The sequence below is a fragment of the Syzygium oleosum genome, unplaced genomic scaffold (genome assembly GCF_021117445.2).
Source record: "Syzygium oleosum isolate NSW1041296 unplaced genomic scaffold, Sole_v2.1 Sole_v2.08, whole genome shotgun sequence".
Lineage (NCBI taxonomy): Eukaryota > Viridiplantae > Streptophyta > Magnoliopsida > Myrtales > Myrtaceae > Syzygium > Syzygium oleosum.
The window spans coordinates 8,832,723-8,904,811 of record NW_026607492.1 but is presented as its reverse complement, the minus strand read 5'-3'; the positions used below and the strand labels follow the sequence as shown (position 1 = coordinate 8,904,811).

Here is a 72,089-nt window from a genome sequence, read left to right as displayed (position 1 = left end):
ATGCTTTTGCTTTGGTTCCACTGGGGATTCTTCCTTTGTTGCTCCATTTTCTTTGTCTTCCTAGGGATGATAAAAAAGAAAAAGAAAAGCACATTAGGGAATATCAATGGAAAAATTGAATTGGAAGTGATACTTCCCTCTATTATTTGACAACTTTGTTGGGGATTCTAAAACCATCAACTGGTTCGGATTCCTTTTGCTTTCTTCTGCAAAACAGATAAACATGTTCATGAAATGCGTGGTATGCATGATATGCATGATATACACATGTTCTAAAGTGACCCAAAGCTTTTCTTGAATGTTCGTCTTCATTTTATGGGTAGAAAATCTTGACAGCATCTGTGTTTACAGGATAGGACAATTCTGTTCCAGCCATATCTACAAGAATCAATGCTCCTCCAGGAAGGACTTTCTTGACAATGTATGGACCTTCATAATTCGGAGTGAATTTGCCAAGAGGATCTGAATTATCGAAGATGACTTTCTTCACTACTAAATCCTCTATTTTGAAATGCCTTGGTTTCACCTTTCTGTTAAAGGATTTGGCCACTCTTCTCTGATAGGCTTGCCCATTGCATATAGCTCTTAATCTCTTTTCATCGATCATGTTGAGTTGTTCATATCTTTGTTGAATCCACTCAACTTTTGAAAATTTCAATTGGGATAGTATCCTTAATGAAGGAATTTCTGTTTCAACAGGTAGCACTGCTTCCATTCCATAAACCAAGGAAAACGGGGTTGCTCCAGTTGATGTTCGAATTGAAGTTCGGTATGCCATCAGAGCATATGGCAACCTTTCATGCCAATCACGGCAATTTTCAGCTATCTTGGTCAATATCTTCTTGATATTCTTATTTGCCGCTTTAACTGCTCCATTCATTTGTGGACGATATGGGGATGAGTTCAGATGTCGGATGTGGAAGTATTCAAGCAAATCATCCACAATCTTGTTGTTTAGATTTGAGTCATTGTCCGTAATTATTGCTTCTAGAACCCCATACCTAGCAATGATGTCCCGCCTAATGAATCTTGCAACATTCTTGGCAGTAACATTCGTGTAAGAGTTTGCTTCAATCCATTTAGTGAAATAGTCAATAGCAACCAGGATAAACCGGTACCCATTTGAGGCCTTGGGGTTGATTAGACCAATCATATCAATGCCCCACATTGAAAAAGGCCATGGCTCAGACATTTGATGTAGCTCATTTGGCGGTGCATTAATTCGGTCTCCATAAACTTGACATTGATGACATGTTGGATGCAATATGTTTCCATTAACATCCAATAATATCCCAACATCATAATCTTTCGGGCTAGAAGATGTCCATTCATGTGCGGTCCACATTCATCCTCATGAATCTCTTTCATGATCTGTTCAGCTTCTGCAGCATCCACACATCTTAGTAGGGTTGAATCAAATGATTTCTTGTAGAGGGTTTGACCACTGAGGAAGAACTTGTTGACTATCTTCCTTATAAATTTTTTGTCGCCCGGTTGGCTTCCTTCAGGAAATTCTCCCGATTGAAGATACCTTTTGATATCATGAAACCATGGTTCGTTGTCAAACTCTACTCGGATCATCATGCAATGAGCTGGTTGTTCAAGAATAGTAATTCTCAATGGTTTTATATCCATGCCATCTTCAGCTTGTAGTAAGGATGACAAAGTTGCAAGAGCATCTGCAAAATGATTCTGAGTTCTTGGGAGATAATCGAATGTTACTTCTTCGAATTTTTCTATCACCTCTTTTAAGTATCTGTGATAAGGAATTAGTTTGGCATATCGAGTTTGCCATTCACCAGTTGTTTGTAGTATGATGAGTATAGAATCTCCATATACTTGCAACCTCTTTACTTTCATCGAGAGGGCTAATTGCAAGCCAAGAATGCATGCTTTGTATTCAGCGACATTATTGGTGCATGGAAATACCAATTTCGCAGATACCGGATAGTGTTGGCCTTCTGGTGAGATCAGTACTGCCCCAGTTCCTGATCCAGATAAGTTGGTTGCACCATCAAAATACATGATCCATTTATCATCGACCATTGTTAATATATGATCATCAAGTTGTTCTTTAGGATTGGCGATATTCTACGAACTTTCCGCCAACATGCCTGCTATTGCTCGTCATTTGACCGACTTTTGGGATGAACTTCTGATGTCAAATTCAGATAACAAGACCTGCCACTTTGCCAATTTCCTGACCAAGGAGGATTTCTCAAGAAGGTACTTGATCGGATCATTCTCAGTCACTAGCAAAATTTGATGATAGAGGATCTATTGCCTTAATATGTGTAATACCCAAATCAACGCAACGCATGTCTTTTCAACTGCCGGGTAATTCATTTATAATGTTGTGAACTTCTTGCTCAAGTAATAAATGGCTTGTTCTTTACCATCATTTGGTATTCTTTGTACAAGCACTGCTCCTAATGACTCATAGTGAATCGTCAAATATAAAATCAGCGGAACCCAGGGATTGGTGGTACCAGCACTGGTGGGCATCCCACTTCACTTTGGCATTTTTCTTCAACAATTTGAAGAATGGTTTAGCAGTCTCAGAAAGCTGATAGATGAAACGAGCAATGTAGTTTAATCGCCCCAATAGGCTTCTCACTTCTTTTACCATAGAAGGAGTCTTTAAATCGTATAATGCCTTGATCTTGGAGGGATCTATTTCGATGCCCCTATTACTGACCACAAATCCTAGCAGTTTGCCAGATTTTGCCCCAAATACACACTTGTTGGGGTTTAGTCGTAACTTGTATTTTCTGAGTCTTTCGAACAACTTGCGAAGCACTTCAACATGATCCTCCCTTTGTTTGGATTTTGCGATCATGTCATCCACATGTACTTCGATTTCTTTATGCATTATGTCATGGAACAAAGTTACCGTTACCCTTTTATATGTGGCACCAGCATTCTTTAAACCAAAAGGCATCACTTTGTAACAAAATGTGCCCCATGGTGTTATGAAGGATGTCTTCGCCTTATCCTCTTTCTTCATGAGGATTTGATTATATCCTGAAAAACCATCCATGAATGAAAATGTTTCAAACCCAGCAGTACTATCCACTAATACATCGATATGTGAAAGCGGGAAATCATCCTTAGGGCTTGCTTTATTTAGATCGCGATAATCAATGCATACTCGTACTCGATCATCTTTCTTCATTACGGGTACTATGTTAGCAACCCATTCTGGATATGATACTACTTCGATGAAACCGATTTTGAGCAATTTCATAACTTCTTCTTCTATCTTCTTTGCCAAATCCGGATTTGTTCACCTAAGTTTTTGCTTCTTTGGCGAAATACTTGGATCGATTGACAAAGCATGTTCAACTATGCTCAGGTCAAGGCCTGGCATGTCAGCATAAGACCATGCGAATATATCTTGATATTCTCTGAGCAAATCTATGATTCTTTCTACTTCTGTTGAGAGAAAACTTTCTCCAATCTTAACCTACTTAGGATTCTCTTTATCACCCATATTAACAATGATCGTTTTTTCTAATGTGAGTGGCTTTGATTCTTCATGATGAATCCATTCCTTTTTTACCCATTCCTCATCCTCGTTATCTTCTTCAATAACGCAAGCGATCTCCTCGGAAAGATTTAGGCCACATAAGAACCTATTATGGATATGCGAATGCTCATGCCTGACATGTAACAAACATGATTAGTAATCGCATACGAAGTAAATAATGCACGTAGTCCTATGAAAAACCTTTTGGAAATTCATTTTGAAATTCATTTTGAAAAAACATAAAAACAGAGCTAATCCTCGTATCATCAGACTTCCTTGCTCTTAAAATCATTTTCGCAATGAGGAGCAATATAGAAACTCAAAGCCTCAAGCCTCATGAATGAGGATAATGTTCATCATAGGTTTGGTTTCGTTTCTATATGTCATTAACAAAACATTTGACCACTTTTATTGAATTAAAAGACGTGATTACATCTATATCAACAGGAATGAAAATTGCAACTGAACTAAAATTGCAAATGGAATTACAAGTAATTTGAAACTGTAATCAACAAAATGCAATGGAAAAGGCTAGTAGCAAAAGTTCAAGAGAATCTTCCTACTCCAGTGCATAGGTATCTTCTGCTTCAGTTATGATGACGTTGATGGTATTCTCTTCGAATAAACCAGGCAAAATAGATTCTTTCTCTGTATGTAAGTCTTCTTCTTGAAGCAGCTTAGAAGGTCCAGGAAAAATTTCCTTGATGTGAATATGATGATAAGGAAGCTCTTTAGCTTTACCCTTCCATACGGATAGATTAATGACGCGATCACCTCGGCTTCCATAGCTTCCATGGTTCTTTCGACCTCGGCCTTGACCTCCATGGTGATCTTTAGAGCTATCTAGAATATAACCTACTCCGTGTTTCATTCTTGTGGCAAGCAGAGTGATAAGTTCCTTGATTTCTTGGGATTTCAATCCAAGATCATTACCGGGAGTAAATCCATACTGGCATAGCACCTTTCCAGAGATAATAGATGATGTTGAGAACTCTGGGGATTTTATGATGCAACTGGCAGGGATTTGCACCATTGAGATCATTTCAAAGGAATGATAGCTTGGTTCTTCTTTCACTTCGGGTTCAACATACGGTATTGCACTCTCTTTGTAAGTGGTGAAATCCGTCTCCCCATATACGGTTATCATCCTGCCAATAATGACGAACCTAACCTTCTGATGGAGACTTGAAGGAATAGCACCAGCCATATGAATCCAAGGTCTTCCGAGTAAGAAGTTGAAAGTTCTCGGAATATCTACTATTTGGAAATCAATTAGGAAAGGCACGGGGTCTATGTTTACCTCGAGCTCGATATCGCCAATAACGTATTTCTTCATTCCATCAAACGAGCGCACAGTTACCTTAGAAGGTTTGATGAGCTCTTTGCTAATTCCCAAGCGATGCAGTATGCTTAGTGGACACAAATTAAGTACGGAACCATTATCGATCAGCACACATGATACCTCTTTGCCTCGACATTTGACTGCAATATATAGAGCCTTATTATGGGAACGCCCGTCAATTGGGAAATCTTCATCGGAGAAGGCAATTTGATCTTTCAGAAGAATAATGCCAACAAAGTCTTCCAATTGTACTTCATTAATTGTCTCCGGGGCATGTACTTCATTGAGAAGCTTCATAAGCACCATTTTGTGGCTCTCTGAAGTCTTGAAGAGATCCAACAGAGAAATCTGTGCCGACATCTTTCTTAGCTGTTCAATTACCTCAAATTCGCTCGTCTTCATGACTGAAAGCAATTGTTTGACATCTTCTTCGGTTACTCCTTTCTTTTTGTGCTCACCTTCTTTCGGGACATAGCATCTCCCCGATAGGGTTATGGCATCAACTTCTTTAGGAGAGTAATCCCAAGGTACACGCCTAGTATCAAACTTTTCTTTTGGAGGGAGAGTGATGATCACAGGCTGTATTTCTTCTCCTTCAATCTTTAGTTGATCAATAGGTAGTTGGATAGTGATTGGTTCGACAGGACATTCTTCCTCCTTATATTTATCTACCTCATCAAGCTTGATCAGAAATGGTGTAATCATGGATACCATGCTTCTATTGGCTTCGTCAGCATCCATTCCACCCCAGCCATCAGGTGTGATCATTTCATTCTTGAATGCCCACGGAGGGGGTGTATATTTGACACGGTAATTATACCGACCACTATCTTGACCCAAGAAATCAACAACTTCACCTTGTCTCCGTGCTTTGCGAGCAAATCGCCTATCACCTCGGCGAGTCTTTTTCTTCTTTTTCTTTTCTTGATCTTCATTCTCTTTGAGATTTAGTTGGCTGATCGGGACCTCGTCCATGCCACCCCATCCATCAGGTACAATGTCTTCATTTTTAAACGCCCATGGTGGTGGAGTTTATTTGATATGGTAATTGTATCTACCGCTGTCTTGACCGAGTAAGTCTACGGTTTCGCCTTCCCCGGATGACTTCTGGGTGAAACGCCTTGCACCCTGTCGGACTTTTTCTTTCTCATTTTCATCCTTATCTGTTTCATCTTGGAGCATTTCTTTCTTAGACGGAGCTTTCTCCTCAGGACCGATTTCGTCATCCATACCACCCCAGCCATCAGGCACAATTACTTCATTTTTGAATGCCCATGGCGGTGGGGTATATTTCACTTGGAAGTTATACCTTTCAGAGTCTTCTCCTAAGTTGTCTACAATCTCGCCTTTTAGGAGCGTTTCTTGACGAAAGTGGGCATCTCCTAATCGAGAAGCTTTAATCTTGACTTCATATTCATCTTCATCGTCAGACTTGATCATTGTTTCTTCATCTTTGATCATGTTTACCGTATTGTGCTCAGGAAGAGGATTCTGATGTATATTTGGCTCGGGCTCTTGAAAGTTCAATATCTTCTTGTCAATGAGCTATTGAACCTTGTACTTTAGAGTAGGACAATTATCTACATCATGTCCCCTTTCTCCCATGTGATAGGTGCAAGTTTTTGATTCATCGTACCAAGAAAATCTTATAGGATTGTCCCTTGGCACTTCTTTGGCCACCAAATGCCTTTCTGGAAGCATTGGTAATTGCTTTGACAGGGGTCGGGGCAACGGTGTGTATTACCTCATGGGCCTTTTCTTTGGCTCGAATGCCTTGGGTTTTTCCAAGCGACATTTGATTGTTTTAGAAATGATGCTTGATGAGTATTTGGGCTAAACACCATAGCTACTTCTCGGATGGGTTCTTTGTCTTTTCTCCCGAGGTAAGGCCTCCGTGTTGCTGTTTCTTAAGCCTTATTCTCTTTCAGTCCACATTCAATTCTCTCACCTACTTTTACCAACATGGTGAATATTTGACAGCCTGATACATAAAACTTATCATAATACTCAATTGGCAATGATTTTAGAAAGAGCTCAATGAGCTCGTCTTTACTTATGGCGGGTTTTACTTGTGAGGCAACGGCTTTCCATCTCTGAGCATAGGCTCTAAACTCTTCATTCTTCCGTTTCTCGGTTCTGACGAGATCTTGTCTAGTTGGGAGTACTTCAACATTAAACTTGTACTGGCGAAGAAATTCTCCCGCCAAATGGTCACATTCAGTGAAGTCTTCTATGTCGAGGGTTGTATACCATGAAAGGGCCGCTCCTCTCAAACTATCTTGAAATGTGCTAATAAGAAGTGGCGTGTTATCTGAATATCTCGCCATCTTACGGAGATAATACTTCAAATGGCTTTTGGGACAACCAGTGCCATCATACTTGCTCACGAACTCTGGTTCTTTATAATTTTCTGGAACAACCACCTTCGCATACGGCGAGAATTTGTTGAACCTTTGAAGTTCATAATCTTGACTTGCTAAGCACTCTTCAATTTTGGCCAATCTCTTGGCCTCTTCTTCATCCTTTGTTTTGGATGTTTTCTTGGTCTGATCATCTTCTTCCAAATTTACTACCTCAGGCGTAGTCTTTAGAGGATTTTCTTGAACAGGTTCTTTATTTCTGATTGGGTCTTCAATCAGTGTTTCAGTAGCATTTGAAGTTCCCACATTTGGAGTAGTAGGATAAGATCCTCGAGATGCGAGAATAAGAGCCTTCATTTCTGCCATCATGGCGGCCATTTAGGTCATTTGATTCTCAACTTCAGCTAGTCGAGCACGGGTTTCTTCTTCCGCCATTTTAACTTGCAAGCGAGTTCGAGGTCTTTTGCCTTCCGTTGCTAGAAAATCTTGCTCTGTAAAAAGACCCGATGTTAGCATAGTAAAATGATCATGAAATCCTACATTCTTTTAATTATATAGTTTCATGAGATTGCCAAGGATAAGAATTTTCATACAAGCATTAGTCTTGTATAAAATTCTTCATCAATGTCTTTTTCAAGTAATCATACAATTCAAAGAATTGTAATCCATGGTGATTCCTTTATGTTTTGAAATCATGTTCTGAAATCATGTTCTGAAATTATCTATGCATGTTTAGAAAGTGATAAACCCATCATTGCATATAAAATTTGAAATTATTTAACACCGTGATTTTAAACTCAAATGAGAATCTAAATCATCCAATCCTAGGCTTCTTGCTAACTAAGGTAGCTTCCGCCTTTTGGTATTCCTCCCATTCCTTGGCTCGAGATTCCCATTCTTCAACATCGATCACGACCTCTTCAAGGACGTAGGGTCCCACCCCTGGCATGCTTGGAACAATATATTCTGGAACATATTCATCTACAGGATTCGGTACAACGCTCAACGGGATATATGGCTCGACATCAATTGGATGCTTATTTTCTATCCATTTGATGTATTCTTTGGAGGCCATGCAAATCTTCATATCTTCTTCCAAGCTTTTTGGCCACTCGATTATTTGTTCAAGTGGGTTATCCAAAGATAGGATGATCTTGTGAATTTTGGCTTGAAGGCTATTCTTCTCCTCTTCGGGTATAGTTCCACTTGGGATATCAAAAGTGAACTCTTCGGGATTCCATGTCGGTGGAACTTGTTGAAGTATCCCGAATTGTCTAATAACCCTTATAGGGCAATAAGCTGCTCCTCCACTCAAACCAAGCAATGGTACCGCATTCCCCTCTCGGCTTGTAATCTTCTCCTTGTCAATCTTTGGCCAATTGATCCGCCATTGGATTTGATCAGGAGTTAGGGTTCTAATGAAATTGGTCCAATCTAAGAAAGATTGTTTGGGTAATTTGCTTTGGAGACGAATATATCGTTCAATTGGATTTATCGCTAAACAAATTTCGCGAATGTTCATGAAACGATACCATGGTCGAATGTGTGAGATGAACCATAATGACAAAAGACCAGTAGAAGCTTGAAAGATACCCCTCCCACGATTTTGGTATGTGTTTAAGGAAATGATAGTTTGGGCAAGAATCATGTTAGAAAAGTCCCAGTTAAGACATGCTTGTCTCGCAATCATAACGACTAAAGGGTCTAATCCCGTTTTAGACACGAGGAATAGAATAAAGCCGAAGAAAGCTAGAATGAATACTCGGGCTGAAGTGTTTCCCATTTCCCTAGGAAGTTTTGAAAAGTTGGCTACTAGGAAGGATAATGGAAATCTACCCATGTTTGATTTTATTAGCTTTTCGATTTTAGAAGTTTTGAGGTTAAAGAATTCAGCTAGAAGGTTCATAGGATTAAGTCCAACGGGTGACTCTACAACCCTAGGCTTAAAATTAATTCCAATGGCGGCTTGATATTCTTCTAATGTTGGTACCAATTCATGTTCTCCAAGTTGAAATGTGGCGGTGGAAACCTCCCAAAAATGTACCAAAGCTTGGACTAAGCTGACTTAATGTTCTACATGCATGAGCTCGAGAAGGCATCCAAGCCTTTCTTGGACATAAGTTTGGCTATCCTTGGACATGCTTTTTCATCAAGCAACGAGCTCCTTTCGAGGAATGGGAATTACTTGGATGTCTAGTTTTCCCATTGAGCCCAATTATGCAAAAAGATTTGTTATTAATCACCATGGATTACGAATCAATTTTAATGCCTCCATTTCAATCATATGTCCTTTTGAGGTAAGACGGAGGTAAAATATACTTGCATGTCTAGAAAGTAATGCAAATGTCACTTCGAGTCCATTTAGACCTTAAAAGAGCATATACTTGAAATCATTGACAAATTCAATGTGTGATGTAAATGCCCATTCTGTCATACTCCATTTAGACCATAAAGTTCTAAATTATGGTTTATAACTTCGAATACATTGAAATGAACGAATAAGGACTTGAATTACATGGAAAATCCGCCATAGACCTATACATTTCATCTAAAAATGAAAAAATGGTCAAATGGAGTATGACACCCTAATCATGCATTCTAATATGAAAGGGCATTTAGACCAAGCATTGAATGTCATTTAGGCATTTTTTGAAAATGTGCCAACTAACTTGCATAATTATAAAAGAATGGAATGGAACGATACTTGCTTGCTAGAACGTTTTTGTTTGGTTTTAGGTATACCAACCATAAAGACAAGCGAATGCAACCAGTGAAGTTTTGACGCCTAAAAGGGTAAGATATGCTAAAGGCTCAAGGTTACCACCTTAATGAACAAGGGATTCCATTCCCATAGGCAATCGGCCTAAAGTAATGGAATATTATTCCACCTCGGTGATCGGTATTGCATTTAAACGATCCCATGAGCAATCGACTCATAGTTTCGCCTAAACGCATACCTCCTAAGGGTAATCCTAAATGTAGCCGGGGTTGGGCCACAGGTGGTGTGTGCTAATGGTGTAGTGCTAAAGCAATTTAAAGACATGCATAGCAATTAATGACCAAACAGCACTTCTAAAATTCATTCAAACCACATTCAATCCCAACACCATCCTGCAAAATAAGGGTTAGCAAAGACTACACCCCTTATACCACCCGCCTGCAAAACCATTTAACACTATCGTTAGCGAGACGTACCTGGGATCCTTGCAAGCACAAAACACAAGCATATCATTCTATCTAGACCTAAGTCCACTTAAAAAGATAAATTCTCTAGTGGAGTCGCCAAGCCTGTCACGCCGCGTTTTTTTTTTTTGGGACTTTCGAGGTTTGCGCGCTAAGGAGGTATTTCCGTGCAAGGGTATCTCCCAGACCATACCTCACGTGACAGTAAATGGTAATTTCCTATTTGATCTAAGTTTTTGATTTTGGAGTCGTCACTAGTCATTATTGGTAGGTTGACTAGAAACTTAATTGGGGTATGGGAGAAATACCACGATTCTACGAATAAGAGATTCTGAGTATGGGGACTTGGTTACGCTAATGATCCCAAATTGAAATCCCTAATGCCCTTTCGGTACCTAAGAACGATACGATGTCTAACGCGTCATGCAAGTTTCCGAGGTTTACCCACTAATTCTATCCATTCTAATTGCAGGGAAAATCAATCAAGAATTAAATGCACAATCAATGTCAATCAAACCAAACAATCCTAAATTGTTTCTAAAAATCAAAATGCACCCAAAAACATCAAAATCCTAATGAAGCCCCAAAGGCTTGTTCATTTCATGATTTGTGTCTATTTAGGGTTTTAGGATTTTTTAGGGGTTATAACTCCTGAATTTGAGGTTTTCTAAAAATGCCACTTGGGCACTTCCAAAAATTCAAATTTCACTTTCCAAGGTTGGCTACAGTGTTTTTAAACCATTCCGTGAATTTTTGGAATTTTTGATTTTTTTTTTCGAAAATTGAATTTCTGAGAATTTCATTAACCCAGAATTGATTTTTATGAATTTCCGAAAATTTTTATGAATTTTCGAATTTTTTTAGATTTTTTTAAAATTTTTCACATTTTTTTATTTGTATTTTCTGAATTTTCTAAATTTTTATGAATTTTCTAAATTTTTTTGAATTTTTATGAATTTTCTAAATTTTCTATTTTTTTATGAATTTTCTATTTTTCTGAAATTTTCTAAGTTTTTGAAAATTTATTTTTTTGATTTATTTTTTATTATTATTATTAGATTTTTTTTTATTTTTTAAATTTCCCGCCGAGAAACGAACCAGACCAGCCCGGTTCGGCTTGGCCGAACCGAGCCTTGTCGGCGCAGGCGCCGGTCACCTTCTTTGGCAGGCACGACGCCAAACGGCGCCGTTTTACCCCTCTGTTCATTGGGGCAATTTCCCGAATAGGTGGTGGGCATGAACCTAGCTTAAAAACTCTCGAGGCCGCCACTTCAAACCTTCCGTTGACATTTAAGGTTGGATTTTAGGTTCCATATCAAGTTTAGATTACCGTCTTTCATTATCTGCCCATTGATTCGTCGCCGGACCTTCACCGGCCAATGAAAAGCCGGTCGGAAAATGCTAATATGCTATTATCCTAACCTAGCATTATCAGAAGCTCTAAATCCCTATTTTATTCGCCCTAGCCGTTTACATCGATCAAGATGACTTTCAGAACATCAAACAAGGTAAGGACAAACTAACTTGAGTGGCCTAAGGCCACGAAGAGCACTCCGACGAAATTTCCCGAGCTCCGGCGAAGTCCAACAATGATGGCCGACACATTTTTATGCACATTCAATCCATATTTTGCAATCAAACAAAGAGAAACATGTTCAGAAACTCATTTTTGGCATCAATGCATTCAAGATCAATAAAGAAATCACAGATTTAACAATATCAAGTTCAATCTCGTTTTATGGAATTCTGGAAAAATATGATGAAGATCATACTTTACCTGTTTCTATAGATGATCGGATGAAGTTTTTGAGACGATTGACGACCGTGGAATCGTTCCCTAACACTTGAACTTCAAGTCGACGGATTCGGTTTCACCTGGGAACCTCTGGACACACCAACCAAGCTTCACTTTCAGGCCTTCATGCACGATCGACCTTATTGAACTCAGGGAGGGAGGTCATGGCCAAGCTCTGATTTGCCAGCACTCCGCCGTGTAAGGCGGCACCGAACACTCAGAAGGGGACCTCTACCATCTTCTCTCTCTAGATTTTACGCTCTTTCTCTCTCTATCTCTCTCTCTCCTCTCTCTGGCATTTTGTCGAACACTTTCCCTTCTCAATGTTCAGTTTTTCTTCGTTTTTTGTTCATCAATTTCCTGCTCAAAGTTTGTTATTAACGAACCTTGAATCGATTGAGATGATTCCTTGGCGCCAGCTAGATATTTTCCAGCTGGCCAACTCGATTTGCACTTGTTAAATCGATCGGGGAAGGTTCATGAATTCGTGGGTTTGAACTGTTTTTTTCTGGATTTATTGTCTTTTGGGTGAGTCGGGCGAAGAAGGAGGGCTCCCAAGTCAGGTCGGGTCGAGTTGACCCGGTCGACCCGGCAGGCCCGGTTTTGGCTAAAAGTTCAAATTGAGCTCAATTTTGACCTAATTTTCAAAATTAAACCCCAAAATTGAATTCCTTATTACATTTTGAACCCAAATATGTGATTTTCCTCAATTTTTGACATAATCATGTCCAAGATTTTCAAATTTTTGTATTCGAGTTATTAGGATTTTATTCAATTTGATGTCTTAATGACCTGATTAGATAAAATTGGTACCAAAATTGAATTACCCACATATGATTAACCCTAGAAATGATAGTCTCATGGTTCGACAATTTCAAATTGGACACGATTCCCAATTTGGGCTTAAAATTCCTAATTTCCAATTGAATTTTGGGGATTTTTTATTTTTTTGACAAATTGTGCAATTGGACCGACCATTATGTAATTCAAGGTCCCAGAATTATTTTTTGTGAAGACACTATGACTTAAAAATGACTAGAAAAGATTTAATTGCATTTTTTATTCAATTCGGGTTTGATTTTGCCCAATTTTGGGGAAAACACATACCCGATTGAAATTTTTCAAAATTGATGATGCATTAATAAATTGGATTTAAAATAAGACTAATGACTATTTTTATGAAATTTTCTGATTCCATTTGCTATTGTTCTTGATTTTCTCACTTATTTTGACTAAAAGAAATTAAAGAAAAATGCAGAAAAATGCTAAAAAAATTATTTTCGGTCTAGAAATAGGTTTTTATGTTTGACCAAGATTCCTAGTCCTAATTCTGAGATTTTTGAAAATATGAAAAAAAAATTAGCTAAAAATCAGGTGTCAACATACGTTTGGTAATATTTCTGTTTCTAGGAATAATTTCTTTTTCATAAATAATTTTTATTTAATTTCTATTTCTTAGATGAGTTTCTGATCAGAAGAACATGTTTGGTAACCGCACAAAATTTATATTCTCGAAATAGAAAAAGAACATAGAAGCATTTGGTACGACCCTCAAAAAATTTTGCGATGTAGAATTTTTTAAATTTTTTAAATAATTTTCTAAGATTTTTCTAATTTTTAAATTTTTTCTTTTCTTTTTTCCTTCCCTTCTTCTTCCTCCTTTAGTCGGTCGCCGGGCCTCGGCAATGGCCGGCAGCTAGCTAGAGACAAGGGCCGGCCTTGGGTGAGCCTCACCTAACAACCGACGAGGCTCGCCGGTCATCGCCAAGGACCGGCAACCGGCTAGAGGAGAAAGAAGAAGGAAGGAAAAAAAGAAAATGACTTTGTTTTAGAAATTATTCCCGGAAACAAAGAAGTACATTTTTTTACTTCTTGTTTTTATTTCAATCTATTCCCTGATCACTTTTCTATTCCACAGGATAGAAAAATTAATTGATATTACCAAATGGATTTTTGTTTTTTTTTTGTTTCGGAGAACAAAAGAATAGAAATATAGAAACACATGATGTTTACTAATCAAGTCATTAGTTTCTAGTCTTCACCCTCACCTCCTAGCCACTCGATAGTGTGCCTAACGGCGACTAAAAACATATGCTCCAATAGTACTGCAAAATTTCGACAAAAAAAAAAATAGTACTGCAAAATCGATGCTTAGGCCTTCTTTGGGTTTTTCTTCTCTCGGTTGGATACTTCAATTTTACAGAAGTTTCACATGAGGCTCAGGAATTTCTCTAATGTCCTGAACTTTGCTTAGGTAAAAAAACCCCAAATTCTTGACTTGTTTTATCTTTTCCAATTTTTTATTGCGATTGGGCTCTCTAGTCTATATTCGTTCCTTTTTCTTGATGAAAAATTCTTGAGATACCGGCATTACACGTTCTTAGTCAAGCAAAAAAAAAATTACGAAAATATGATTCGTGGCTTATTTGGATTAAAAATTTTTCCGACTTTTAACATTTTTCCCTTATATGGACACTGTAATGTCTTGGTAAGGCAAGCTCACATCTTTTAAGTGCTGACCAAATGAGGAGAAAGGCTTAATGCCAAGTTCCGTAATTAGTCTTGTAATAAACGAGAGCATCCATCTTTCCTTATATCTTTTTTGGAGTTAGGTACATTAAAAAAGATACATTAATTACAAGACAAGTCAACTTAACCAAAATCTGACCAAAAAAAAAAAAACTTAACCAAAAAAAAAATTAAGGAGTTCATTAAGCAACTCCTAATTTTTAAACGTGATGTCACTGGACTAATTAAGTACTCTATTTGGGATCCAATCAAATAAAAATTAAAATATTTAATAGAAAATATTTCGAATTTCAAGATATTAATTAAACTTAATGCGATAATAGACAATGCGTTGATATAATTCGAAATTTCCTCAATTGGTTGTTAAAAAAATTTCTATGGAAAACAAAATTTTAAAATTAGATTATACACAAATTGTCTCTGTCTTCACATTTTTCATTCTCATAGGCATTAATTACTAGTCTTATACCCACAGAATAGTCCAAATGACCAAATTAGTAACTGAAAATATTAGTTAGAAGTCCTTGTCTTTTTCCACATTATTATCAGGGGGCTGTTTACTTTTATTAATAAACGAAAAACTTTTCAAACCCCCAAAGAATCCCTTTATTTAAAAAATAAATCAATCTACTTATCAAAATAACTTATTTTTTTAAATATGAAAAAATTTCCGATTTTTCAAGGGATCCAAAAGATGCACCAAAGTTTACTTAATGGATAAGATGACTCCTTTTCAAGATCTTATCCATGAAAGATGATACCAAAACGTGGCTATCTTTTTTTATTTTTTATTTTTTCTTTTGTGTTTCTTAACGATCGAAGGCAAAGGATTGCTTGTATCTCTTAAAAGGATAACTTTTTCTGTCTTGTTTTGCCACTCATTTTTTATCATTAGTTTTTGAATTTGTGATCTTTAGATCGCAATATTCTTCATAAAATTTCACTCCATTTTTCTTGGACTATAACTGTGGGTAGCCGGCCTTTTTAGTTTTCGAAAGATTTTCATTTTTGATAGAAAGCACAAACGGAGTTCTTTTGGCTTAAAATCCAGCATGGACTTAAAAAATGAGTTGATTTTTCTAGTCTTTTCAATTAAGGGTCATTTGTTTTACAAACAGAGAAAACATATTAGTCCCACCCGAAATTACCAGAGTTGCTTATTCGAGTAAAATTTAGGTGTCAGTCATTTTGTCCCTTAAGTAAATGCCAATGCATCCTTTCGGGCCATCGGAAAAGTAATGATATTTTTTGTCCATTGTGTACATATATATTCATGCTTTTCTTTTTTCGACAATTCATTGGGAGTGTTACACGAGAAAACATTTTCAAAGCCTCTGAAAAGAATTATAAAAACGATTTCCAAGTTCGAGATCTGAATAAAAGAACAGGTCGACCATCTTACTTCTTTTCTGAATTTTTTTTTATGTATCTAACTTTCCCAATTTTGGACCCATATCTACTACAGTTTCAAAGCAATTTAACATTCCCCGATTTTTTCATTTTCCCTAGTAAAATAATAATACCCCGTCGATTTTCTTTTCATATATTTCTTTAATTACGGCCTTCAATATCTTTTTCACTTTCCCAGTCAAATTCTTCCTAACAAATGGGGAATTCGTGGTAATTCGGGTTTTACCGTTATCGGTGGCAAAGGTGTAAATTGACAGGTGGGGTCACGCTGGGGACGCTCCTTTTTAGTTCATTGGGCCGTACAGCTTGGGGAAAGTCAGAAGCTTTCCCTTGGTCCGAAGGCTCTGCCCCTGATTGGTCAAACGCCTCCACCAAACATCTGATTTTACGAAATTGCCCTTCCAGACAATCTCGACCGTCGGTGAAAATACGGTGGATAGACATATCCTGTGAATAATATAAACATACTATCAACCACCCTGCTAAAATTGTTTTTGAATTCGTATTTTAAATGGAGATTTAAGATGCATTTATTTTGTGGAAAGTTCCGTGATAGAAGCAAATTTATTTTTTTGTGGAAATTATTTTTAAGGAAAATTATTAGTTTTCATTTGTTGGGAGTTTTAGAGGGAAAGTGATTTTCTTTTTGTTAGAATGGGAAGTCGTTTACTCCTTAATTTAAGCTTGTTGTTTTTCAGTTCATGAAAAATGTTTTCTTACAAATTAATAGTTTTTTTGTCATTTAAATATGGGAAAGTAGAAAAGAATTTCTAATAAACGGTTTGAGCTTAGTATGAGATTGGCCTGTTTATTAGATTAAGCCTATGTTATATTCTTTAATCTAACATGGATGGTCAAAGAGAATTTGCATGTAAATGAAAATCAAAATGTGGTTATGAGAAGCAAAAAGAGATTACTCTTCTTTGAACACGCTCAATAAGTGCATCGTTGATGAAGGGGCGCCGGAACTTAAATGACTTTGAGGTTTAATTGATATTTATTATGACTACATATAAGAAAGAGCACCACGTAATAAATCAGTAACTTAGTGTTATCGGAATAAATGTATTTTGGAATCTTATTTTATTTAGTTTCCTATTTTTTTAAAGACAATAAGATTTAATTATTTTACTAACGTTTCACTTAAAAAACGAGAAGCATATGTTTCTCATCTAATCAATAATCTGGTGGAGTAACTAAAGATAGTCTTTAATAAACTTGTACATAAAAATAAAATACTCGAGGAAAAGAAAAGAAACACATGAAAATGACGTAGACATTCAACACAAAATTCAAGAAATTTGGCTCGACTGATCCTTTAAATTTGAGCGGTCAAATTATGTAAGTTGACTCAGAAAATATCGAATTGTACTTACCTCGACCATTGCGATTATCAATAGCATCTAGTTGATCACCCCAAATATATAGTTTTTTTTTTTTTGGTCAGACCCAAGTATACAATTGGCAAATTAAAATAATACCCCCCGTCATGTTCTTATACCAAACTCCCCTTGTTATTTTGTTAAGAGTGGGTAGTTGCACGCGCAAATCACGATAACTCACCGAAACCATCCCCGCCGGGGGGCATTCTCGTCATTCCCCCTCGCAACCATAGCTTAGTTCGACAAATACGACAAGACACAACCGACCAGATCAGAACAGAATCGGAAGCGCATTGTCGGTTTGCCCCACGCCGCCGATAAAAACGACGCCGCTTCTGTCCGTCTCCTCCTCCTCCTCCTCTCTCTGCAAGCGCCATCGCCACGCCCGAGAAGCTCGCGCGACTTTCCACTGTTTCCAGTTCACTCGAGCTCGCACGGCCCGCCCGGCACGCCTGAGCTCGAGGCCTCGAGTCGAAACTCGGTTGCGAATCGATCGCAGTGAAGTGGGTCGTCGTCCATCGATCCTCGCTCTCGCCGGCGCACCGCCGCCGCCGCCGCCGTCCATTTCTTCGCCGCCTGACCGGCTATGCGGTGAATTGTTCGGTTTTGTGAATTGGGTTTGGTTTGGTTAGGGCAAAGTCCCCTGCGGACGATGGAGCGGGCCATGCTGATGGTCGGACCGGGCATGGACATGCCGATCGTTCACGACAGCGACAGGTACGACTTCGTGCGGGACATAGGCTCGGGGAACTTCGGGATTGCTCGGCTCATGAGGGATAAGGTCACGCAGGAGCTCGTCGCTGTCAAGTATATTGAGAGAGGCGACAAGGTTAGTCGGTTCCCGACTTTACATGTGTTCTTGTTCCCCCTCTTAGTAAAGGGTGATTGATTGGTTGATCAGTTAGTTTGTCTTTACTGAGAAAGACTGTAGGGTATTAATTGTGCTTTCCGTAGGTTGCCACGCAGTTTTGCGGAGTGCTCATGTTTTTAATGCATCGGAGATGATTTGAAAATTCATAGCCGGCTTTATTTGCTTGGAGTTGTTTCTGCTTATAGGAATACTGTTTGATCAGTTAGTTTCTTTTACCAGAAATGGCTAGTGTGTATTAGAAATGCCTCTATTTACATGGTTCATGGCGAAACTTTATTTGCAGATAATTATGAGGACTTCATGTTTTCTTGTCCCCTTTTTTCACGATCTCGGAAAAAGAGCTAGTGTTTTTAAGAAATTACCATTTAGAGGATGGGCACTGTGGATGGACTCCTTTTGTGCATGGGGGACAAGTAATGCTGGGGATTTCTCCAGATATTAATGCTCTACTTGAAAGTGTGAGAAACAGAACATTTCCAATTGACATATAAATGATATGTCTAAAGGAAGGATCTTGATAAGCAAAGAAGTGATTCGGTAATTAGAAGATTATGTCGAAAGGACAAATGGGGGAAAGAGAGCCATGTTAGTGCTGTTCTCCGATTTTCTTAATTGACAATTGACAAGTGCTTGTTGCGTCTGAGTCCCCTCTTCTGTGTCTATACATAATGGCAAGCACGATTATCGACTTCTGGTTTGCTAATATGTAGTTTTCTATGTCTACCTCCCGATGTTGCAGATAGATGAAAATGTTCAGAGAGAGATAATAAACCACAGGTCTCTGAGGCATCCAAACATTGTTAGATTCAAAGAGGTTAGCTTCACTTTGTTAGTTCCGGACCTTATCTCAGTTTAAGTGAATAAATGACTGAATAATATCTCTTCCAGGTCATTTTAACACCTACGCATCTAGCAATTGTGATGGAATATGCAGCTGGTGGAGAGCTTTTTGAGCGAATATGCAATGCTGGGCGATTTAGTGAAGATGAGGTTCTTTAGCTTTCCTTTCGCATGATGCACTTTTTATTTTAGTCTCCAATTTCTCGGATAGCTCTCATCTGGATGTTTTGTTGCCTTTCTGGTGCAGGCTCGCTTCTTTTTTCAACAGCTCATATCTGGTGTTAGCTACTGTCATGCTATGGTAACTAAATACTATTGTACATGTTATGGAGTTTAGTAATTTTGTGATCTGGTCAACATGTATTTGATAGTAATTGGCATTCCAATGTTTTGTTCTTGATGAAGCAAGTATGCCATCGTGATCTAAAATTGGAAAATACTTTGTTGGATGGAAGTCAGGCCCCTCGACTGAAGATATGCGACTTTGGGTACTCGAAGGTACGTGTGGGTACCTTTTTTTTCTTTCTCTTTCCTAAGTCTGTGCTTTGTAATTGCCACTGGACCAATGGTGTCGATCGAGTAGAATTTCTGCTTTGGTTTTGATTGCTGTACAAATGATATGGCAACTCGAAACGAACCTGTCAGTTGTGGCTATGGCTAGCACTTTAGGAGGCAAAGATCTTACTATTAAATTGTTATGCTCTTTCTAACAGTGCCGGTTTTGGTGCTTTAGAGTTAGAGGGTACACTGCCTGACTTGTAAAATATGGCGAAATTCCTCAATTCGCATATACTTTGATTCAAATCTACATTTATAATTTATACGTTTTATCTGGCCATCTTTGTTTGGTTGAGGCTGACGGAGCTTGTATATTATCATGGCAAGAGATCAGTATGTTATGTTCATAACCGTATTGTCAAATTGCAATATCGATTTTGAATCAAAATCTCGATCGGTGATTTGTGAATTGAGAGTAGGCTTTTTTTTTTTTGGTCAGAAAAATTGAGAGTAGACTTGAATAGTAAGATTCAGCAGTGTTCTTCACGATAGAGACATACTTAAATTAAGTAAAATCTATTGCAAAATAATAATTTCTGAGTAGGATTATGATCAAAGGCATAGATATCTTAATTTCAAGAATTTTAGTTAAAAGGTGTTGCAAAATAATAATTTTCGAATAGGATTATGATTAAAAGCTTAGATATCTTAATTTCATGTACATGTGATCATGCTATGGTTTCTACGTGCAAGTTATTACAGCACATTGTTTTTCTTTTAAATAGAAAAATAAAAAGTTTTATGTGCATTTCATTTGTAAATGGTTTTTGGATTATAAAATTTAGTTTCCGTTGTTGGGAAATTATTGGAGTATAATAAATATTGTGATGTCAGACAATCTACATTAGTCAATGAGTCTAAATACAATCAATTACATATTAATGGAACTGAGAAGTGTGTTCTGTGGCGCACTGATAAATTTGCCGGTGATTGAATGTTTTATAGGTGAGAGTGATTGTTACCTTTCAAGGCATATATAATTTAGTTTTCATTGTTGCAATATTGTCGGAGTATTTAATATTGTGAAGTCAGACAATCTACATTAGTCGATAAGTCTATATACAATTAATGGCGTACTGGTAGAACCGAGAAGTGCATTCTGTGGTGCACTAATTTCCCTGTGGTTGAGTATTTTGTAGGTGATTGATGGTTAAGTATCGTTTATGCCTTACAAACTAAATTGTAAGATACTAATGAATGATACATACATTTTGAAGTGTTGCATCTGTCACTTTGGCAGTGTTTAGGGGTCATCCATGAAAGTTAACTTTGTGTTATGGCATGCTCTGTGTTGTCTAGACTTGTTTCCATCCCCCCGTTGATGTGCGTTTCCTTGGATAAATGAATTTGGTGTAACCTACCTCAAATTGAATTTTACAGATAGTTCATATGATTTCATGGATTTTAAATGATCTCGTTTTTGTTACTCTTCTTAGTCCTCAGTGCTGCATTCGGAACCAAAATCAACTGTGGGAACTCCAGCGTACATTGCCCCAGAAGTCTTACAAAGGCGAGAATATGATGGCAAGGTACGACTAATTTCTTTTAAGAAATTCTGCTGAACAGCGTGGTTGTCATAATTGCATCAAGCATTAGTGTCCTGGAGATGATTGTAGTCTCTTGATCACAACAGTGCTATAAAAGTTGATCCATTGCTTTTGGGAGATACCCTGTAAAGGAAGCTCATCTCATTAGAAAGCATGGCCTTTCAACATGAATTTGACACAAAGCCATTGTCATGGTTGTTTTAAACTTCAGTTTTTAATCTTATTATTTTACGATTCTACGAACTATTTGAGAAACATTCCTGAATCCAGATTTTATTGGGAAGTCTGCAAGGAATAATTAAATTAGTCTGTTCTGAATGCAAAAAAATCCTTATTCACGAAACCCCTAATCCTAGATTTGGCTTAAGCTGACTTTGCTCCTCGTTGTTGTCAATGCTAATGCCTCCATTTTACTCAGTGCCTCCTCCGTCTCTACACCATTGTGACGTCCTCCTTTCTTGTGATAAATTAGAAGTGAAGTGCCTTTCAATTCGATCTTGTTGGCATGCAGTCCAGGCAATCTTCTTTGGCATTGCAGTCAATCAAGTTTTTTCTTCCAAAAATACGTATGTTTGGTGTCCCCGACGTCTGGTTGCAAGAGAGACAAGGTATCACAGAAATCTGACATAGGTCAATGCTTGGCTTGTTGGAGATTCGATTGCTTGTTGATATGCTTGCACTCAGAAGTAAAGTGGGTTGTCTTCTGCTTTCCCTTTTGTTGACAGATAGAGCTCTCGTCCCTAGTTCTCTACAATTGTGTCTCATGATCATTCATGCAAAGCTAAATGATTAAACTTGTGGCTGCTCTGTGGTATATTTGGGTTATTTTTGTTGGTTGCCAATTTTAGACATAAAATACTTTTACAGTCTTCATCCAATGCTTGCATTGAGCAGTGAAGGCTTAACGATGATTAGCCAGCCTGAGCGTAATTTGTTCATGGTTCTGCTATCACTGGAGCTTCAGATGTATTGGAACTGCTTCTCGGTCATGGGTCAAGGGAAGCTGGTATTTTGAGAACTTAGAGGGTCAGCTACATCGCTTATGAAGCAACAACTTTTTCTGTTTGTCTCTGATAGAAGGTCTTCGGGCAGGACAAGGGCCGATATTGAACAAATGTGAACATATTTCTTCTGCCTTCCAAATTTGAAAAGATTTCTCATATAGAGCGTGCTTTGCATTTTTTTCCCACTTCAATGGAATCTTCTAGGCTTTACAAGAAGTGGATACTTTTCTTTCCTCTATCAATATGAGTAGGTCTGTCTTCTAGTTTAATGCAAACTGCCATTAGTTTGTTTGACATGTTTTCCCTTTAGCTTGTATGTGTGCAAGGAGATGGTAGATGATCTATTACTTTATCAGATTGCAGATGTGTGGTCGTGTGGGGTGACCTTATATGTGATGCTAGTGGGTGCTTATCCCTTTGAGGATCCTGAAAAACCTAAAGACTTTCGGAAAACAATTCTGGTAATTCGGGGACCTTGTTTTCTTGTTGTTTTACTCTATATAATTATCTAATCTTTACACAATTTTCATTGTGGTTCATGCAGAGAGTTATTAATGTTCAGTATTCCATCCCAGAAAATGTCCAAATATCACTTGAGTGTCGGCATCTGATCTCTAGAATATTTGTTGCAGACCCTGCAGAGGTAATAGATGGAGAGTTCAATGTACCAGTCATTGTTTGGTAAATTTCAATATGTTGTGAAACATTTTAATCCTTTGGTGGGCTAGAATTTGCTTAATCTTTAATTTTTCCCCCACCTTTTGATGTGAAAAGTAGCTATATATTTCTGCCACTTTAATTGTGCCGCTCAATGTTGAGCCTGATATCTGATGTGTACGTGGTGCAGCGGATCTCTATCCCTGAGATAAAGAGCCATCCATGGTTCCTGAAGAATTTGCCTGCCGACCTCATAGATGAGAAGACAATGGGTAATCAATTTGAAGAGCCTGATCAACCAATGCAGAGTGACGAGACGATCATGCAGATAATTGCTGAGGCCACCATACCGGCAATGCCACCCCATGGTCTTAGCCAACTTGTCACTGATAGCCTGGACATGGATGATGATGACATGGATGACTTGGACTTTGAATCCGAGCTGGACATTGACAGCAGTGGTGAAATAATTTATGCATTATGATGAAAGATCCCTGTAGGCAGAAGTTCCGGATGATAGCGTAGTTTCTAAAAGTTAGTGCTTGTATCAACTATTTATAATAAGCCAAGAGAAGTATGTCTCCGCCTGTGTTAGATTAGGATAAATGCTGTGGAAAGAGTACATTATCTAAACCTCTTGTTTTGTGACATGGAGATTTACATGCCTCAGTCTCTCTAAGCTTTCGCCTGCTGTCATCGTCATCACCATAATCATCCCTCTCTCTCTCTCTCTCTCTCTCTCTCTCTCTCTCTGGCATTTGGTTTGTTGTCAGCAAATTGAAGAGAGAGTATTCTAACTACATCTTACATTGCTGTGGTCGTGAGCCTCCTCAAGTCGGGAACCTGTCTAGGTCTTGTTTCCTAGGTTGTGCTGGGTGTTCTTCAATCCTTTGAAAAAAGGACATGAAATAGTATACTATGACAGTGTCTAAATACATCGATCGAGGTAGTAACTTTCTAAGTAGAGACATTGATGATCAACTAAACCATAGAAAATACCATTATTACGCGATGTGGGTACAATTAGTTTGTTAATGTCAGTTTGGTCACTGAAGCAAGAGCATAGACCACCAGGTAAGGCATACTTCGATTAAACATTTCACAATGACATCACGCCAAGCTAGAAAGGGACCTTATCAGAGTATGCTAGTCAGGAAGTTGAATTTTGGTGCCTTTTGGCTAGAGGATACAAGTAAGTCTCAGAGGTTCAAGAAGAATGTTGAAGATGCTGCCCAAGGCGGTGTAAGTTCAAGCAGTTTTGATTGAAGATGGTGTTTTTTCTGAAATTTTGATCGTCTCACCACTCTGTAAAGTTCGGCACGGCCCATGTAACATGAATAAAGACCAAGTATAAAAAAGGACATTACGTTGTGGGAATGGAATTAGAAGAAGCAGCGTCCTTTTGAAAACATACGTTTACACGCGTTTTTCTTGGTTCTAGGTTCTTACCCAATATAGGTTGGGAAACTGAGACTCCATATCTCGAGAAAAGTTTCTCAATCAGGCAAGTAATCTAAGAATCTAAGGTAGCCTCTTCTTCAGACACTATCATCTGCAAGATATTGAGATTTGAGACTGTTCTTGAGAGGCCTCCACATGACGGGAATTTTTCTGTCACCGACCATCTTCCTTACATTCGTCATCTTCACAATCACCAACTTCGCAATCGACACTGGCAAGTCGAACACCCTCAATATTCATCCTCTTGAGATTAACTATTTGGCCAATTTGATGAGGCAAGGATTTTCAGGTTCAGACAGTTAAAAATGTCGAAAAATCTCAAGCTTCGGAGGCTTACAATTGAGTCTAGTAACTCCGGCAACTTTGCACAGGAGAGTCAAGCCTGACCACTTCCTTGGGATGCCAATTGCCCGATTTGTTCAGGGAGAGGGGAGAAAGTATGGCAGTCGTGATGCGAAGCTCGATCCGTCTCCTTACTAATCTCTTTATCTATCGATCCTGCTTAGCCGAACTGGGGGGCAGGGGGGAGAGATAACTAATGGAGATGGATACAGGGTGAGCTCCAAGAGGATGTTGCTTTTGCTCTCTCCACATGTTGGGAAACTTATTTCCGTTATAGTCCGGGATGAGTCTCTCTCGTCTACTTTCCCCTGGTTGAACTTCAGGATGGCCAGAACTTTGAGCAAACCGTACTGCATAGTGGCCGCTTTTAGATTGGTTGTCGTCACTTGAATATCTCCTATATGCATCAAAACATTTGGATAGAAGCATGTTCACTCGAGTGAAAGGTTATTCTCGTGTTAAAATGTAGTGCCGGGCATTTGGCTAAGTGAACACATCTTTCCCGCTTCAGGTGATGAGGATGGATTAGCAGACCAAGGGATGAGTGCCATATGTCTCTTTGGTACTCGACGAGTCAACAGTGATACCCGATGGGTGTGTCGCAGCAAGCAAGTTTCATGGGCAGCATGTCGCGTCACCTTCTCACAACAGGTGACCTCCCGACAAGACCTCCAAATTTAATTCATCCTATTGAAGGGATCAGTAATGAAACCACAATCCGAAAAGCTCAGCAAACATCGACCGGAAAAGACGGTTTGAGCACCATATGTCCTGACCTGCGGCTATTTTTTTTTTTATGACATATTGCAATTTATCGTGATTTGAGAACCACTTGTTGACCAACATTCTATGACCTAAACCATCTTCACATATAAATAGTAACTCAACCACTCGAGTATAGTTCTTTTTCCTCACTTTCTACACATCATAAGACACCCATTGTGGAAGGCTGAATTGACCTTGAAGCATTTGGCATCTCTGGCTTAACTCATTTGAGGTATTGTTCGGTTTGGTCCATCACATACCGAATCTTTCCGTTTTGTCTTTTGGCGTATAGGTAGATTTTCCCAAAAGCTCACCCCTCCCGGTCGTGCTCTCACAAAAGTACGCTTAGCATTAGGATTCCAATGCTAAATGCTGTTGCTACGTCAAAAGTTGCTTTTTGTGAGTTAATTGTATTTCATATAAATAATTTAGGAACACTCCTATTTGGTATGCAATTTGGATCATTCTAGCCACCTTTGCCATCTTGAACCCTGCTTAAAATCGCTCCTTATTAATGTTAGGGTGTGATTCATACTCCCCAGCGATAGGAAGGCAGAAGTCTCGCTTCTCGGTAAACGGGTAGGGGTTCAGGGGGTCGCCAAGAGTGCAGTGTTCCTTGAAAGCCAGGCGACTTTTATATTTTGGACCCGTATTTTATTAGTAGTTTGGGTTTGACCTCATTAATATCTATTGAGTATATATAATCTATTTCTCTTGTAATTGAGGGATGTAACAGAGAAGTGCGATGTGCTAATTATAGTGGAATCCTTTGCTGGATATAGTCTTAGTTTAAGGGTGAATTAGGATAAAACTTTGTGTCTCGATTTCTCTTTCTCGCTTTTGAAATCTATTTTCTTGTAATCGTGCGCCGAATCCTAACAGTGACGGCTATCTCGTCTCAGTGATCACTCCCCACCCTTGTTGGACACCATACACCCACTAAAGGTGGTTATGCTTTGGTTCTCTATTCTGATATTCATAGATTAACTCACTCGAGTTACTTTTCATTTTGACTCGTCCCATGGTTTTGTCCTTGGTGTACATGTAGACACTTTTCTAGGATATCATCCATCCCGGTGATGCTCTCATCTGTGCATGCTTAACATTGAAGTTTGAATGCTAAATGTGTTGTTATTTTGTCAAAAGGTACCTCTTGTGAATTGATTCCAATTTTACATATATAATCCAAGAACACTTTCCCTTGTTTGGTGTGTAATTTGGTTAATTCTTGCCCTTTACCAATCAAAGAAGCCTGCTAGGAGCCGCTCCTTGATTTGGCCCTCTCGCTTTGGCGATCAATCCTCGTCCTCCTCAGGCCATGTAGTTACAAAGCCGAACTGGATCAATCCGAAAAGACGATTGATTAATACGTGACTTGGGGCTTGGCTCTTGCTCATAATTTCAACAAAAATAATTTCAAAACAATGTGTACCTTCACAAAAACTATTTTGGGAAAACGACACTTATAGTCCATGAACTTTGACCCAATATGCAATGTGGTCCATGAACTTTTAATTTGTTCGATGTAATCCCTGAACTTTAGTTTAATGCTCAATGTTGTCCCTAAACTTTTATTTTGTTCAACGTCATCCCTGAACTTTTGGAATATGTTTAATTTAGTCCTTGAACTATATGAAAATGTTCAATGTAGTCCCCGAACTTGAATTAATGGAGGGAGTACATTGAACATTTTTATATAGTTTAGGGATTATATTGAACATGTATTAAAAGTTCAGGGACCACATTGAACATTAAGCTAAAGTTCAGAAACTATAATGGACAAATTAAAAGTTTAAAGACCACATAACACACTGGATCAAAGTTCAGAGACTGTTTACGTCATCATCTCTACTATTTTCGACTATCCAACCCCGATATCACATAAAATCGGCTATAAGGGTACTACATCCTCCAAGACAATCTACATTTTGAATAAGTTGAGTTATAAAAGTGGCTCTTTCATTTCAAAACTTGCTCACATGCATCATCGAATTAAGAATTAAAGCATAGTCACTTACACTTGCATACACATCAAGCTACAACCCATACATTCATGTCATTATATGACATGTCGTCACATGACAAATCAACACGTTGTTTGTTTTTCATATGAAAAAACACATCTTACATGACAAGTCATCACATTGCACAATAAGTCATCACGTGGCATGTCATCACACGATACATGATAATATGACATAAGACGTCATTACACAACACCTCATCACGTGACCCATCTCCATGACACAATCTTACATTACATGTTGCGTATTCTACATCATCATCATGCATACATGCATTCTTGTTTTCAAAACACACATCCGCACATGGTGCACGAAATCATCCCCGAGGCGATGCCAACCTTTCACTTGATTACGTCTCCGGACAAACAATAATCGCCTCTATATTTTAGGAAAATAAAGGAATTTAAAGGATTTTATAAAAAAATGTGGTACTAAAAGGGTGTTGTAGGGGTGGTAACCTTCTCCAACGTAACTGAACTCCTAGAACATAAATCTCTAATTTCACAATAAACCAGTCACCTTCGTACGCGCACCTCGATGTTTACTTCTCTAGAAACTATTAAGGATCCTAGGATCACTTCAGCCTAGATTAATAAAAGCAATGTGATTCCGTTATTTTCAAAACCTGAAAAACACTCACCCTTTGTATACCACCCCAGATCTTAGGATCGCAGGGAAAGGGCCTGATTAGCCAACCGCTTAAAGCGGCAACAACGAACGCCAGCGATGCGTCATTGTCGTCTCCCGTTAATTAATAAAATGTATTAATTTTTCATATCCTACCCTATCAGAAAATTATCCTATTCTTTATAGCTTGGATGGTATATTACAACTATATTCGTATTATCTGACCTTATCCAATAAAGTCAAAATACGGCACCAAACATCTAGGAGGAAAATTTGTATCCTATCTACCAATAGCTATTAACTACCCAGTTTTAATTTAGGAGCTCGTTTGGCTGGTTAAAATGTTTTCAATTTTTAGTGGGATCTACTAAGTTTACCATAAAACCTATCAATATCATGATTGAAATGGTAATGCGGGCAAGTGAAATTATCCATTCCCGCTATACTAGACATCGGGCGCCAACCGTGATAAGTGAAATTTACCCAACCTAATTTCGTCCATTCTTTTTCAACGTTGTGTCCCCTGGATCTACCTCGGGGTTAATCTGAACTCGCTGGACAGGTTTGGCCGGAGAATAAGCTTTAACTACCATTTTTATAATAAATAATAATATTGCTCAAGAATCGGCAAAAGTACACTATAAGTGCCATAACTTGTGTACGGCGATCACTTTGGTGCCATAACTTTTTTTCGGATCACTTTAGTGCCAAGTCGGAGGAAAATCGATCACTTTAGTGACTCCGGCCAAAATGCTGACCTGACATTTATATTTAAAAAAAAATGGTTTGACTTGTACACGTGGAAATTATGTGGCTTTTTTCGAATTTTTTAATTTATATAAAAAAAAATTGCAGCAGCGGCGAGGGAGCCCTCGCCGCTGCTGCCGCCAACCCACCACCGCCGGGAAGGGCCGGCGGTGGTGGGCGCAGTGGTCGGCGAGGGCCGGAACTGGCGAGGCGAGACCTCGCCGTTGCGACCCGAGCGACGGCGAGGTCTCGCCTCGCCCGGCGAGCGGCGAGACCTCGCCGTCGCGACCCGTGCGACGGCGAGGTCTCGCCTCGCCCGGCGAAGGCAAGGCGAGACCTTGCCGTCGCCGGGTCGCGACGGCGAGGTCTCGCCTCGCCGTCGCGACCCAAGCGATGGCGAGGTCTCGCCTCGCCGGATCCGGTCCTCGGCCGGGCTCGGCGAGGGTCGCGGGCCCGCCGGGGGCCGGCGACCCTTGCTGGGCCCACCCGGGGCGGGCGACCCTCGCCGACCACTGCGCCCACCACCGCCGGCCCTTCCCGGCGGTGGTGGGTTGGCGGCAGCAGCGGCGAGGGCTCCCTCGCCGCTGTTGCAGGTTTTTTTTTTTTAAATTTTTTTTAAAAAAAGTACACGTCAGTGGGCTAAACGGCGTCGTTTTAGGTTTTTAATGCTGACTGGACCTCTCCGGCGAGCCGTGGACCTCTCCGGCGAGCCGTGTCAGCGCCACATCGGATTTCCGGCGAGTCACGTCAGCATTGGCACTAAAATGATCGTTTTTCAAAAAAGTTGGCACCACAACGTTGGTTTGCGCTCAGTTCCTTTTACGAGAGGTCCTGGGTTCAAACTCGTCCATCGGTGATTTAAGTGGGGGGTCGTGGCGGTGGGATGCTGCGCTAGCCCCCCTCGAGGACTAGTCGGGCATCACCGCTGGTTTGTGCCCTAGCTCGCCGGCCTCGCGGACACCTCGATTATCAAAAAAAAAAAAAGTGATCCGAAAAAAAGTTATGGCACCAAAGTGATCGCCGTACACAAGTTATAGCACTTCTAGCGTACTTTTTCCCTCAAGAATCTCTATTACCTTTCGGTTCATCTCATTCTCCATTGTTGCTTCAAAGACCGAAAAGCTCCTGTTCCTTCTTGCCTCTGCCAAAAACCCAGGAAAAGAAAAGCATCATCTGCAAATCTTGGGACGTGGGTTTCAGTTCTTTGGAGAATCCTTGGCGACCCATCAAAGTTTTGGATTTTCTTGCTTGTTTGGCCTGTGAAGAAAGAAAGAACAAGAAATGCCAGTTGATTTCGCAGGAGCTGCTGTGGGAACAGCATTCAGCGAGCTGTTCACGCTCGTTAAGGACGTAGTGACAACCGTTGCCGCATTTCATGGCCAGCTCAAGAAGATCGAGTCCACCTTGAGTACCATACACCCAATCATCAATGACATCGATGAGTACAACAAACGGCCGGATCGTCTGAAAGAGATTGGTCCGATCAAGAACCTATTGGATGAAGGCAAAGGACTGGTTGAGAAGTGCCTGAGGATCCACCCACTCAACCTGTGCAAGAAGTGTACGCACTCGAAAAAGCTGACCCAGTTCGACGCAACAGTCCTGACGGAGTTCCAGATTTATATGCCGCTGCTGAATGCGAGGAACAACGGGAAGCTATTGTGCGAGATATAGGAGTTCAGGGGAGAATTGAAGGAGTTGATTCATTCCAGTCAAGCGAACGGCAGGGCCCTCCAGAGTGGGCTCGGGGCTTTGGGCAACCTCGCAGCCCCTGAGGCGCCCGATTTTATTGTCGGGTCGGAGGTTGAGGCGTCCTTGAGGATGCTCAAGAAGCAGTTGCTCGAGGAGGGAGTATCCGTGATTGTTGTGACGGCCCCAGGTGGGTGCGGCAAGACCACTCTGCTTTAGAAATTGTGTCATGACGTGGACATTGAAGGTATGTGTGATTAGAATTTTGACCGATCCAGAACTAAATACAGTAGGGATGAATTTATTAATTGACCCTTGCCAATTGGTCACCTCTAATAATCTTTTGGTTAGCCATTTATGTGGATAAGAGCTGTTGCCTGAACAACGTTCCACTTATGCAGAAGGATGTTTCATTTAGTAAAATAATCTTTTTGTCATCTTTTCATTTTGGGTTTGATATCATGTCCAATCTGATAGATCTTTCCCAAGCTTTTAGACATGCAATAACTCGCCTCTATTTAATTGCGTTGAGCGCCTTTCTTAATCAGCTGAACCCTCTTCTTCCCACGCCATAGGCTTCAAACTTATTATTTCCACTATATGGTGCCCTACCGAATTAAAAAACCTAGAAGTCAGACTTACTGTGGTTTGCATATAGGCAAATTCAAGGACAACATAATGTTCGTCCCTGTCTCGAAGAAGCCCAACCTGACAGACATTGTCCAGAAAATGGGCAAAAATACACTAGAAGTGCCATAACTTGTGTACGACGATCACTTTGGTGCCATAACTTTTTTTCGGATCACTTTGGTGCCAACTTTTTTGAAAAACGATTATTTTAGTGCCAATGCTGACGTGGCTCGCCGAAAATCTGATGTGGCGCTGACACGGCTCGCCGGAGAGGTCCACGGCTCGCCAAAGAGGTCCAGTCAGCATTAAAAACCAAAAACGACGCCGTTTAGCCCGTTGACGTGTACTTTTTTAAAAAAAATATATTATATTAAATAAATAAATAAAAAGCCTGCAACAGCGACGAGGGAGCCCTTGCCGCTGCTGCCGCCAACCCACCACCGCCGGGAAGGGCCGGCGGTGGTGGGCGCAGTGGTCGGCGAGGGTCGCCGGCCCCTGGCTGGGGCCCGGCGACCCTCGCCGAGCCCAGCGAGGGCCGGATCCGGCGAGGCGAGACCTCGCCGTCGTGACCCAGGCGACGGCGAGGTCTGGCCTCGCCTTTGCTGGGCGAGGCGAGACCTCGCCGTCGCCCGGGTCGCGACGGCGCGGCGCGGCCTTGCCTTCGCCGGGTGAGGCGAGACCTCGCTGTCCCCCGGGTCGCGACGGCGAGGTTTCGCCTCGCTCGGGTCTCGACGGCGAGGTCTCGCCTCGCCTAGAGAAGGCGAGGCCGACCTCGCCATCGCGACCCAGGCGACGGCAAGGTCTCGCCTCGCCTTTGCTGGGCGAGGCGAGACCTCGCCGTCGCCTGGGTCGTGACGGCGAGGTCTCGTCTCGCCCAGCGAAGGCGAGGTCTCGCCTCGTTTGGGTCGCGACGGCGAGGTCTTGCCTCGCCGGATCCGGCCCTCGCCGGGCTCGGCGAGGGTCGCGGCCCGGCCGGGCCGGCGACCCTCGCCGACCACCGCGCCCACCACCGCCGGCCCTTCCCCACGGTGGTGGGTTGGCGCAGCAGCCGAGGGCTCCTCGCCGCTGCCGCAACCTTTTTTTTTTTTTTTAAAATTATTTTAATTTTTATTATTTTTCTAAAAATTAAAATATTCAAAAAAAAGCCACCTAATTTTCACCTGTACAAGTCAGACCATTTTTTTTTAATATAAATGCCAGGTCAGTTTTTTGGCCGGAATTTTGGCCGGAGTCACTAAAGTGATCTATTTTCCTCCGACTTGGCACCAAAGTAATCCGAAAAAAAAGTTATGGCACCAAAGTGATCGCCGTACACAAGTTGTGGCACTTCTAGTGTACTTTTGCCCCAGAAAATGATTCAACATAGAGGTTTTGCCGTTCCCGTGATTGAAACAGAAGATGGTGCAGTTCATTACTTGCAGCAACTGCTCTACAAGATAGGACAAAATCCTGTGTTGCTTGTGCTAGACGATGTCTGGACTGAATCGCAATCCTTCCTCGAGAAATTTGCCTTCAGAAAGATCAAAGATTACAAGATTGTGGTGACATCAAGATATAAGTTTCCTGCTTTTCATCATGTGCATCAACTGAACCCACTGACTCATGGGGAGGCCCTAGAACTTTTTTGTCGATCGGTTACTGTTGATGATAGAAGAATGGTAGCACCAGATGATGAGCTCTTGGATCAGGTATACTCTTGCTCGAGTGCATCCATTATAGGATTTCTTAAGGTCATCGAAACTTGGGGTTTTAAAGAAAATGTTCAATAAAATCGATCTGCCTATCCTTACTTTCATCTCTCTTTCATCAAAGAGTGGCCTTGGTTTGTACAAATCATGATTCCTATTAAGTTCCAATAATTCTTAATGTTTTTTTCCCCTGTGGCAGATAGTGAAACGCTGTAAGGGATTGCCATTGGCTCTTACAGTCATTGCCAAGTCTCTCCGAGGAAAGGATTGTTCATTCTGGAAAAGAAAGCTTCTTGATTGGTCTGAAGGTCATTCCCTTTTAGATTCGGACAGTGACATTCTAGATTGCCTCAGAAAGAGCTTGGAGGACTTGGATGGTGACCCTTTGATCAAGAAACGCTTCACGGACCTTGGCTCGTTTCCAGAGAATCAGATGATCCCCGCCACCGCCATTATTGATATGTGGGTGGAATTGTACAAGCTAGATTTCAGCGGTGTGCATGCCATTACCGACCTCCATGAACTCGTTTATAGGTACCTAGCTGATCTCGTAATCACCCAGTATGGCTCCGAAGTTTGTTTTCTTCTCTTGTTCCAAGTCTTCTAGCTTTCTACTGCTTGAAGCCTCATTCGATTTTAGTTGGCATCTGATTAGTTTTTCCTGATACGTGACAGTTAGAATGCATGTTTGAATTGGACAAAGGCATGATGAGATCTTTGCACCAAGATTGAGAGAGTAATTTATGCCATTTGATGACCCATAACTAACCCCAATAAGTTCAGTTTTTCCGTAATGCACCACACTATCTTGTTTTCCCAAAAATGGGCATTCTAAAGTTTTGAATCCACACCTTAATTACAGCACATGACCTTCAGCTATAGTGTGTTACGCATTGTAAAGGTCAAATGATTTATACAAAGGCCTGTAAAGTGTTGAGACTATGCCTCGAGGTTGAGCTTGTAAAGGAAAGCCGATCCAAATAAGTTTTCTATTTTGAGTAAGTTTTCCAGTTTGAGTGATTTCCTAGTTTAAGTAGTTGACTAGTTTGAGTAGGTTTCTACATATATATTATCCCACACTAAAACAAACAAGAGGAGTGTTCGAGTTTTCACTATGTGAGCTTTCTAAGTGAGTTCTCTACAAGAGATTATGAGATAACAAACAAGAGGAGTGTTTGGGAACAATTGTCCCATGCTTCACATGCTAATATTGTGGTTGTTTGAGTTATGCCGTGAATAGTACCGTGCTTGATATATCATGTGCCATCGATGGAATATATACAATTAGTCTAGGTGTATTGTAATGCCGTGAAGTGGATCCTCTTGGTTTTGTTGGGGATGATAGACGATGAGATATGATTAGGAGGATGCAGTTTAGGTAGTGTGACATTAAATGGGTTTTCAAACCCAAGAGCAGGGAGCCTGAAGGATGGTTGAAATCTAAATAGTTTTGCCTTTGCTTCCATTAATTGTGCTACTAATTAGAAGACGTCATTTAGGGACATGGTGATTTCATCGATGACTGAGGCTAGATTATGATGACAATGAAAGGAATTGAAGAGGGGGTGTGGTTTAATGACTCGGTTAGGGATGTTAGCGTGGGACATCGGGCTGATGCGATGTTCAGTGGAAGCCAGGGATATCACAGTAGAATTGAGTTCATTGGTGATCGAAATTTTTGCATCGAATGTAGCATGTTGGGAGAGGATGTGATTGTCAATAAGCTTCTTGCAGTGTAGAATCTTGCAGACATGTAGACCAAGTTTATTTGTCTAGACAAGTCCATGCTTAGTTTCGATTTTTGATAGACGTCTGTGATGGTTGAGCATCTGTCGAGGTGTTGGTAGAGTCGGGATGGATGATGAGCACTATGACTTGACTCTTCTATCAAGCCAAGGTGGAGATTATTGAGAATATGTTTTGAGTTTGAGCTTGTAGAGAAAACCCAATCCAAGTAGGTTTCCTAACATAAGTAGATTTCCTAGTTTGGATACCCTCTCTTGTATATATAAGAGATGAAATACTACTTGGTTAATCGCACACTTGGAGCAAACTTTAGATGAGTATTAGAGTTTTCTCTGTATGAGTTCTCTTAGTGAGTTTTTAGGGAGAGATTGTGAAATAACACTTGTGGGTTTACTTCGAGCATAATCTAGGATTGGAAAACACTTGGGTGAATGTAAACTCTGTATTCTTCGGATTCAGAGTGGATTTCCTAGCGACTAGCTCTCCTTGTGGAGTAGGTCCCGATAATCGGACTGAACCATGTAAAAGTGTATCATTATCGTTCCTCGTTGATTTCTCTAGGGATTTCTTCTTCATCCGTTAGATTTGAATCGTAAGATTCATTAGTTTTCACGTTATTTCACAATATAAAGAACATTTCTAATTCTTGACTTACTTTCTCATAGGTGGGAAAGTTTAGATGTGTTATTTTAATACTGAATTGATATCCTCAAATGCCTGGCCCTAGATTTTTGCACAAGACACCCGAGCGCAAAAACTTATGTCCAAGAGTTTGATTGCATACTTACAGGAGAGATTCAAGTGACGGTGGCGAATCTTACAGCGGTCACTATGCTATGCAGCACGATCTGCTCAGAGAGCTAGCTATCATTGAGTGCAACGAGGGGGAAGTAGAGAAGAGAGAGAGACTCATTCTGGACTTGATCGGAAATAATCTTCCCAACTGGTGGAGTGAGCAAAAGCAACAGCTTTTCGATGCTCATCTAGTGTCCATCTCCACTGGTTAGTCTCTCTCTCTCTCTCTCAATCTTAATCTCAAAGACTCGTAGGGAAAAAATTAAACGGGTTGGTAGTTAGTTATTCTACAATCATAATGCAGACGGAACATTCTCAACACCTTGGCCAAATCTTGAATTGCCTGAAGCTGAGGCTCTTGTCTTGAACTTCCACAACAACATGCAAACCAAAGCTTATGCTTTGCCTGAATTCATTGAGAAGGCAGATAAGCTCAAGGCTCTGATAGTAACAAATTACAGTTTCTTCCCGGCTGAGCTGGGCAATTGCCATGTCATTGGGTCCAGTTTAAGGAGGATTAGGCTCGAACGCGTCACAATTCCTTTCCTAAGCATGGGAAAGCTACGCTTATACAATTTGCAAAAGATATCCTCTTTCATGTGCTGCATCAATCAGGCTTCAACATTTAATGACGCCAAAATATCCGATGCAATGCCAAACTTAGTGGAGCTCGATATTGACTATTGCAACGATCTTGTGATTTTACCGGATGGCATATGTCAGATAAAGCCTTTGATGAAGCTTAGCATCACCAACTGCCATAATTTCTCCGCTCTCCCTGAACAAATTGGGCAATGGGAGTCCCTCGATATGGTCAGGCTTAATTCCTGCACAAATTTATTGCAATTACCGGACTCGATTGGAAGCCTTCGAAAATTGACACTTCTCAATATATCTGATTGCCTGAACCTGACCACCTTGCCTGATCAAATTGGTCAAATGGTTAATCTCAAGAAGATGAACATGGGAGGATGTCCGAGGTTGTCTATGTTGCCACCGTCGATCGTGAACCTGAGCAAGCTAAGGAAGGTGGTTTGTGACAAAGAAAAAGCCATCATGTGGGGGCCTCTCAAGAATAGTCTCAATAGGTTGCAGATAATAACGTCCGAAGAAGAGGCTGTGATACGTTGAGATGGCAAACTGGGTTAAAGACCCACTTTTCAACTAGGGGATTGGGTTATATGTGAATTCCTAACAATTTTAAAAATAAGTTGTTATGGGTTGGAGTAGCAAAGTCCAATTACTTCAATGGGTCTACAACGTATCCATCTTCAGTCATATCACTCAAAACTTAGATAACCCGTACACCAGTGTTGCTTTACCTGAGTGGTTTTCTTAAACCCTTCTTCTGTCTCTCTATCGCAAACAGAGACTGAGCCTCTGACGGAGTCCTCCACCTCCTTGCCTCTCCAGCGAACCGCCATTTCTCCGTCGTCGTGTCGTCTCTGCATCTCAGCCTCTTCTTCGACCTCGCGCCTGCAAGTTCTCGGTTGCTTCTAAAGATGTCCCTTTGAAATGGCTCCGCTTTGGTCTCCTTTCACTTGATAGGAGAAATTAGTCTGTCATCGCCTTCGCAGCTTCTTGCAAGGAGTCGGTGAGCTCCCGAGACAAGACTTCATTGCTTTTCCATCTCGAGGTGATTGGGGGCATGAGTTCGTTGGATTTTAATCTTCGTTGATATCGCTCCCGCTTTGTTATACTCTTGACAATGGATGCAGTTGAAGAACTGCACGTGTAAATTAGGATTCTTTCGGAATTTCTTTGCAGGCATGGTCTTCGGGCATTGGTGTACATATAAGGAACCGATTTCATCTTTTTCTCTTCTTTTTTATGGGAAAATGACACAAATAGTTCCTGAACTTTGACCAAATGTGCAATTTGGTCCCTGAACTTTTAATTTGTTCAATGTAGTCCCTCAACTTTAACCTAATGTTCAATTTGGTCCCTGAACTTTTGATTTGTTTAATGTGATCCCTAAACTTTTAATATGCGTTCAATTTAGTCCTTGAACAATTTGAAAATGTTCAATATAGTCCTTCCATTAATTCAAGTGCAGGGACTATATTGAACATTTTTATATAGTTCAGGGACTAAATTGAACACATATAAAAAGTTCAGGGACCACATTGAACAAATTAAAAGTTCAGGGACCAAATTGAACATTATATTAAAGTTCAGGGACTTCATTGAACAAATTAAAAGTTCAGGGATCAAATTGCATATTAAGTCAAAGTTCAGGGACTATTTGTGTCATTATCCCTTTTTATTTGCTGAAGGCTTTGATCTTATCATTCATTTTGGGGCTTATTCTTCTGTATTTTTCCGATTGTAAAATAGATGCTAATCAGAAAGATTGAGCGATTTGTACCTTATTTAGATTATTTCATTGATTTATTTTCCACGGCAGTATTGATATGTACAACTCATTCTTCATCACTATCTTTGTCACCTTTAATTAGTAAGATTGATTAATAAAGCATGTATTTAGAGTATTTTTTTTTTGGTAACCGAGGATCTGCCACCATTCCCCGGGGACGAGCCCGCACAGGTAATCGGGGCGCCTATACCTCGGGGGAGACTAGCCCAGCAACCCACCGCCAAGGCCACCCACTTAAATTACGGAACCGAGTGGGGATTCGAACCCAGAACCTCTGAGGAGGGAAGGAAAGCGCCCACCAACTCGGTCATGCGCGGGTGGGTATGTATTCAGAGTATTTGTTGTGGGAAAATTACTAAAACAGTTATAAACCTATTGCAATTGTATCAATTCAGTCATAAACTTTTTTTTTTTGCAAATTGAGTCATAAATCTTTTGCATTTGTGCCAATTCAGTCCATCTGGCCAATTTTGGCCGGTTGGCTTTGACGTGGATGCTGGCTGTCCTACGTGGTATGGCCGGCGTTGACATGGACAATTTTTAATAACATTTTTTAGATTTTTTAGATTTCTTTTCTTTTCTGTCTCTTTTTTTTTTTCTTTCCCTTCTTCCTTTGCAACTAGCTGGAGGTGAGGACCGGTGAGGCCGAGCCTCGCCCACGACGATAAGACTTGCCCTCACCCAGCCATGGCGAGGCTTGCTCTTGCCGTCATGGGCGAGGGCAAGCCTCGCCATCGTGGGTGAGGCTTGGCCTCTCCAGTCCTCACCCCTCGCCGTCGTGGGTGAGGCTCGGCCTCGTCGACCCTCACCCCTCGCCATCGTGGGCGAGGGTGAGCCTCGCTAGCGAGCTTGCCGGCCCATACCTTTGGCCGGTCGCTGATGTCACGACCCGAACCCCAACGAGCTCGTGGCATCCCTCTTTGGTCGATTTATGCGACATCCCAGGAATTATCGCCGACCTCAAATACAATTGTCAGAGATATAACGCACGACGGAAACCACAATTAACCCGAACAATATAAACTGGGGAAACGCCAGGGAGAATATACATTGACATTTTCATTAACAACCTTATACAACATTCACAGCACTTACAACCACCGTAATTTACAGCCACCATAAACCCTTGCACACCGTATTACAAACTACCGATATACAAAAAGATCGGTAACCTGGCATCCAGACCTCAAAAATGGTACTTTCCTAAAATCTACGATTCTGAACCCCCCAACACTAGTCTCTACGCCCCTTACTCGGCGTCCATTCAGAATCTGACTCATCATCACCGGACTCTGAACTCCCATAATCCGTTTGCTCCTCCGAAGACTCCGGCTCCGCCTCAATCACAATCGGATGATCAATGTCACCCGACTCAGCTGGAATAGCGTTCTGGTACTCCTAAGCTAGAAAATCAAAGAAATTAATCTCAGGCACGAAATTGGGATCCATGTATTCCTCAAACGGGAGTATATACTCCGGGTCTCCTACAGGCTCTTCCGACTCCTCAGACTCGTCATCAGGCTCTACCTCGGGCTCCACCTCTCCTGGTTCTTCCTCCTCTAGTTCCTCTTCCTCTGGTTCCTCTTCGGGGATTGGTTCTAAGTCTATGTCCATCGGGTCATCCTCAGCTTGCGATGCTTCAGGCTCAGGTTCATGCTCAGGTTCATGCTCAGCCTCTGAAGATCCTTGTGCGGCGGGTGCTAAATGCATCCCAGATTGCGCTAAGCTAACCTCTGTACTGATCAGCTCTCCATCAATCGGGGGTACGGCAGTCGGGCCCCAATCCCCAACTAGATCAAACGGAACATCAAATCCTCTAACGGGCCCGAACTCAGCCCCATCCGCATCCCGGAAGAACCAGGCAGTATAAACGTGGGTCTCCCAAAGAGGTAATACTACTTCTACGAAAACGGTCGCGGTATGCTTAATCCAGGTCATTCCATTACCCATCGGAAACTCTGTAACTTCATTTTCGGTGTGCACTGGTACCTCAAAATGTTCTGGTGGCGGTGGCGGTGGGTTCATGGCTCAGGTCGGGGTTTTGAAAATATTGGTTGAAACAACCATGAGAACACTTCTTAGCAAGTTCACCTCTAAGCCCCACCTAGGCTATCACGTACCTCCAGACAATTTCTCAAACACAATCACACGCACCATTATCACAAAGCAGGCACATCACATACAACCACAAGCATGCACAATTCTCATGTCATGCGCTCATTCCGTTCTCACTATCTCGTTTCCACATACCTCGCCAGTGACCCGCGTTACAGTACACGCCTCAGGTACACTGCGACCTCTTTCCACAACACTTCCGGGCCCGCGTAAACGTACACGCCTCAGGCCATGTTTCTTGCCCGCGTAAACGTACACGCCTCATGCTCAACACCTACCACCTACTACGCAACCCGCGTTAAAGTACACGCCTCAGGCTGGCAGTCTTCCGGTAATACCGGGCATCGTCCCGCGTAAACGTACACGCATCAGGACGGCACAATTTCCACGAATTCGTGTCATATCACATCCACTTTTCATTTATGCACATGCTCAACAAGCATTTACCACACTCAACTGGCCAATCACACGTAGCCCGTGCACGCATCAATTCACACATAATACATGCTCACTCAGCATTTGACATGGCCAATTTTAACAATTAAATTAATCTGGCCCAAGCGTGCACCTGACAGGCGTATGTCAACCATTCAATTACACAACCATGCACTCAAATTCATCACCACAATGAAATCACAGTTCAACACACATAAACGCACAATTTGCCATTTTTCTCCAACCAAATGGCGTCAAATCAATTCCGGCCCTTCACGGCACTTTCTCACAATTAATTGCCGGTTCTAAAAATCCAACTCGCGTCCCGATCGGCCCATCACAGCCCAATGAACAGCCCATCACAGCCCACTCCAGTCTTAAATTTTTCCACCAAAATTCCCAATAATTCAATCTCAAGGCCCGCCTAACATTTCCGCATCTAAAATTGCATAAACCCGGGCCTATATAAACCCGATTCCGCCCAAACAATCATCCGTCGATACCCAACGTCCTAAATGGGTTTTAGAGCGCGACTTACCTAGTTCTAGACTCACGCGGCTAGAACGGAAAGCGGCGGCACTTGATCGGGAACAGTGGCGACGGTGTACGGCTCACAGCGGGCGGCGATCGGCTTGGACGGCGACGGCGCGGCTCGGACTGTGGCGACGGCGCAGCTCGGACGGTGGCCGATTGGCTCACGGCCGAGAGAGGGGAGAGAGAGAGAAACGGCGGGTGAGGGCTGGTGGTGGCGCGACGGAGAGGACGGCGTGGCATGGCGGCGGTCCGGCGGGCGTACGGACGGCGGCGATCTTGCGGCGGCGACGGCGGGAGGGGGAGGCGGCCGAAGAGAGGGGAGCTCACGGTGAGGGGGGTTTTCGGTGAGAGAGAGATGAGGAGAGAGAGAAAGGGAAATTGGACTAAAATAGTCCAATTTTGACTAGAATGGCTAATTACCATCATACCGTTGTCTAATCTTTTTATCCGACGGTCTAGATTCGATCTTATCTTGGAACCGACGGCCCAGATCAAACCTTACCCAAAATATCCAAGGGTGTACTTGTAATTTCTCAAAATGTCCAAGGGCAAAATTGTCTTTTCCATCTTTTAGGGAAAAATTACCAAAATGCCCTTGCCTTTTATAACTAACCCTTTAATAATTCTCAAGGGTAAAATGGTCACTTTCTCCGTTTCTCGCCGAAATCGAACTTTTCTGAAAAATCCGAAGAAGTCCAGAATTGTACGTTCCAATTACAGCGTCGTCCAAAGGCCCTGTCGTGACTTTCCGAATTTTCTGACGCTCGGTTTGGTCTCTACTCAATATTCCAATTATATATTCATAACGTAACTCGAGCGTTTCTCAGATTAACGGGTGGCTTTTGGGAAATTCGCCTGTACGACTTGTGACTGATGCTAAATCGAGTCACGTGCAATTTATTCAGACCGTAACGATTTTCGGTTGTCAATAAAATTGCGAGGATCAATTGCTAGATCCGAGGGGTACGATCGTTCGGTACAGGTTCAGGATAATTCATCAAGTCATTTCGTGGTCCGGCGGAATCACCCGCGATCCATTACTATGACAATGGTGAACTGACCCCTAGCTATCCTTGGATCGGCCAACAGTGGCTCAAAATATCACCTCGACGATTTCATGGTCGAAAGTCAATCCACGATCGAATTTTCTTCAGTCGTACGAATTTAAGTCCCCAGTTAGCCTTTCCCTAATGGTTAGTATCCCAGGAATGATCAGTTCCGGGTGAGAACTAGCCACAAGTACATTAATAAAATAATTCATTTCATAAATCCCAAATGAGCGAAATTTCGGAATATCACAATCTTCCCCCCTTACAAAAATTTCGTCCTCGAAATTTACAAATCTCACCACTACCCAATATTTACAATTCCTACTACTGCTCAAACAACTGGGGGTATTGACGTTGCATCACCTCTTCACTTTCCCAAGTTGCGCCTTCAGTCCCGTGGTGCACCCAAATAACTTTAACCATCGGGATTGTCTTGTTCCTCAAAACTCGCTCCTTACGATATTTGATTCTTACCGGTCTCTCGACATAAGACACTTTGTCATCAACTTCGATCTCCTCATAATTCAACACATGCGTCGGATCCGGTTCATATTTCCTTAACTTCGATACGTGGAACACATTATGCACTTGCGATAAATTCGGCGGAAGTGCAAGAAGATATGCCAAATCCCCGATCCTTTCTAAAACTTCGAAAGGTCCTACGTACCTTGGACTCAACTTACCCTTCTTACCAAACCTGGATAGTCCTCTCATGGGCGATACCTTAAGAAACACGTGATCCCCTACTTGAAACTCCAAAGGTCTTCGCCTTCTGTCTGCATAACTTTTTTGACGGCTCTGCGCTGTCTTCAGTCTTTCGCGTATAATCTTAACCGCCTCAATCGACTGCTCAACTAACTCTGGTCCGGTTATAGTCCTTTCTCCCACTTCGTCCCAACACACGGGCGTTCTACAAGCTCTACCATATAGTGCTTCAAAAGGCGCCATTCCAATGCTCTGCTGGAAACTATTATTATAAGCAAACTCTACTAAGGGTAGTTGTTCTTCCCACTTACCCTGGAAATCCAGCACACACGCCCTGAGCATATCCTCTAGAGTCTGAATCGTCCTTTTAGACTGGCCATCTGTCTGAGGATGGTAAGCTGTACTGAACTGCAACTTGGATCCTAACGCCGTCTGCAGACTTTTCCAAAAACTGGCGGTAAATCTAGGATCACGATATGAGGTTATTGACACTGGTACCCCATGAAGACGGACTATCTGCTGTACGTACAACTCAGCATACCGATCTAATGCGAAATCCTTTCGCACAGCCAAAAAGTGTGCCGACTTGGTTAATCTGTCGACAATCACCCAAATAGTGTCGTGGCCTCTTTGGCTTCTCGGTAATCCTGGCACAAAATCCATAGTTATGTGCTCCCACTTCCATTCTGGAATTTCCAAAGGTCGCAATAATCCCCCGGGCTTACAATGTTGCGCTTTCACTTGCTGACACGTCAGGCACTTAGCCACGTGTTTAGTGATATCTGTCTTCATACCATTCCACCAGTAATATTGCCTCAAATTCCGATATATTTTAGTACCACCCGGATGAATACTGTAACTGCTACGATGTGCTTCAGACAAAATCTCTTCCTTAAGTCCTGCATCGTCCGGCACACATAACCGTCCACGAAACTTTAATATCCTGTCTTCAGACACTTGAAAATCTGACTTTCTCTTAGCATCTTCCATCTCTACAATCTTTTGGATTTCCTGATCCGAAGATTGCAACACTTTAATTTTAGCCTGGATCTCCGGTTCAATCCTAAGCGTAGCCAACAAGCTCGAGACTTGACTTACTTCAAATCTAAACTCCGAGTCTCGCACTTTTTCCAATAGTGTCCACTCCTTGACCATCAAATGTGCTATACTCGATTTACGACTCAAAGCATCGGCTACCCGGTTAGCCTTCCCGGGATGATATAAAATTTAGCAGTCGTAATCCTTCAACAACTCCATCCACCGATGCTGCCTCATGTTTAACTCCTTTTGGGAAAACAAATACTTGAGACTTTGATGGTCTATATAAATCTGAAACTTCTCTTCGCATAAATAATGTCGCCAAATCTTCAGGGTGAATACAATTGCGGCCAATTCTAAGTCATGCGTTGGATAGTTCAACTCATGCAGTCTTAACTGCCTTGACGCATAAGCTACTACTTGTCCATGTTGCATGAGTACACATCCCAATCCTTTCAACGACGCGTCACTATATATCTCATATCCTCCGGGTCCTGACGGAATAGTCAACACTGGTGCCGTTGTCAATCTATGCTTCAATTCCTGAAAACTCCGCTCACATTTATCTGTCCAATCAAACCTCGTTTCCTTTTTCAACAAATGGGTCAACGGCGTTGCTATTGCCGAAAATCCTTCCACAAAACGACGATAGTATCCAGCCAAACCCAGAAAACTCCGAACCTCGGTTACCGTCGTTGGTCTAGGCCACTTCATCATAGCTTCGATCTTCGTTGGGTCAACTGAGATTTCTTCCCTAGAGATTACATGACCGAGAAAAGCTACTCGACTGAGCCAGAATTTGCACTTGCTAAACTTAGCATATAGCGCGTTCTCCCTTAAAGTCTGCAACACTAGATTCAAGTGAAATTCATGCTCCTCTAGACTCTTCGAGTAAACCAATATATCGTCTATGAATACAATCACAAATTGATCTAAAAATTCCTTAAACACCCGATTCATCAGATCCATAAAGGCAGCGGGGGCGTTTGTCAATCCAAACGGCATTACAGTAAACTCATAATGTCCATACCTTCGTCCTAATCCTCAACTGATGATAACCCGTTCTCAAATCAATTTTAGAGAACACCGAAGCCTCTGGCAACTGATCAAACAAATCATCAATCCTCGGCAAGGGATATTTATTCTTAATCGTCACCTGATTCAGCTGCCTATAATCAATGCACAACCTCAATGATCCATCTTTCTTTCTCACGAATAACACTGGCGCTCCCCACGGAGACACACTAGGACGAATAAACCCCTTATCCAACAATTCCTGCATCTGCACCTTTAACTCTTTTAACTCCGACAACGACATCCTATAAGGTGCTTTCGAAATTGGCTCGGTTCCAAGTGCCAATTCGATTACAAATTCTACCTCCCTCGCTGGTGGCAGTCCCGACAATTCCTGAGGAAACACATCGGGATACTCGCACACCACAGCTATATCCTCAAGCCTCGGCTCTTCAGCCGTTGAATCAACTACTGCCGCTAGGAACCCTTGGCATCCTTCACTCAACAACTTCATCATTTCTAGTGACGAAATCCATGGAATCGAGGGTCCTCCTCGACTTCCCACAAATTTAAGTTTCGGATGTCCAACATGATTAAATTGGATGACCCTGCTATTGCAGTCCATTATGGCTCTCTGCTTAGACAGCCAATCCATGCCCACTATTACATCAAAATCATACATGTCTAGAACTGCTATATCGATCATTTCCTCCCTATCCCCAATCACAATCTTACAGTTTGGACAACCCAACGAGACCACCATCTTATCATTTAAGGGAGTTGTCACGCATAACACAACATCAATCAATTGCAGTTCCAAACCAATTAACTCAACAAACTGTTTCGATACGAAAGAATGTGACGCCCCGGGGTCAAATAAAGCATACGCAGCATGGTTGCACAGAGAAATCGTACCTGTGACAACCCCTGGTGCGTTCTCAGCCTCTCGTCTGGCCATAGCACACACTCGTCCTTGCACTTGAGGCCTATTCTGGTTTGCTGTCTGGGCCGCTCCAGCCTGATTCTCATTCCGAGGTGGCGGCAATGCGGGCGGCCTATTCTGTCTGGGATTGGGGCAATTCCTTATGTGGTGACCAAATCCCCCACATCCAAAACACGCTCCACCCCGGGTTGGACAAGGTCCATTCCCATGTCTACCTCCACAAATTCTACACTGACCATTAAAATTCCTGACTGGTTTCCCAATATTCCTTTTAACAGAAGGGGTAAAGCGCCTATTATCCATCATCGGCCTCTTTCCCAGATTACGATTGTCCCTTCCCTGGACGAATCTCGATCCAGAAGTGGCGGCCCTATCCACTTGATCTCGCTCGAGAATCTGGGCCCTATCGAATATTTCCTCGTACGTCCTCAGATTTACCAATAACAACTGGCTGCGAATATCAGCCTTCAATGCGTCCCGAAATCTTCGCGCCTTGTCATCAGGATGTTCCACCATTCTTGGCGCAAACTTAGATAACCTCGCAAATTCCGCCTCATATTGATCTACTGTCATCTGACCCTGGCGGAGTCTCATAAATTCTGCTAACTTTCTTTCCCTGGCACTAGCCGAAAAATACTTCTCATAAAAGCTCTCAGTAAAAGCAGCCCAAGTCCGGGCTGTACCTTCCGAAAAAACCTATCTCTGGTGGCCTTCCACCAATAGTTCGCATTGTCCTGCAATTGATATACCGCTAGAGTTACATTCTCATGATCATTACACTCTAACACCTCAAAAGCCTTCTCGAGTTCCTCTACCCATCGAGGTGCAGCCTCATGGTCACCTTTCCCAGAGAACTTAGGCGGTTTAAGCTTTATAAACTGCTCTACCAATTGATGCATCGATCTATTTACAATCACATGCCCCTGCCTTTGGTTCTCATTATCAACATCAGCAGCAGCAGCCACAACGGCCTCGGCAGCTTGGGCATTCGCAGCAGCTCTTTCTTGAGTCTGTTGTCCTAACAGATTTCCGATCTGTTCCAATGTCCTCATGACAGCTTCCATTCTAGGGTCCTCCGCAAGTCTAACTTCTACTTTGGGGTCCACTGCAGCTCCAGCATCAACCCCAAGATTTTCTATCGCTCCTACACCCATGCCGAGGTCCTCTATAGCCCTAGCTCGAGCACGACCTCGACCTCCTGTTCCTCTACTTGCGCCCCTACGTGGGACTCTTCCTACGCCTCTTCCTTCACTGCTCATCGTAACAATTCTACCACTCTCCTACCTGCTATAATTCCACTCAGGAATTAGCAATCTAGGCCAACTAGATTAATCTGATTCTAAGCAGTGAATTAACACAAGAGTTCACTCAGCAAGCCATTCCTCACTACCAATCACAAGGCAATAATCACATGAGTCTGAACACTTACCTCAGGTCCAGACGCACCTGCATTTCAATTACCACAACAATTATCTCATTCAATCAATCACAACAAGCAATCTGGAGGCACATATAGCTCATTCCGCCCTACAACTCACTAAAGTCTCCCTAAATACTACCCCAGAGTTTCTGCTCCTTGTCACTCCAACTTCGACCAGTCTAGATCGAGCTAACCTTGCTCTGATACCAATTCAAACGGGGATGTCACGACCCGAACCCCATCGAGCTCGTGGCATCCCTCTTTGGTCGATTTATGCGACATCCTAGGAATTATCGCCGACCTCAAATACAATTGTCAGAGATATAACGCACGACGGAAACCACAATTAACCCGGACAATATAAACTGGGGAAACGCCAGGGAGAATATACATTGACATTTTCATTAACAACCTTATACAACATTCACAGCACTTACAACCACCGTAATTTACAGCCACCATAAACCCTTGCACACCGTATTACAAACTACCGATATACAAAAAGATCGGTAACCTGGCATCCAGACCTCAAAAATGGTACTTTCCTAAAATCTACGATTCTGAACCCCCAAACACTAGTCTCTACGCCCCTTACTCGGCGTCCATTCAGAATCTGACTCATCATCACCGGACTCTGAACTCCCCTGATCCGTTTGCTCCTCCGAAGACTCCGGCTCCGCCTCAATCACAATCGGATGATCAATGTCACCCGACTCAGCTGGAATACCGTTCTGGTACTCCTCAGCTAGAAAATCAAAGAAATTAATCTTAGGGACGAAATTGGGATCCATGTATTCCTCAAACGGGAGTATATACTCCGGGTCTCTTACAGGCTCTTCCGACTCCTCAGACTCGTCATCAGGCTCTACCTCGGGCTCCACCTCTCCTGGTTCCTCCTTCTCTGGTTCCTCTTCGGGGATTGGTTCTAAGTCTATGTCCATCGGGTCATCCTCAGCTTGCGATGCTTCAGGCTCAGGTTCATGCTCAGCCTCTGAAGATCCTTGTGCGGCGGGTGCTGAATGCATCCCAGATTGCGCTAAGCTAACCTCTGCACTGATCAGCTCTCCATCAATCGGGGGTACGACAGTCGGGTCCCAATCCCCAACTAGATCAAACGGAACATCAAATCCTCTAACAGGCCCGAACTCAGCCCCGTCCGCATCCCGGAAGAACCAGGCAGTATAAACGTGCGTCTCCCAAAGGGGTAATCCTACTTCTACGAAAACGGTCGCGGTATGCTTAATCCAGGTCATTCCATCACCCATCGGAAACTCTGTAACTTCATTTCCGGTGTGCACTGGTACCCCAAAATGTTCTGATGGCGGTGGCGGTGGGTTCATGACTCAGGTTGGGGTTCTGAAAATATTGGTTGAAACAACCATGAGAACACTTCTAAGCAAGTTCACCCCTAAACCCCACCTAGGCCATCACGTACCTCCAGACAATTTCTCAAACACAATCACACGCACAATTATCGCAAAGCAGGCACATCACATACAACCACAAGCATGCACAATTCTCATGTCATGCGCTCATTTCGTTCTCACTATCTTGTTTCCACATGTCTCGCCAATGACCCGCGTTACAGTACACGCCTCAGGTACACTGCGACCTCTTTCCACAACACTTCCGGTCCTGCGTAAACGTACACGCCTCAGGCCATGTTTCTTACTCGCGTAAACGTACACGCCTCAGGCTCAACACCTACCACCTACTACGCAACCCGCGTTAAAGTACACGCCTCAGGCTGGCAGTCTTTCGGTAATACCGGGCATTGTTCCCCGTAAACGTACACGCCTCACGACGGCACAATTTCCACGAACTCGTGTCATATCACATCCACTTTTCATTTATGCATATGCTCAACAAGCATTTACCACACTCAACTGGCCAATCACACGTTTGCCCGTGCACGCATCAATTCACACATAATACATGCTCACTCAGCATTTGACATGGCCAATTTTAACAATTAAATTAATCTGGCCCAAGCGTGTACCTGACAGGCGTATGTCAACCATTCAATTACACAACCATGCACTCAAATTCATCACCACAATGAAATCACAGTTCAACACACATAAACGCACAATTTGCCATTTTTCTCCAACCAAATGGCGTCAAATCAATTCCGGCCCTTCACGGCACTTTCTCACAATTAATTGCCGGTTCTAAAAATCCAACTCGCGTCCCGATCGGCCCATCACAGCCCAATGAACAGCCCATCACAGCCCACTTCAGTCTTAAAATTTTTCCACCAAAATTCCCAATAATTCAATCTCAAGGCCCGCCTAACATTTTCGCATCTAAAATCGCATAAACCCGCGCCTATATAAACCCGATTCCGCCCAAACAATCATCCGTCGATACCCAACGTCCTAAATGGGTTTTAGAGCGCGACTTACCTAGTTCTAGACTCACGCGGCTAGAACGGAAAGCGGCGGCACTTGATCGGGAACGGCGGCGACGGTGTACGGCTCACGGCGGGCGGCGATCGGCTTGGGCGGCAACGGCGCGACTCAGACGGTGGCCGATTGGCTCACGGCCGAGAGAGGGGAGAGAGAGAGAAACGGCGGGTGAGGGCTGGTGGTGGCGCGACGGAGAGGACGGCGTGGCATGGCGGCGGTCCGGCGGGCGTACGGACGGCGGCGATCGTGCGGCGGCGATGGCGGGAGGGGGAGGTGGCCGAAGAGAGGGGAGCTCACGGTGGGGGGGTTTTCGGTGAGAGAGAGATGAGGAGAGAGAGAAAGGGAAATTGGACTAAAATAGTCCAATTTTGACTAAAATGGCTAATTACCATCATACCCTTGTCTAATCTTTTCATCCGACGGTCCAGATTCGATCTTATCTTGGAACCGACGGCCCAGATCAAACCTTACCCAAAATATCCAAGGGTATACTTGTAATTTCTCAAAAAGTCCAAGGGCAAAATTGTCTTTTCCAACTTTTAGGACAAAATTACCAAAATGCCTTTGCCCTTTATAACTAACACTTTAATAATTCCCAAGGGTAAAATGGTCACTTTCTGCGTTTCTTGCCGAAATCGAACTTTTCTGAAAAATCCGAAGAAATCCAGAATTGTACGTTCCAATTACAGCGTCGTCCAAAGGCCCTGCCGTGACTTTCCGAATTTTCTGATGCTCGGTTTGGTCTCTACTCAATATTCCAATTATATATTCATAACGTAACTCGAGCGTTTATCAGATTAACGGGTGGCTTTTGGGAAATTCGCCTGTACGACTCGTGACTGATGCTAAATCGAGTCACGTGCAATTTATTCAGACCGTAACGATTTTCGGTTGTCAATAAAATCGCGAGGATCAATTACTAGATCCGAGGGGTACGATCGTTCGGTACAGGTTCAGGATAATTCATCAAGTCATTTCGTGGTCCGGCGGAATCACCCGCGATCCATTACTATGACAATGGTGAACTGACCCCTAGCTATCCTTGGATCGGCCAACAGTAGCTCAAAATATCACCTCGACGATTTCATGGTCGAAAGTCAATCCACGATCGAATTTTCTTCAGTCGTACGAATTTAAGTCCCCAGTTAGCCTTTCCCTAATGGTTAGTATCCCAGGAATGATCAGTTCCGGGTGAGAACTAGCCACAAGTACATTAATAAAATAATTCATTTCATAAATCCTAAATGAGCGAAATTTCGGAATGTCACAGCTGAGGTCCAACAACCGGCAGAGGAAGAAGGGAAAAAAAAAAGAGAAAGAAGAGAAAAAAACGAAAAAAAGAAATAAAAAAAATAAAAAATTTCAAAAAATATCAAAATATTATTAAAAAAATTTCCATGTTAGCGCCGGCTGGGATTCGCCACATAGGATGGCCAGCCAGCTCCATGTTAGTGTCGGCCAACCAAAATTGGCCAAATGGACTGAATTTGCACAAATACAAATGGTTTAAGACTCAATTGGCACAATTGCAATAGATTTAGGACTTCTTTGGTGATTCTCCCTACTTGTCATCACAATAAGGGCATTCTCTTCTAGTTCATTAGAAGTTCTAGAATTTTTTTTATTATATTTACTAACATCTTTTATTTTGTTAATTTGCTACTTTAGAATGATATCAAAATTTAACCAATTTTTTGGTTGGGTGTGGATTTTGATAGGTTAGGTTAAATATGGACATGTTATAGTAATATGAGTTGATTGGGTACTGGTCATGTTGGGTATGCATTGCTAAACTTTTATTACGTAAAAATGGATTAATTTAGATTAAACCCATTTTGATCTATGCAAACCCGACTCCAACTCACTTGTTTGATAGTTCTATCGAGAAGAAACATTTCATAAAGAGTTGGAGAGACTTAATTTATCACAATTTAAATTAGACGTGTCTGACCCAAAAAAAAAAAGTAGACGTGACCCAGGAAAACGAATGTATACATGTATCAATCATTGCTTCTTTTTTATTCCGGTTTCTCCTCTTTTGCTCTTTAATATGATCCAACTTACTTTTTTTGAGCAAGTTTGGATTGACTTTTATGTTTAACTTTTTGTTTAATTTAATAGTTTGTCTAAAATGGTTTTTACTTTTGACCGCTTTTTTTTTTCTCCAAATCTTGTGATACACGCAGTTTGACTTTTTCTTAATCTTTAAGTACTTGCAACTTTTACATTTTACAAATATTGAGACTTAGATTTATATATAATTTTTCTATATAAATTTTCGTAATTTGAATAATGTCTTAGATTTTGGTGTGAAAGCAAAAAGATTACTTTTAATTTTTTATATGTTGAAACTAACAAGCCCTAAACCTGATGGTGCACACACTTTGACTCTTTTAACCCAAAACACACGAAATTTTCACAACATATAAATATTCATACATAGATTTACATCTTTTTTCATAAATTTTTGAAATTTGAATAATATCTTAAAATTTAGCATAAAAGTGAAGAACACTTTTGGTTTATGCTTAATTTAAAACAAAGAAGCTCGTTTATCTTCTTTTTTGTTTTTTGACACTTACCTTCAATTATACCTAAACCCCATGTTATGAGGGCTCGGCGGTATAGGTGCATGCAAGCACGTGAGCACACACACAAGCACGCGCACGGGTGAATTTAGTGGGATCTATTAGGTCAACAATGAAAACCGATCAAATCGATGCTTAAAATTAGGGACGAATCTTGGATACTTTTCTGTTGAGGGAAAATTTTCTCATTAATTACATATGAGCTGAACTTATTTATTCTATAACAAATATACTGTTATAATGTTTAAAAAGTTAAACTAAAGTTGATATGAATAAATACGTTTGGAAACTAAAGTTTCATCCTACAATTTTGTCAAGTGTATTTTCTTGATCTGTTGTGGGAAATTAGAAAGGAATATTGAATTTTAACTTAACCAAAAAATGTTATCAGAAATTTAATGGGGGCACTAGCCAAAAAATGCCAAATTGCCGCATGTAATGCTCATTACCTTTGGAGAAGTCGGTGAGGTCAATAGACTCCCAAAGGCCCGTCCATAGTTGAGATGGATTATAATACATGCAAATGATATAATCCAGTTCACGAAACAAAAATAATTAAGCTTCAAGTCGTACATGCTTAACTAAACATACTGACTTAAATAGACGGTCTCTAGGGTGTGATTCTACCCTATACTTATTGTATGGCAGTCAGTTTAGTCATAAACTTTTTAATTGTGCCAATTTAGTTCTAAACCTTTCGATAATTTGCCAATATAGTCCATTTGGCCAATTTGTCTGGAAATTGCTAAGGCGGTTTGTGATCCTGAAATTTCATGGCCAAAGATTAAAGGATCCTAATAGATTAGGGCGCTTGTCGACGGAAATTAGGAAAATGAAATTGGAAGTTTAGCATCGCGATTATCATTTTTTTTCTGAATCGCGAGTTTGAACTCTTGGGATCAATTACCGTCGGGCCGACTAACCCGACGTCACGTCGTCTGCGCGACCCGACTCCTTGTCAAACCCGTCGCCATTATTTTTCTCCCCATTTTTCCCCTTGCTCACGGACGGCCCCCTTTTTTCCTCTTTTCCTCTTTTCCCTTCCTTTTCTTCCCTTTTCTTTTTCTTTCCCCTTTTTCCCGCCGGAAACCCAACGCATCAGCAGCCCCTTCATTTCTCTTCTTTGTCTTCTTCTTCCCCCTCTACATTTGGCAAGAGGGAGATGCCAAGTGTCACCCATGCATGCCATGCATGCGAGGGAAGTTGAAGGGCCATCAGATAACCCCACAGCTCACTCTCTCGCTCAGCTTTTCTCCCAGCTCTCACTCTCTCAGTTCTCTCTCGCTCAGCTCTCTCTCGCCCAGCTCACTCCCTCTCTTGTTTCTCTCTCTGTTCGCCCGGGAACCCGCCTGTTCGACGACCAGCAGCTGCTGCTCCCTGTTCCGTCCGCAACCAGCAGCAGCAGCCAGCCCCTCGCCTCGTCGCCGTGCTGTTCTCCCCACCTCGGACACAAGCTCCACGCCGCAGCCACTACTCTCACCAGCAAGGCAAGTACTCTCTATGACGTTATACTAACCTCGATAATGGTTGCATGTCGGTTTGGGTCTTGGATGAGCGAGGTGGCTGGAAGGGCGAAAGGAGAGGGCGATATGTGGCGTAGTTGCTGGTCTTGTGTATTCAAACCCCTAGAACGATTTTTGGTGGATCTAGATAGCTAGATTAAGTTGGAAATGATGTTGCATGTTGTTTTGAACTCTTGGTTTGATGTTTTCTTGGCTGGGAAGTGGCGGATCTGAAGTTGGAAAAACGTTTCTGGAAGTTGTGTCACGGATTCCAGATTGGACCTTTATGGACGTTCCTGGTTTTCTATTTTTGTACCCCCTTTTGTGGACTGAATCTCACGAAGTGTTCCTCATAAAATTTGTTCAGGAGATCTTGATGTATAACATACTTAAATTTCATATTTTTCTGAGTTCAAATGGATTTTACGAAGGCCCAATTCCTTATCGGGTCAGAACTGTTTTTACCGTGGAAGCCGCAACCTCTATACATTCTCGAATTTTTATAAAAATACCCACTTGGAATTTGGTCACACTTCCTTCACAAAATTTGTTCATAGTCCCCTTTTGTACAACATATAAAAATTTCAAGGTGTTTAGACATCATTTGATATATGAAAAGAGCATTCTTTGTAACTCGGTGTCACTGTTTCGAAGGACCAGTTCTGGTCTGTTTTCGTGCCCTCAAAAGTTCCCTTTCCAGGAGGATTTTGGGATTGTGTTCTCAGGAAAAATAAGTGTTAAGGTCTCGTTTATAACATGTTCAAATTTCAAAAATTTTGGAACTCATTTGCTATGCCTTTGAAATTGATTTCAATTTCTCAAGTCATGCAAAACTGTCCAGTTTTGCCAGAATCCGAAGTTTCATTATTTCTTAGTTGGAAGCCTTGGAATTTTGATTTGATGTCTTCAGGAGATGTAATATACACGCTCTGAACTTGCTGATGAAATGTTTTCCTTGCATTAGAAATTGTAAATGACATCTTTAAATTTGATGTACTGTATATATTGAGACGTGTGGGCTTGTAAGTGTAATTGTTCCGTCGGTCCCCATGACGATGATGCCTCGAAGTTGGGATGCCTGAGGGGGTAACCGGGTTCCCTCGGATGCCTGGGGGTGTAACACGGTTCCCTAGATTTCCTCGCGACGCCGTGGTAGGTGCGAGATGCCTAAGGGGGTAACGGGGTTCCCTCGGTTGCCTGGGAATGTAACACGGTTCCCCAAATGTCCTCGTGATGCCGTGATGGGTGTGAGATGCCCGGGGGGTAACTGGGTTCCCCGGAGGATGTTGTAGCTTGAGTTACTAAATCAAATGCGAATTAAAACTGCTTGTGATCACATAACACATGTAATGAGAATTCGTGTGAATGGCTGTTAGTTGATTGGTAATCTTTTGTCTGGTAATTTATGCCCAAATAAAAAGGGAGTCTTATATATTATAGCTGGTTGTGAATTGGTTCATCTGTCTATCTATTTGACTCGATTGAAATGCCTATCATTATCTGTTTAGTATGGCGTGATAGAGTTTACTTGGCTGAGTTTTCGCTCACTATTTGTTGTTGACATTTTTTTTCAGATTAGTAGTTATGCCGATCCTTCTTGCCTCTACCTCGATAAGCTATGGGGTGCCAGTTGATTTTGAGAGTCGTCTAATTGAATTCGTGATTCCGGATTTCCCTGAACTTGTTTTCATAAAATGCATTTCCATTGTGACCGTAAATATTGGGTCCCCAAAAGGACTCATTCTTTTGGGCTTCGTCGGGGTTTATGCCCTCGATGGGGGACGGTTGGTGGGGCCCCTTCCATACCATGGGCCGGACGAAGATGATGGCGATGCTAGCAGCGGGGTCTTTTGAGGACAGCATCGAGGAGGAGGAAGGAGTAGTTTTTTGAAGACACGACTGTCAGTTAGTTTTTGGGGATAGAGTCATGTAGGGATGGGTGATAGCTTGTTCGTTTTTGGTTAAGCTTGGTGGGTCATAGTAGGATAGCCGGGTTGGAGTTGTTAGGTAGTCTCCCCGTGTTTTTGAACTTACCCTTGTATCACCCTCATTATTATGTGAAAGATGAATGTTATTTTCGCAACTTGCGTGTCCTAGCATTTCTATGTTTCTATGTTACATTCATGTTATAAATGCTAATCTTTAAAAAGAAGCATCTTCCGCTTGCGAATAATCTGATGACTAATGAGGATTAGAGGATAAATCTTGAAAGGGGCGATGCCTGGGATGTTACAGCCCCCGACTCTCCCCTCCTTAAAGAATTTCGTCCTCGAAATTCCAATTTTCGTCGATCATTTAAACAACTGGGGATATTGCTGTTTCATATTTTCTTCGCTTTCCCACGTCGCCTCCTCCTGGTCATGATGTTGCTATAACACCTTAACGAGAGGAATAGTTTTATTCTTGAGGGTCCGTTCACTGCGATCCAATATCTGTATTGGTTCCTCAACATATCTTACTCTGTCGTCGACCTGAATAGCTTCAAAATCCAAAACATGTGAGGGGTCAGGTTCATATTTCCTTAGCATGGAAACATGAAACACATTATGCACGCTGGATAGTCTTGGTGGTAGTGCCAGTCGATATACCAATTCTCCAACTCTTTCAAGTATTTCGAAAGGTCCAACAAATCTAGGGCTTAACTTTCCTTTTTTTCCGAATCTTGATACTCCTCTCATTGGCAACACTTTTAGGAATACATGATCACCCACATTGAATTCTAATGGCCTACGACGTCTGTCGGCATAACTTTTCTGTCGACTCTGGGCAGTCCTAAGCCTATCGCGTATCACCCTTACTGCATCAGTCATGACTTGTACCAACTCTGGTCCTGTCAATTTCCGTTCTCTTACTTCGTCCCAATAGACAGGTGTTCTACAAGCCCTTCCATATAAAGCCTCAAATGGGGTCATGCCAATACTTTTCTGGAAACTGTTGTTGTAAGCAAACTCCACTAGGTGTAACTTCTCATCCCAACTGCCCTTGAAATCAATCATACAAGTCCGCAACATGTCCTCTAACACTTGAATCACCCGTTCTGACTGTCCATCCGTTTGCGGGTGGAATGCAGTACTGTACTGAAGTTTCATCCCTAAGGCCACTTGGAGGCTCTTCCAAAAATTCGAGGTGAATGTTGGGTCTCGATCCGATGTGATGGTCACAGGCACTCCGTGTAATCGCACTATTTGTTTGACATATAAATCTGCATACTTCTCAAGTGTATAGTCTACTCGCACAGCCAAAAAATGAGCAGGCTTAGTCAGACGATCCACAATTACCCAAATAGTGTCGTGATTAGTCGATGTCCTTGGTAAACCTTGCATAAAGTCCATTGTTATGTTCCCACTTCCATTCGGGAATCTCCAATGGTTTTAACAAACCGACAGGATTGCGATGCTCAGCCTTAACTTGTTGACATGTCAGGCATTTGGCTACGTGCTTTGCAATGTCCGTCTTCATTCCATTCCACCAATAGTGCTGACGAAGATTGTGATACATCTTCGTGTTTCCGGGGTGAATACTATAATTACTTCGATGAGCTTCCGTCAAAATCTCTCTTTTTAACTCCTTGTTGTCAGGCACACATAGTCGTCCTCGGAATCTTACAATGCCTTCATCCGTCACTTGAAAGTCCGTCTTCTTTCCTTTCGCCACCTCTTCTCGTATCTTTAAGATTCCAGGATCTGTCTGTTGCAATACCATCACTTTCTGTATAATTTCAGGCTCGATCGTGAGTGTAGCTAATACACTGGAAAGGTTCTCCACTTCGAACTTAAATTCCGACCCGGAAATCTCCTCGAGTGAACACCACTCCTTAACCATTAAACTTGCTACTGTTGAGGCGGACTTTCGACTAAGAGCATCCGCTACTTTAGTTGCTTTTCCCGGATGATATAAAATTTCACAATCATAATCTTTGAACAATTTCATCCATCGTCTCTGTCTCATATTCAACTCCTTTTCAGAGAACAGATACTTCAAACTTTTATGATTCGTATAGATTTCGAACTTTTCCCCATAAAGATAATGTCTCTATATCTTTAGCGCAAAGACAATTGCCGCAAGTTCCAAATCATGCGTTGGATAATTTAACTCGTACGGCTTTAATTGTCTCGATGCATAAGCAATGACCTTCCCATGCTGCATCAAAACACACCCAAGTCCTTTGTGAGAAGCGTCACTGTAGACCACGAATCCACCCAATCCTGATGGTATTGTCAAAACCGGTGCTGTAGTCAGTTTTCTCTTGAGCTCCAGGAAACTTTGTTTGCACATCTCGTCCCATTTAAACTTTGTGTCCTTCCTCGTTAATCGGGTTAACGGTCCCGCGAGGCGTGAAAATCCTTCAACAAACCTCCGATAGTAACCAGCCATTCCTAGAAAACTTCGAATCTCTATTACTATTTTGGGTGTTGGCCAATTGATTACTACTTCAACCTTACCTGGGTCTACTGATATACCTTCGCCAGTCACCACATGTCCCAGAAATACTACTCGATCCAGCCAAAACTCACATTTACTACATTTCGCATACAACCTATGTTCTCGAAGAGACTGAAGTACCATCCTAAGGTGTTGTTCATGCTCCTCTAGCCCTTTCGAATATATCAGGATATCATCAACGAAGACAATCACAAATCGATCCAAAAACGGTTTAAACACCCGGTTCATTAGGTCTATAAACGCTGCTGGCGCATTAGCCAATCCAAAGGGCATAACCGTAAACTCGTAATGTCCATATCGAGTTCGGAAGGCCGTCTTAGGGATGTCTTCTTTCTTAATCCGCAGTTGATGATATCCAGACCGTAGGTCAATCTTTGAAAATATAGATGCTCCCTGCAACTGATCGAATAAGTCGTCAATTCTAGGCAATGGGTACTTATTCTTAACCGTTGCTTGATTCAATTGCCTATAGTCGATACATAGGCGTAATGATCCATCTTTCTTCTTCACAAACAGCACTGGCGCACTCCACGGTGACGCACTTGGTCGTATAAATCTCTTATCAAGCAATTCTTGTAATTGCACCTTTAATTCCTTCAATTCCGTTAGGGCCATTCTATAAGGGGCTTTCGATATAGGTCTTGTTCCCCGGGCTAATTCAATAACAAATTCAACCTCTCGTTCTGGGGGTAATCCTGGCAACTCCTCAGGAAATACGTCAGGGAATTCTTGGACCACTAGAATTTCCTCAAGCTCTGCTTCCTTTTCACTTTGATCCTTAATGACCACTATATATCCTTGACAACCATTGATGAGCAGTCGATGTGCTTCTAGTGCCGAAATAAGGGGCACAGTGGGGTCCATCCCACTTCCAAGAAATTCGAAACTAGAGTGACAAGGAGGATCAAACTGGATTGTTTTTCCATAACAATCAACATTGGCTCGTTGTTTACTAAGCCAATCCATTCCTATGATGACATCAAAATCATACATAACTAATACCGCCTAATCTATCATTTGATCTGTCCCACCTATAGATATCTTACAATTTCTACACATTAATGTTAACAACACCTTGTCTTTTAAAGGTGTAGAGACACTGAGAGGCACTTCCAGCAATTTAGATTTCAGTCCATACAATCGCACAAACTTGGTAGATATAAACGAGTGGGTAGCACTAGTATCAAATAAAGCGTATGCCTTCTTGTCGCACAAGGAGAGCGTACCTGAAATAACAATCTTGGAAGCCTCAGCTTCCCCCTGAGTGACTGCGTAAACTCTTCCTTGGTTTGGCGGCCTCTGTAAGTTCTTTTGCTGCTGTGTCCCCCCCTGAGTTACTTGCTGCGGTGGCTGTCCCCCTTGAGGACAATACCTGGAAATATGCCCATATTGTCCACATCTGTAACATTGCCTTGATGATTGACATGGTGCACTCCCATGCTGCCTTCCACACATCCGACAATTACCAATCGCAATTTGTCTCTGTCCTCTTGACTGGTTATTCCAGGACCTTCCAAAGTTTCCATTGTTACGTCTCTTGTTAGGATCAAAGGGGGCTTTTCCGAGTTGGACAGGTCTCTTGCCAAATTTAGCATTGTTTCGCGTAGGTTGGTGACCAGATCGTCCTTGTGTCTCGCTCCCTATCCTCCCCTTTACTAGCTCTTGCTCAATGAGTTGAGCCCGCCTATAAAGTACACCATAATCCTTGATGTCCAACGGCACCAATTGCTTCCTTATCTCAACCTTCAAGCCATTCAAGAACCTTTTGGCCTTATCTTCCCCATTCTTAACCATTCGAGGCACAAACCTAGAAAGTTCAGCAAATTTCGCTTCATACTGGTCCACTGTCAGATTGTTCTGACACAGCTGCATGAACTCCGCTATTTTCTGATCCTTTGCATAATCAGAAAAAATTTCCCATAAAACGCTTCCACGAAAGTTCCCCAGACTACAGCCGTACCTATTGGGAACACCGTTTCCTTGGATGCCTTCCACCAATGTTCGACATTCCCTTCCAGTTGGTACTCAGCTAAAATCAGCTTGTCAGCATCATTGCAGTTTAGCAGGTTGAATATCTTCTCCAAACTCCTCATCCACCTTTCTGCCTCACTGGGATCTCCTAATCCCGTGAACTTAGTCGGTTTCAATTTCAGGAACTGCATAATGAGCCCTTGCACACGGCGATCACCATTTCCTGTAGCCGCTTGATGCTAGGCTTGTTGTTCGAACAACGCTCCCACGTTGGCCAAAGTCTTGAGAATTCCATCCACTCGAGGATCCCTTCCATTTGCAGAACCAGAGGATGATCCACCATTCCTCCTCATATTGTCTCATAAGTCTTCTGCACATTAATCACTAATTACTTTAGATGATCAATCATCACAGTACCTAATAAGTAACATACGTTACCGACATCACATGAGTAACCTTAGTTACTTGTATCTTCCTAGCACAGAACTAACAAGCATATGCATCAGGTGTTTGACAATGCGTGCCATAATCCTTCAATCACTAGCGCACCTTATCACTCCAGAGTAACTTAAGCTCTGATACCATCTCGGGGGCTGTAACATCCCAGGCATCGACCCTTTCAAGATTTATCCTCTAATCCTCATTAGTCATCAAATTATTCGCAAGCGGAAGATGCTTCTTTTTAAAGATTAGCATTTATAACATGAATGTAACATAGAAACATAGAAATGCTAGGATATGCAAGTTGCGAAAATAACATTCATCTTTCACATAATAATGAGGGTGATACAAGGGTGAGTTCAAAAACACGGGGAGACTACCTAACAACTCCAACCCGGCTATCCTACTATGACCCACCAAGCTTAACCAAAAACGAACAAGCTATCACCCATCCCTACACGACTCTATCCCCAAAAACTAACTGACAGTCGTGTCTTCAAAAAACTACTCCTTCCTCCTCCTCGATGCTATCCTCAAAAGACCCCACTGCTAGCATCGCCATCATCTCCGTCCAGCCCATAGTATGGAAGGGGCCCCACCAACCGTCCCCCATCAAGGGCATAAACCCCGATGAAGCCCAAAAGAATGAGTCCCTCTGGGGACCCAATATTTATGGTCAGAATGGAAATGCATTTTATGAAAACAAGTTCAGGGAAATCCGGAATCACGAATTCAATTAGACGACTCTTAAAATCAACTGGCACCCCATAGCTTATCGAGGTAGAGGCAGGAAGGATCGGCATAACTACTAATCTGAAAAAAAATGTCAACAACAAATAGTGAGCGAAAACTCAGCCAAGTAAACTCTATCACGCCATACTAAACGGGTAATGACAGGCATTTCAATTGAGTCAAATAGATAGACAGATGAACCAATTCACAATCAGCTATAATATATCAGACTTCCTTTTTATTTGGGTATAAATTACCAGACAAAAGATTATCAATCGACTAACAGCCATTCACATGAATTCTCATTACATGCGTTATGTGATCACAAGCAGTTTTAATTTGCATTTGATTTTGTAACTCAAGCTACAACATCCTCCGGGGAACCCAGTTACCCCCCGGGCATCTCACACCCATCACGGCATCACGAGGACATCTGGGGAACCGTGTTACACCCCCAGGCAACCGAGTGAACCCCGTTACCCCCTCAGGCATCTCGCACCTACCACGGCGTCGCGAGGACATCTAGGGAACCGTGTTACACCCCCAGGCATCCGAGGGAACCCGGTTACCCCCTCAGGCATCCCAACTCTGGGGCATCGTCATCATGGGGACCGACGGAACAATTACACTTACAAGCCTACACGTCTCAATATATACAGTACATCAAATTTAGAGATGTCATTTACAATTTCTAATGCAAGGAAAACATTTCATCAGCAAGTTCAGAGCGTGTACATTACATCTCCCGAAGACATCAAATCAAAATTCCAAGGTTTCCAACTAAGAAATAATGAAACTTTGGATTCTGGCAAAACTGGACAGTTTTGCATGACTTGAGAAATCAATTTCAAAGGCATAGCAAATGAGTTCCAAAAATTCTGAAATTGAACATGTTATAAACGAGACCTTAACACTTATTTTTCCTGAAGAACACAATCCCAAAATCCTCCTGGAAAGGGAACTTTTGAGGGCACGAAAACAGACCAGAACTGGTCCGTCGAAACAGTGACAACGAGTTACAAAGAATGCTCTTTTCATATATCAAATGATGTCTAAACACCTTGAAATTTTTATATGTTGTACAAAAGGGGACTATGAACAAATTTTGTGAAGGAAGTATGACCAAATTCGAAGTGGGTATTTTTATAAAAATTCGAGAATGTATAGAGATCGCGGCTTCCACGGTAAAAACAGTTCTGACCTGGTAAGGAATTGGGCCTTCGTAAAATTCATTTGAACTAAGAAAAATATGAAATTTAAGTATGTTATACATCAAGATCTTCTGAACAACTTTTATGAATAACACTTCGCGAGATTCGGTCCACACAAGGCGGTACAAAAATAGAAAGCCAGGAACGTCCAGAAAGGTCCGATCTGGAATCTGTGACACAACTTCCAGAAATGTTTTTCCAACTTCAGATCCGCCACTTCCCAGCCAAGAAAACATCAAACCAAGAGTTCAAAACAACATGCAACATCATTCCAACTTAATCTAGCTATCTAGATCCACCAAAAATCGTTCTAGGGGTTTGAATACACAAGACCAGCAACTACGCCACATATCGCCCTCTCCTTTCGCCCTTCCAGCCACCTCAACGGCTCATCCAAGACCCAAACCAACATGCAACCATTATCGAGGTTAGTATAACGTCATAGAGAGTACTTGCCTTGCTGGTGAGAGGAGTGGCTGCGGTGTGGGGCTTGTGTTCGAGGCGAGGAGAACGGCACGGCGGCGAGGCGAGGGGCTGGCTGCTGCTGCTGGTTGCGGACGGAACAGGGAGCAGCAGCTGCTGGTCGTCGAACAGGCGGGCTCCCGGGCGAACAGAGAGAGAAACAAGAGAGGGAGTGAGCTGGGCGAGAGGGAGTGAGCTGGGCGAGAGGGAGGTGAGCGAGAGAGAACTGGGAGAGTGAGAGCGGGGAGAAAAGCTGAGCGAGAGAGTGAGCTGTGGGGTTATCTGATGGCCCTTCAACTTCCCTTGCATGCATCGGGTTTGACACGGAGTCGGCTCGCGCGGACGACGCGACGTCGGGTTAGTCGGCCCAACGGTAATTGATCCCAAGAGTCCAAACTTGCGATTCAGAAAAAAAATGATAATCGCGACGCTAAACTTCCAATTTCATTTTCCTTATTTCCGTCGACGAGCGCCCTAATCCATTAGGGTTGTTTAATCTTTGGCCATGAAATTTCAGGATGCCACACGGTTACTGGCCATCTTATGTGGCCGGCCAGTGTTGACGTTGACAACATTTTTACTTTTTAAAAAAACTTTTAGAATTTTTTTAAAATTTTGCTATTATTTTTCTTTTCTTCTTTTCTTTTTATTTTCTTTCTACGTTTGCCGGTTGCCAAGGCTCAGTGATGGCCAGTGATCAGCCACTGGATACGACCGTGCGAACCTCGCCAGTGGCTGGTCGCGGCAATTGCCGTGGCTTGGCGATCGGCAGAGGAAGAAAGAAAAAGCGAAATAAATGACTAATAAATTAAAAAAAATTGCAAAAATTGTCCATATCAGTTATTTTCAACCAAAATTGGCCCGAAGGACTAAATTGATAAATTGTCAAAAGGTTTAGGACTAAATTGGTACAATTGAAATATTTATGACTAAATTGACCACTGTATAATAGGTTTAGGACTTTTTAGGTAATTTTCCCTAGTACCGGCAGTAAGCACAACTGGCAAATGCCGGTTTTTATTTCTTTTTATTATATTTTTTGGTTCTTAGGACAGTATGGTAACATGTTGTAACGTGGTTTTCATCAGATTTACCACAAAAAAACCTTCTTGATTATAACTGAAGCTGTAAAATTTTTTGGTACTTTTCGTACCATGATTTCGTTATGTAAAATTCAGTTACAATTCAAGCACGATGTATTTATTGAACAAATTATATAAATCGATATATGTAACATTGATAAATTAGGGGTGGTAATTGTTGACTTGATGTGATAATATAACTTTACGAAGTTGGAGTGTTTCAGTTGATGTTAAAGACCTGCTTAACTAGATGGGTCATGTCGGCCTTATAATGACATAGCCTACATCAACGTATTCAAATAAATAAGCTATATATTTTTTTTTCATATTTTTACTACTAATGACTATAATAAATAACCGAATGATAACGCAAATCATTGTTATACTATAACAAGTTCATGGTGTTAATGTTTTTCTAAAAAATAAATTGACTAAGTTAAATAGTCATGTAACTTATTAAACATACCAATTTCATGAGAAGACCCATAAAAATTAAAGCTTATCTTTTAATTGCCATTGAAGTTGTCAGCACATAATAGGAAACAATTTTAATCGGGGATCCGATCTTAGATCTTAAAGATCGAAAGCCCATTTATATGCATGACTCGAAAGAGTAAATTTCCTATTTGGAAAGCGCCAAAAATCTCACACCAAATCAAGTTAAAATCAATATATCTCAAATTAGGAAATTAAATATTTGAAATGGGTTTGGTTTAGGAGATTGCCTAATTTGGAAAATTGGTTTCCAACAATGACCGGCAATGAGAGTTTCGCAGTGAAGCACACAGGGAGGCGAGGATGTTCACGGCAACGGTGAGGCTGCGGACGACAACACACCGATAGCAGTGGCGATGTGGATGAAGGGCAAGCAAGAGCTGCGAATGGATAGGCAGCGACGATGAATTTTCTCAATCGCCGGGCAACCTGCAAAGTTAAGATAAGGCTCGGCAATGGCTGGCTCACGGTGGCTTGAGGACACGCTGCACGTCGGGGTTTCGTTGGGCATCGCTGGAAGAAGACTGATACGTGGTGGAGGACTAAGGGCCCATTTGGTTCAGCTTTCATGCTAGCATTGGCCAAATGCTAGCATTTGGAATGCTGAAAGCCCAAAGCTGGTCCGGACTAGCTTTGGGCTTTCAGCATTCCACGAATGCTACTGTTTACTGTCTTTTTTTTTTTTTTTTGGTTTGAAGCTGTTCATTTTCTTCACCAGGCAACCGGCGAGGGCGGCCGACGAGGGTGGCCGGCGAGGTCGCCTGGGGTTGGGCAACCGCCCAGGCGACTCCATCGCTGGGGTCGCTCGACCCAGGCCGTCGCCGCCTGAGGTCGCGTGACCAGGCGGTGACGGTCGCCTGGGGTCGCTTGACCCAGGCCGTCGCCGCCTGGAGTCGCGCGACCCAGGTGACGCCGTCGTTGGGGTCGCTCGACCCAGGCCGTCGCCTCCTGGTTCGCGTGACCTCAGGCGACGGCCGCCTAGGGTCGTGCGACCTCAAGCGACAGTCGCCTGAGGTCGGGTGACGGCCGCCGGTGCCAGATCTGGCTCGCCGGTGGCCGTAGCCCTTCGCCGGAGCCGGCGAAGGGTGCTTTAAAAAAAAAAAACTCCCAAAGCTCATTTGTAAATAAAAATAACCAAATACAACTTGCATTTTCCCAAGTGGCTTTCAAATGATTTTTACCAAACGCCATTTGCATTTTCCTAAGTGATTTTCACCTAAAGGTATTTGCATTTTCTAAATGAGCATTCTAAAAGCCGAATCAAACGGGCCTAAGTTATACCGTCGGGAAGGGCTGAGCAGAGTCGCGTGACGTGAACCAACCCCTTTCCTTTTTCCCTTCTCTTTCTTCCTCTTTCCCTTTCTTTTTCTTCTTCTTTCTTTCCCTTTCTTTCCACTTGCGCGTTCTCTCTCTCCCAGTTAATTAAGCTGAGCGTCCTTTTTTCTCTTTGTTTGACTATTCGATGTTTTCTTTTTTCGGGCCCCGCCCTTTTCGACCCAGTCAACCCGCTATTACCCTAACTCGCTCCTCGTTCGCAGAAAATATTAGGTGAATTGAATATTTCGCATATATAGCACACCATTCATCTGATGAGACGTGGCGAACTGAGCTCACCAGTTAGATTTTGCAGTCCCACGTAACTCCGCTTTTAGATCTTCTCTCTCCTTCGTTACTCCCTTTCTTCTTTCACCGTTTTCTTCCTTTTCTTTTTGCCTTTCGAGACCATGGACGACGCTCGCGCCTGGATTGCAGCGTCACCAGCCAACCATTGACGACCGCTCATGAGCACGCCGACGCTCATCCATGGCCATCGTCGGCATCGTTCGGGCATGCTATTGATCCCCTTGGGTATCCATCTTTCCCATCCACCATGGACGCCAGCCATGGACGACGCTCGCGGCCAGCCATGGACGACCCTCATCCATGTCCATGGTCATCGTTGGCATCGAGCAACGCCGGAAGGGACGGCTTGATCTGGAAGTTTTGCCAGATCTGGAGCCATGACCGCGAGCAACGCTCGTCGCTCGCGGCCACAATGCATAGATTATGGCCCCAAAAATAAAAGAAGAAGCAAAAATGAAGCTCTGCTTCTGCATTGTGGGTCCATAACGGCGGTGGTGTGCTTCTGATATGTGTACCAGAAGAAGAACATGGTGAAAAGCCGGTGAGAGGGAGAGGTTAACGGCGGGGAGATAATATTCAGGGAGAGAAGTAATGGAGAAGAGAGAGACAGATGGGAGAGAATAAAGATTTATAGCGGGACCCACCTTGCCAAGTGGCATTTATTGGATGGAGTGTTATATCATCCTACGTGACATATTTAACTCACCTAATATTTTCAGCTCGTCCTCAAGATTACCCCACCTACATGCGATCGTTCTTTTTTTAACGTTTTGGCCACCGGATCTATCTACCTCATGGTCAATTCAAGCTCGCTGGATGACAGCGGGCTGGATAAAAGTCGTGCCGATAGCTGTCTCTTACGAAAGACTTATTAAAGCTGGGCCATCGCTTTGCAACTTGCGACTCGGACTTGTTAAACGACTAAGACAGGTCTTCTTCAACCCCTATTATATCGAAAGGTTGAGCTTGGTCCTTTTTGTCTTATTTTAGCCATTTTTTTGTGTGCTTAAAGTTCTAGTTTAGGTTATTTGCAAATAATTTTGCCACGCTCATTTTAAACCTAAAAAAGAAAATCAGATGCACCTTACCAAAATATTGCTTCTACAAAAGTACTCCGGCACCCAAAAAATGAAATTATCACAATAAAATAGGCCCATTAAAGCATGCCACTGTAATCAATCACATTAGAGTGATCAATTAGAGCATGACACATTGACTATCTAGCAAATAATGCATCACAATTTAAAATGCCATATCTCGTTAAATAATACATATCCGTCATTCATGATATGTTTAAGATAATATTCTATTAGAAAAATGTCTCTAAGCATAAAATTCATATGATTTACTGGAATACTACATACAATTCCATAGAGTTGGGTCAGTGGGTAAAAAACATACATACTTGCATTAGATGCATATTGTAGAATTTTTGTGTGTTTTCACAAGTGTCAGAAAAATTTAAAAAGGAAACTAGTTTCTGAAAAAAAGATGAAAAAATTCACTGTATAACTTGTTTACACATTCTCTACATAACGAGTTTGCAGACTTCAAGGGAAAAAACAAAAGAATTTTTTAGAGAAATTACTCTCAAAAGAAAAGATTTATAACATCAAAAAAGAGCAGATAAAAGGAAGGTGTACAAGTGTGAGTGGAAACTGGACAAAGAAGTTTCCAGGTTTCCTTGAAGAAATTTGTGGCCAGAAATGGCCATAACTCTTACAGTTGATTTCCCACCGTTACTTCAGCATTTCTCTAAACTTTAACTATCCCTTTTATGGCCTAATTCTTAAAAAAAAAAACACAAACCTTACCTCAAATGATAATTCTGATATGATCTTTTTTTATCTTATAAAAAATCACTAATTTTAACTTAAATCTCAAATCTGGTCCGAATAATTTAAAAATTTTACATCACGGGGTTAGATTTGAGATTTACATAAAAATTTATGCTTTTTATTGAAATAAAAAAAAGTTGAAGCCAAAATTATGACTTTTCTTGGAATTAGTCCCCCTTTTATAAAAAGAGTCTCTCTCACCCTTTCGCTCATCTCATTCTCCGTTGTTGCTTCAAAGGCCTAAAAGCTCCACTTCCTTCTTCGCACTGCGAAAAATCCAGAAACAAAAAACAGAGAAAAGCGTCCTCTGCAAATCTAGGGACGTGGGTTTCAGTTCTTCGAAGAATCCTTGGCTACCCATCAAAGTTTTGGATTTTCTTGGCTTGTTTGGTCTGTGAAAAAAGAAAGAACAAGAAATGCCCATTGACGTCGCAGGAGCTGCTGTGGGAATGGCATTCGGCGAGTTGCTCGCACTCGTTAAGAATGTATTGACAACAGTTGCTGCGTTTCGTCCCCAGCTCAAGAACATCGAATCCACCTTAAGGACGATAGAACCAATCATCAATGAAATCGACAGGTGCAACACACTGCTGGACCGTCCAAGAGGGATGGATCGGATCAAAGAACTATTGGATGAAGGCAAAAGACTGGTCAACAAGTGCTCGGGGACTTCCAGGCTTCACATGTCGAAGCAGTATAAGCTCTCGAACGAGCTGACCGGATTCCTCGCGGCGCTCAAGAGCGAGATCGATATTTACATGGTGCTACTGATCACGAGAGACGTCATGCTGATGAGGTTGAAGCTGGAGGAGTTGACCGCAAAAATCGAAGCAAAGGACCATTCCGGTGAAGTGTATGGCGAGGCCCTACAGAGCGGGCCTGGGTCTTCAAGAAGGCACAATGAACAAGAAAGGCCGGTTGATTTTGCAGCAGCTGCTGTGGAAACAGCATTCAGGGAGCTGCTTGAGCTCGTTAAGAACCTAGGGAAAACTGTTGCTGCGTTTGGCGGCCAGCTAAAGAAGATCGAGTCCACATTGAGCTCCATAGGCCCAATCATCAATGAGATCGACAAGTTCAACAATCTGCTGGACCGTCCGCAAGAGATGGGTCGGATCGAGAACCTATTGAAGCAAGGCGAAGGACTGGTCAACAAGTGCTCGAAGATCCACAAGTTCAACCTGTGGATGAAGTATACGCACTCGAAAAAGCTGACCAACTTCAACGCAGAAGTCGTGGAGAAGTTCCAGATTTACATGCCGCTGGTGAATGCGAGGAATGGCACGGAGACATTGGTGGAGTTGAAGCGGATCGGGGGAGACGTGAAGAAGGTCAAGGAGTCAATTTCCGTGATAGTGAACACCGGGGCCCTCCAGAGCGGGTTTGAGGCTTCGGGCAACCTTGCAGTCCCCGCGGCGCCCCATTTCATTGTCGGGTCGGAGGTGGAGGCATCCTTGAGGAAGCTCAAGGAGCAGTTGCTCGAGGAGGGAGTGTCTGTGATTGCTGTGACCGCCCCGGGTGGGTGTGGGAAGACCACTCTGCTTAAGAAATTGTGTCATGACGCAGCAATTAAAGGTATATGTGATTGTTATTTTGATTGATCCAGAACTAAAAGATGCTGAGATGAATTTATTGAATTGATCCTTGCCAATTGGTCACCTCTAAGAGTCTTTTGGTTGGCCATTTACGTGTATAGGAGCTGTTGCCTGAACGATGTTCCACTTTTGGACATATTTGACTGATTGAATCCCATTACCTGCTTTCTCTGTCAAGCAATTCGGTTTCTGGTAGATGTGAATGTTTGCACAAAGAATTGCTTGGGTATTATACAGATGGATGTTTCATCAAGAAGAATCTTTTTCTCATCATTCCATTTCGGGTTTGATATCGTGTACAATCTGATAGATCTTTCCCAAGCTTTTAAATATGCAGTAACTTGCCTCTGTTTGATTGCGCTGTGTGCCTTTCCTAATTAGCTGAACCCTCCTCTTCACAGCCATAGGCTTCAGACTTATTATTTCTTCTGCTATGTGGTATCTACTTAGCTCTGAAACTTATCCTACCGAATTCAATAAATGGAAAGTTTTGTCGCAAAATTTCATTCCCTTTGCAAGCGATAGGAGTCAGACTAACTGTGGTTTCCATATAGGCAAATTTAAGGCCAAAATCATGTTTGTCCCTGTCTCGAAGAAGCCCAACCTGATAGACATTGTCCAGAAAATGTATCAACATAATCAATGCAAGGTACCCGTGATTGAAACAGAAGATGATGCAGTTCGCTGCTTGCACCAACTGCTCAACGCAATCGGACAAGATCCTGTGTTGCTTGTGCTGGACGATGTCTGGACTGGATCTGAATCCTTCATTATGAATTTCATCTGCAATGACCTCAGAGATTACAAAATTGTGGTGACATCAAGGTATGAGTTTCCTGCTTTTCGTCCTGTGCATCACCTGAACCCACTGACTCATGACGAAGCCGTGGAACTTTTCCGTCGATGCGTGACTGTTGATGATAGAAGCGTGGATGCGCCAGATGATAAGCTCTTGGATCAGGTATACTCCAGGATTTCTTATGGTCGTCAGAACTCTGAGTTAATCTTTTTTCTTTAGAAAAAATGTTTAATACAATCAACCTGCATATCCTTGCATCATGATTCCTATCAACTTCCTATTAATGTTTTCTGTTCTTTTTTCCCTGTGGCAGATAGTGAAACTCTGTAATGGATTGCCATTGGCTCTTACAGTCGTCGCCGAGACTCTTCGAGGAGCGGATCGTTCATTCTGGCAAATAACACTTCTTGAATTGGCTAAAGGCCATTTCCTTTCTGATTCGGAGAATGACATTCTCGATTATCTCAAAAAGAGCTTGGACGACTTGGATGGTGAACCTTGGGTCAAGGAGCGTTTCATGGACCTCGGGTCGTTTCCGAAGGATCGCATGATTTCCACCACTGCTCTCATTGATATGTGGGTGGAATTGTATAACCTAGATTGCGATGGCATGCGCGCCATTAATGACCTCCATAGAGTCGTTTACAGGAATCTAGCTAATCTCGTAGTCAGCAGGTATGGCTCTGAAGTTCATTTTGTTCTCTCATTCCAACTTTTCCAGTTTTCTACTTCTCTAAGTGTACCTCATCAGATTCTGGCCGGCATCTGATTAGCTTTTCCTGACACGAAGTGTGAAATGGACAAAGGCATGATGAGATCTTTGCACCAAGACAAGAAGAGAACAATACAAGTATCGTAACTTTCGTACGGCGCTAATTTAATTGCCAATAACTTTTTTTTTTTGATCACTTGGTTATAGTGCTCACTTTAATGCCATGACTTTTTTTTTTTTCTGATAACTTCATTGCCATATAACTTTTCAATCGATAATCTGAATGCCACAAATTCTTAAAAATGTTCACCATAGTGCCATGCCACGTCGGATTTTTGGCACTTGGGTGAACGTTTTTAAAAAGTTGACACTCAAGTAATCAATTGAAAATTATAACACTAAAGCGGTCGGAAAAAAACGTTATGGTACTCAATTGAGCACCGTATGAAAGTTATGATACTTGTGGTGACCTTATTCTAACCTTCAGCTATAGAGTGTTCTGCATTGTAAAAGCCAAATGATTTATACAAAGGCCTGGAGAGAACATTTCTAACACCTGACTTTATTTCTCAAGAGTGGGAAAGATCGATGTTTTCTTTTACTAATGAATTGATATCATCAAATGCCTAGCACTAGATTTTAGCATAAGAAACTCGGTCGCAAATGCTGATGTTTGAGTGTTTGATTCCATACATACAGGAAAGATTCAAGTGATGACAACGAATATTACAGCGGCCACTATACTATGCAGCACTATATGCTCAGAGAGCTGGCTATCAGGGAGTGCAACGAGGCGGAAATAGAGAAGAGAGAGAGAATCATTCTGGAGTTGATTGGAAATAGTTTTCCTGGCTGGTGGAGCGAGCAAAAGCAACAGCCTCTCTGTGCTCGTCTAGTGTCCATCTCCACAGGTTAGTAAATCTCTCACTCTCTCAAAGACCAGTAAGGAAAAATCAACTGGTTGGTTGTCAGTTACCTTCTAACCTTCTACAATCATAATGCAGATAAAACATTCTCAACACCCTGGCCAAATCTTGAA

General features: G+C 42.0%; 2 protein-coding genes and 1 pseudogene across 2 annotated transcripts in view; all 3 read left to right on the top strand.

Moving 5' to 3' along the window:
• The first annotated feature begins 17,767 nt into the window (after nt 1–17,767).
• Nucleotides 17,768–23,655, top strand: LOC115690135 (serine/threonine-protein kinase SRK2I). Its single transcript, XM_030616391.2, has 9 exons — nt 17,768–18,359; nt 19,141–19,215; nt 19,290–19,391; nt 19,489–19,542; nt 19,647–19,739; nt 21,236–21,328; nt 22,707–22,811; nt 22,895–22,993; nt 23,198–23,655. The coding sequence occupies exons 1-9, from the start codon at nt 18,183–18,185 to the stop codon at nt 23,489–23,491; spliced, it is 1,092 nt and encodes a 363-aa protein (XP_030472251.1). The 5' UTR covers nt 17,768–18,182; the 3' UTR covers nt 23,492–23,655.
• A 6,418-nt stretch (nt 23,656–30,073) lies between these two features.
• On the top strand, nt 30,074–36,042 carry LOC115666710 (probable disease resistance protein At5g66900; annotated as a pseudogene).
• Nucleotides 36,043–68,179: 32,137 nt separating this feature from the next.
• LOC115690125 (probable disease resistance protein At5g66900) overlaps nt 68,180–72,089 on the top strand; it is a 4,802-nt gene continuing 892 nt past the window's right edge. Inside the window, exons 1-5 of the mRNA XM_030616377.2 lie at nt 68,180–69,519; nt 70,094–70,500; nt 70,652–71,013; nt 71,750–71,961; nt 72,055–72,089. The exon at nt 72,055–72,089 is cut by the window's right edge and continues 892 nt beyond it. Of these exons, the coding sequence (XP_030472237.1) occupies nt 68,364–69,519; nt 70,094–70,500; nt 70,652–71,013; nt 71,750–71,961; nt 72,055–72,089 (2,172 nt within the window). The 5' untranslated portion in view covers nt 68,180–68,363. The remainder of the gene's footprint in view (nt 69,520–70,093; nt 70,501–70,651; nt 71,014–71,749; nt 71,962–72,054) is intronic.

Excerpts from the sequence above, each read along its gene's own strand:
- LOC115690135 (XM_030616391.2), top strand. The coding sequence starts at position 18,183 with ATGGAGCGGGCCATGCTGATGGTCGGACCGGGCATGGACATGCCGATC. Across the intron at positions 19,392-19,488 it reads GGCGATTTAGTGAAGATGAG|GCTCGCTTCTTTTTTCAACA; the intron begins GTTCTTTAGCTT and ends TTTCTGGTGCAG. Across the intron at positions 22,812-22,894 it reads ACTTTCGGAAAACAATTCTG|AGAGTTATTAATGTTCAGTA; the intron begins GTAATTCGGGGA and ends TGGTTCATGCAG.